Source organism: Papio anubis, unplaced genomic scaffold (genome assembly GCF_008728515.1).
Source record: "Papio anubis isolate 15944 unplaced genomic scaffold, Panubis1.0 scaffold285, whole genome shotgun sequence".
Lineage (NCBI taxonomy): Eukaryota > Metazoa > Chordata > Mammalia > Primates > Cercopithecidae > Papio > Papio anubis.
In genome coordinates, this window is record NW_022162944.1 from 47,368 (window position 1) to 116,437 (window position 69,070).

The 69,070-nt window shown below is 38.2% G+C and overlaps 1 protein-coding gene across 2 annotated transcripts; it reads right to left on the minus strand.

The window, feature by feature from the left end:
• Positions 1 to 4,872: 4,872 nt before the first annotated feature.
• LOC116272968 (serine/threonine-protein phosphatase 2A 55 kDa regulatory subunit B alpha isoform) lies at positions 4,873 to 50,384 on the minus strand. Of its 2 annotated transcripts, none has more exons than XM_031661884.1 (9): positions 49,373 to 50,384; positions 37,136 to 37,233; positions 21,614 to 21,779; positions 16,365 to 16,477; positions 15,496 to 15,673; positions 13,998 to 14,162; positions 12,940 to 13,109; positions 10,423 to 10,514; positions 4,873 to 6,920 (listed from the first exon to the last, which is right to left on the minus strand). In XM_031661884.1, exons 5-9 carry the CDS (start codon positions 15,653 to 15,655, stop codon positions 6,641 to 6,643), a joined length of 867 nt encoding a protein of 288 aa, XP_031517744.1. In that variant the 5' UTR covers positions 15,656 to 15,673; positions 16,365 to 16,477; positions 21,614 to 21,779; positions 37,136 to 37,233; positions 49,373 to 50,384; the 3' UTR covers positions 4,873 to 6,640. The 2 variants fall into 2 exon arrangements, with proteins under 2 accessions (XP_031517744.1, XP_031517745.1); XM_031661885.1 differs by lacking the exon at positions 49,373 to 50,384 and adding an exon at positions 36,153 to 36,223 and having other exon boundaries at positions 37,136 to 39,157.
• Between the last annotated feature and the right edge of the window lie 18,686 nt (positions 50,385 to 69,070).

Sequence of the window (69,070 nt, forward strand, 5' to 3'; positions counted from 1 at the left end):
TCCTTTTGGTGACTATTCCATATTTGAAAAGAAGATGTAGTTTATGTTCACAAAATCAGGTTTGATGTATCTATTGGAACCACCTTAATGTCATTTAAGTTTTCATATAGTTGATTATTTTCCTCCCTTTACATGTCATGGATTTCAAGAGGTAAATTAATATCCGCTACTCCTGTTTCTTTTTTCTTGTATCTTCATTCCTTATAGTTGATGCACAGATATTCATAACTATCCCTGTTTATCACTATAAAGTGGTCATAATTTTGTCCTCAGTTCAGTCTCGATACTAAGATCATGGTTTGGGTTTTTACTATTATTATTGTTGCTTAGTTGTATTCCCCTGATGAAATTTTAATTTTTGTTCAGTTAGTTACCTTTATATATTTATATAATCCTCCTAATCCTTCTCTTCCTTAGTTTCTTTTAATGCCCAGCAAGGAACAGTAATGAAATTAGTATAATTCCTCTTCTTCCACCTTTACCTCTACTACCCATTTTTTAGTTGATCATATCCTTTTTTTTTTGATAGGTTCTCACTCTGTCACCCAGGCTGGAGTGCAGTGGCAGGATCCCAGCTCACTGCAACCTCCACCTCCTGGGTTCAAGCGATTCTTGTGCCTCAGCCTCCTGAGTAGCTGGGATTACAGGTATGTACCACCATGCCCAGCTTTTTTGTATTTTTAATAATAAAGACAGGGTCTCACCATGTTGGCCAGGCTGGTCTTAACTCCCGACCTCACGTAATCCACCTACCTTGGCCTCCCCCAGTGTTGGGCTTACAGACATGAGCCACCATGCCCAGCTGATATCCCCACTTAATATTTACTTTTCTCATTTTAGATATAGTTGTACTTCTCTTACTTGATTGTGGCAATAGCTACTGGATACAAATACTATTTCTTGATTTATTAAGATGATTAATTTTGATAAGAAATAAGGTAATATACTTGCCCTACCAATTATTTATTTATTTAGAGACAGTCTTGTTCTGTCGCCCAGGCTGGAGTGCAGTGGCATTGGAGACCAGCCTGGGCAACACAGTGAAACACCATCTCCAATACAAAAGGGCGTGGTGGTGCACATCTGTAGTCCCAGCTACCCGGGAGGCTGAGGTGGGAGGACCACCTGAGCTCAGGGTTTAAGGTGGCAGTGAACTGTGATCGCACCACTGCCTACTGCCCTTCAGCCTGGGTGATGGAGTAAGACTGTCTCAAAAATAAAAGAAAAAGAAAAAGAAAAAAGAAAAACAGGAACGATGCTGTGCTCTGCAATATGTTTTACTATTAATTATATTAAATTTTTGAGCATTGATTCCGTAATACCACATCCAATTACAAGTAGTTTCGCCTGGTTTGGTTGTAATTTTAAAGCAAAAGAGGAGGCACAAACTCAAATGGTTACAGAAGGAAGGGGAGTTAGTGTAGTTGAGTTGTGGAGTGACTGTTGAGAGGCATTGTCATCCAATGACCAGATAAACTTGTCTACCAATAGGTCAGCACTTGGCTGCCAGTGGACAGAAAGAAGTAAGGATGAGAGGAGGGAAGAAGGGGAGAGGAGGAGAGAGGTTTCTATTTTCTAGGCTGGGCACAGGGGTGGCTCATGCCTCTAATCCCAACATTTTGGGAGGTGGACACGCGAGCATCGCTTGAGCCCAGGAATTCAAGCTTAGCTTGGGCAACATCTCTACAAAAACTTTTTTAAAAAGTTAGCTGGGCATGGTAGCAGGTACCTGTAGTCCCAGCTACTTGGGAGGCTGAGATGAGAGGACTGGGCCCAAGAGGTTGAGGCTGCAGTGAGCCATGATCAGGCCACTGCATTACAGCCTGGGTGAGAGTGAGACCCTGGCTCAAAAAGCAATGATCATCATTGTATTTTCTTAAACTCACAGGATTCCTAGTGTGGCAGTACAGCACATCCTAACCACTTTGCTCTGTGTTACTTAACAACTGTATTACCTGATCAGTGAACCTTTTTAGGCATTGATAAGTTAAGTGTTGGGCAACAAAAGTTTGATACAGATTTGGGCTAACAAATTAACATTTTCAAAGATACTGTAAGAAAGCAAAATGGTGTTTGACAAACTCAAATTACGATGCTTCATTCTGTTAACTGCTAGGCAATCGATTTAGTGAATAGAGCAGAAATACATTTCAATTCTGAAGAGACAAATGTTGTTCTCCTTACAGAGTGACTCAGTGATGTGACCTTTGATAGAATGGTATTTAATAATTTGTCACTAGTGAATTCTACCAAACACTGAAGGAAGAAATTATACCAATTTTGTCCATATTCTTCAATAATACAGGAGAGGAAAATTCATTTTATGAGATCAGCGTTAGACAGTGACATTAAAATATAAAAAAATTGTAGATCAGTATCCTTCATGAACATTGATGCAAACTACTCAACAAAACACTTGCAAAATGCAAAACTTAGCTGGGCGTACCCAAATGCCAACTGTGATGTCATTACTTATGTTGTACTACTTTATTGTATATTGTATGACTTTATTGTAGTACAATGTAAGTAATGACTTCACAGTTGGCATTTGTGTTCCCCTCCATCATTGATTTCTCAAATATTTACTCGAGGGTCATAGTGAACAGTGGTTTGGGGCACACAATATCCTGTATTTGGTCCCTGATTTTATTTTTAATAATGAAGCTCTTCCAGTACAGAAAGACTCCCGTTTTTACATTCTTAAAAATACCCCATCATTGCTGCTCAAAACTTAACGATCACCCCCTAGTGGTTTCTTAAAATATATTTCTTAAAATACATTTTCTATTTGCAGAGATGGGGTCTTGGTTTGTTGCCCAGGCTGGTCTCAAGTGATCCTCCCACCTCAGCCTCCCAAAGTGCTGGGATTACAGGCATGACCCAATGCTCCCCACCATTGCCCTCTAGTGGGAAAGTCCTCGAAGAACTTGTTGCTATTCAGATTACAAAGGAGCATGATAGAACATTTGAAAAAACACAAATATTAGCTTTTCCCTTTATGCCAGTTTGTTTGCCAAATTCCTTTTAGAGGAAACTAAGCTTTGTAGTGCCTTCTCTTTGATACACTGAGCTAGCAAGAGACTTATTAACGTTAAGCCTGTAAAGTGGGTGTTTCTTCATTCTAATACAGAGGTAAGAGGTTCCAGTCTAATACCACTATGGAATAAAATGTTGAGACAATCTCAGTTACAAACAGTATCTTTGGCATCTGAAAACACCTCAAGACCGCAGAATCGCTAAGCATTTGATTAATACTAAAAGAGTTGTAATGTTTTGACCTCACGCATAATTACAAAATGAAGCAGGGTCATTTTTCAAGGCTTTTTTTGGGGGAAGAGGAGGTGCGTCAAACCCCCTTTTTAACCACAGTAAGACATACACGCAGAGCTTAAACTATCACCATCTGAACAGATAAGATACCAAAATACAGGTGCTCTCAAATGCACAAGTAAACTGACTTGATTCTTGACTACACTGCATATGCCTATCTTTTCCATCTTTTGGGCAGGGGGAGATGGGTTTGTTCTTCTGGAAGTGCACAATACTATCTACATTTGAATTTATGTGTGGTAAAGATGCTCAAGCAATATTCCCTTAGAAGGGTTTAAGTATCACTAAAAATTCTTTATCAGTACTGCATAGCTTTCCTATGTGCAATTTCTTAACACCTTACTCAAAAAATAGTCACACACTGAATCAAAGAAGCTGCTTTCCTATCTCTGGCTTTCTGTAGACATTTCTCTAACCAGAATAACTCACATTTAAGGCTTTAAAATTCTCTTCATTTTGAAAGGAAAAGAGTGCATGGATGTATTTTTGAGACGGTGTCTTCTTGTGTCGCCCAGGCTGGAGTGCAGTCACGCAATCCCGGCTCACTGTAACCTCCGCCTCCCAGGTTCAAGCCAATTCTCCTGCCTCACCTTCCGGAGTAGCTGGGATTAGACACGTGCTACCATCTGGCTGATTTTTTATATTTTTAGTAGAGACAGGGTTTCACCATGTTGGCCAGGCTGGTCTCGAACTCCTGACCTTAGGTGATTCACCCACCTTGGCCTCCCAAAGTGTTGGGATTACAGGCGTGAGCCACCGAGCCAGACTGGACGCATTTTTCTTTTTTTTTCTTAAATCCCAAGAGACAGAGGGCTGCACAGAAGCTTACCATCCAGCAGTTAATGGTTGCATAAACATGTATTTAGATAGGTTTATAAAATAATTCTTCTTCTTGCCCAGCCACTAAGTAAAGATCGAAAGAGGTTAATAGAATGAAAGTCCTTTTCCTACCACAATCTCTTCTAAAAGGTTAAGAGATGGAGTATGTGCATGTATTAGTGGCAAGAGAATAGGAAATACAAGCAACTTGACAAGACTAAGTTTCTTCTAAGTATAATTTTTATTAATAAAAAGATTAACCATGGCCATGTAAAATGAGTGGCTGGGCTTAGAGTTTGCTACACCAATGAGATTAAAAAATTAATACTTGAGAATGTTAACAATAATTTATAATAGCATTCCTTGATAGAGGCATTTTAATTTTAGCAATTATTTCTCTTAAATATATAAACTAATCCTTAGTGTCATGGAGGAGAATCATCATAGCTACTGATCAAAAAAGAATTTGAGAGCTGTTTAGTGGTGTTATCTCAAGACATACAACCAAACTGTAGGAAAATCTCCCAAAAAAGATCTGGAAAACTGTCCAGTCACAACACAGGAAGTCTATCACTGTCGGACACTTGTGACGGGGGAATATCCCACTTCCAAGTCAAGTGTGAAGAATAAATAACACAAATTAAGAATGTACCCAAGATCCCCAAATAAATTAGTAAAAGTGCCATTAAGAATTATCAGACATAGAATGTGTTCAAATACAAATTTGTTAAATCCAAGAGATACAGTAATTTTATTACATAAAATTTCTCCTGTGTGCTAAAAATGCTAACTTACAAGACATAATATTTGTAATAGAGGGAATCACGGTCGGCTCGTTGAATTCTTTTTCATTACTGAAGAATAGAACAATAGGTAGTGGACATAGAAGCACTCAGAGTCCTCTGAAATTCAAGGTTGTTACATTACGTTCAACCAAAATAAAACTACCATTCTCTAATAATATAAATGCCTGTTCATTTCACCTTTCAAAAATAAAGTCCATTTCTTCTCCATTAAAGCTTCTGCAAGACTGACAAAGGTACATTCTACCTATTAAAAATAGGAGCACTCTTCATCTTTGGATAATGTATCACTGCTTAGGGAAAATGTACTCATATACAGATTTTTGAGGCAGCTGTTGGAGTTCATTAAGCACTTTTTGAATGCTGTACCTTTAAAAATTTGTCTTTAATATAGCTTTGGAAAACCAAAAATAGAAGAAAAATATCTATGGTAAAGTATATTTCATTCTGATTTGATAGCAGTAAAATACAAAAAAAGTATTTAGTGCATTGTCACTTGATGTTAGTTTTCTGCTATTTTATATGACTGAATGACAAAAAAAGTTCTAACTTGTTAAAAATGTTGTATAAGTCTTTGACTAGTAAGGCAAAAATGAAATTAAGCACTGTAAAAAGTAGAAATTAAGTTCTACAAATTTGGTTCCCATTTACAACAATTTCATTAACAGATAATGAGTTAAATAGAGATACAACGTATCCAATACCCTCATGATGACGGTAAATAGAAAAAAAACAACTAGAAGCATTTATAGATTGTGAAATCCTTAATAAAACCAATATATATTCAAAATATGTTCATAGAGAACCAATACCTCTCCTCCTGCATGTAAAAGAACACTTGTTAAAAATAATTAACAAAAATACCAATAAAACAATGAAAACCCACTTTGTTTCACTGTGCCCAAAGGTATGACACAAAATATTGGCTACAAGAGGTAGGTTAAAAAGAAAAAGAAAACCAGATTCTCCATTCTTTGTCACTTTTATTCAGTAGTAGGTTTTTTTTTTTCCTTATTTTCAGTGCCAGACACGGCGAGGAGTGATTACAGCCAACTGTTATTAAAACATTTGTTCGCAACATATACCCCCTTTATACCACTGACCCCAAACTGACTCATTTTGTGTGCTTTCATTCTTTCTTTTTTTAATATACCACCACCAAGACCGGGTGGAGGGGGCAAGGGTAAGAGAGATGAAGGGGAGGAGTCCAGGAGGCCAGAAGAGGAGGAATGCTACAAGCCACAGTAAGAATGAGCTGTATTTAATTTAAAAAAAGGGGGAAGGGGTGTACCCCACAAATGATACAGTAATGAGGATACACAATTAAATCCCATAGCATGACTGAAGGCTTTCACTGTGTTTGACGTCATCACAATGGAAGGCATAAAAAGTGGAGTAAATCAATGTTGATACAGTCCAATCTAGTCCATTAGGCAAGATGGTGCAAGAAGTCATTTAAATTAAAAGTGCCCTACCCTTACCTAAATGGCTAGCAGACATGGAGAACACCACAGTGATGAATCCACAGAGCTTTCTCCATGTAGCTATAACAATGTGTTGTCGAATGGCACACTGTCAAACACTGGAAAGGGGCGCCACAATGGACCTTTCTCTTTTATAGGAACGAATGCTAGATTCAACTATCTCAACTAAGCAGGAAGTGGGTTCTTCTGCTAGGAATGCCAACCCTAATTCACTTTGTCTTGAAATATATACAGATTGTTTGTAGTAGCTACGGCAATGATATTTTCCTTGGGGTGCCAGGCTGTGTGAAGGATTTTCTTATTGAAGTCTAGGCTGTCAACACTTATTTCATCTTTCTTTCGCTTGCCACTTGCACAGACTTTGCGAGGCTTCAGAACCGTGCGAGGCTTATTGTTTTCCCGCGATGCTTCTAGGGTTATGTCTCGCTTTGTGTTTCTGTCAAACATTCTGAAGAAATTATTGTAAGATCCAGTCATGACAACGCTGTGAAAATAGACAGTACACTCAGTCAAACAAGCAGAACAAGAAATTGTTTTTAAGTAAAATGATTCAGTGATTAAACCATAGGAAACAGCTACTTCAAGCAGATTTAAAGTAAGGGACAGGGCTGTTGACATCAACTCAATCACCGGAATAAACCAAAATATGGTACTAATTAACTGAGTTTTCTGCTTATTATTCCTTTTCATGGCTACCAAAACTATCACCGAAGTTGACAGCATCCTCAAGTAAAACTTCTTAGTAGTGCAGAATTATCTTTGTTGAATAGTTTTGCAACTACAGGTTATGTGATCAACCAGGTCAGGCAGCTTCTCAAAGGAGCAACTATCTGTGGAACTCACAGGTTCTAAAATGAAAGAACCCCGCATGAAGTAGCTGTAGCTGTTCACAAGAAACCAATGCTTTATCTTATGATTTACATTTTTTGGGTCAGGCACGGTGGCTCATGCCTGTAATCCCAGCACTTTGGGAGGCCGAGGCCAGCGGATCACGAGATCAGGAGATTGAGACCATCCTGGCTAACACAGTGAAACCCTGCCTCTACTAAAAATACAAAAAAAGTAGCTGGGCGTGGTGGCGGGCACCTGTAGTCCCAACTACTCGGGAGGCTGAGGCAGGAGAATGGCGTGAACCCGGGAGGCAGAGCTTGCAGTGAGCCGAGATCGCACCACTGCACTCCAGCCTGGGCGACAGAGTAAGACTCCATCTCAAAACAAAACGACGACGACAAAAAAATACAAAAATTAGCCGGGCGTGGTGGCACGTGCCTGTAGTCCCAGCTACTCAGGAGGCTGAGGCCGGAGAATCGTTTGAACCTGGGAGGCGGAGATGCAGTAAGCCAAGATCGCACCACTGCACTCCAGCCTGGGTGAGAGTGAGACACTGTCTCATAAATAAATAAGTAAATAAATAAATAAACAATTATCTTCTCAGGGTGTTGTCTGGTTCAGATAATCACATTTAATAAAGGCTTATAATCTGCTCCTGAGAAGTGGTACATAATGTGTGTGTGTGTGTGTATATATATATATATTTTTTTTTTGAGACAGGGTTTCACTCTGTCACCCAGTTTGGAATGTGGTGGCACAATCACAGCTCACCGCAACCACAACCTAGACCTCCTGGGCTAAGCAGTCCTTGCACTTCAGTCTCCTGAGTAGCTGTGACTACAGGCATACGCTGCCATGTCCAGATAATTTTTAAATAATTTGTAGAGATAGGGTCTTGCTACATTGCCCAGGCTGTAATATTTTATTAACAGAACATCATTTTACTTTTACCACTAAAAACATTTTAAGCAAATATTTGTAGAAGTATCAGTTTAAAGGGGTGGCAAAATTTTTAAGCTGCCCAAGACACTTCCCTGTCAGTTCTATTTGCCAGCCATTACTGCTCGACATTTATTAAGTATCCTCACAAACAAAACTTCCTAAGTTTGAAGCTCTTAATAATTTGGAAAGGGTCTGCTACCACTGCTTATCACATGGTTCAAATTATTATTGTAAATAAGGATTACAGGATACTGGGGAATTGTTCAAAGTAATACTTACATACAAAGGTCACCTACTGAGTACAAATGATTATCTATTTAGTAACGTCAATTCCCAAAGAACACTTGACGACAACTTTAATCAAACTCAAGGTAATGCATGCCCCTGAACATGATAAAACTGTATTTCTTTAAAAATGGCTCATGTAATTTAGATTGACATCCCCATATCATCTGTGTGTTTTAATGGGTTAGGACATTTAGTCTGTGGCTATTTGAAACTTTAAAAAGGTATCATTAGGTCAGCATTTCTGTGGTATTCCTGCCAAAAATGTATAGCCTGAATCTAATAACGAGGAAACATTCTGTAAAATAATTGGCCTGTGTTCTTCAAAATGCCAAGATCACAAAAGACAAGGAGAGACTGAGGAACTGTTTCAGAATAAAGGAGCCTAACAAGAGATGACAACTAAATGTTGGATACTGAACCAGACTGACTTTGTTCTGTGCCATAAAGAACACAGTTACAGTAACTGGTGAGTTTTAGTGGGTCTGCGGATTAGAGGGCAGTACTGCATCGCTGTGAATGTTGCTTTGGATGCTGCACTATGTTGGGAAGTGTTTTTGTCAGGAAATACTCATTCAACAATTTAGGGTTATGGGCATCACATCTAGAGTAAACAGGGTAAATTCCCTTGTAGCACACAAGTTGTGTGTGTGAGCACGTGCGCATGTACCTATGTGGACAAATATAGCTATAAACAAACAGAGGATAGACCACGTGATACAGCAAACAGCAACAGGGGAACTTGGGTCAAGGCTGGCCAAGAGTTCTTTGTGTTATTCTAACAAATTTTCTCTAAGTTTGAAATAATTAAAAAAAATTTTTTAATATTAAGGAAAACAAATAGTTTCTTTCTGGTAATAGAACATACAACTGCTAATTATCTGCTTAAACAATACAAGGAAGAACTAGTTGTAGCTGTGTGCCACACCCTAGTTCAGTATCTCTTTACTCTTCAAATTTGTTAATGTTTTTTTTTCTTCTTCCTTTTCCTTCTTTCTTCTTCCCTTTCCTTCTTTCTTGATGCCTCAGGTTTAGTAGTGGCACTCAAAGGCAATGTTTGCTACCAATAGAGCTCTACTAGTTTACTAGTAGTAATAGTTTACTAGTCCTCTCATCATGTCAAAAATCAGGTAATTTTAAAAGCCAGATGAAAGAAGACATTCTGTAAGTTCTATTATCCTTTGTAACACGTAACACCATGAAATCGGAATCACATTAAGCTCTGTGATAAAACTGTTGTTAAAGTATCTCTAATTACTTTAAATGTCAGTTTAATTCCAAAAATTATGTTTTACTACTTTCTGTTCTACTGGAACATAGTGGCAAATAGACAACTAAAAGACTCAAAGACTTACTTTATCTTTAAATAACGGTAACATTTTACTAAAAATGAATACTAAAAAGGAATTACACTACAGCAAAACTGGAAATTACAAAAAACAAAGGAAAACTACTCCTAATATTTTAACCATATATATTATGGTTAACATCATACATAACATACATATGAAAGACCACTTCTATGAGGTGTTAATGTAGCATCTGGAAAACCTGGTGTCTCTAACAATTCAAATGAATTATCTGCCGCCCGAATGTTTCTAAAACAGTTTAATGGTAGAATCACAACCAAGCTGAAGCTTCACTGTTTTAATGGTTAGCATGTCAGAAATGTGATCTGGTTCATGTAAGAAAAAAAATTCTAGACGTTTAAATAATTTAGATTACCTAGAATTTGTGTACTTTTATATTTACTAGTGAAATACAATGCTTAATTTTTATCTGCCAGTACTGCCGTGCTATATCTAAGATTAGTAAATGTATTTCAAGGAATCCCTAGAGACAAATGAAGTTAGGACCTGGAATGAAATAATTAAGTTTCTTTTCTTTATAAAATTCATATTTGAGAGGTTTGACTTAAAATCAATTACCTGTCAGATCCATTCCAACAACATTCAAATTTGTCAAATATGCAGTCATTTTCATACAGTGAACAGAGTTTACTTCTGAGGTATTCATGCACCTGGGGAAAAAATACAAATATACTACACTGAAATTAGGAAAATGATTTAACAAGTCCGTATTTTTAAAAAGAAAAAATGGGCATATACAGACACACAAACAAACCTTTTAAACCTATTAATCTCAATCTTCTCAGTAACAATAAAGGCATTTTGTCCTTTTACAAAACACACAAGCCCTTCAGGGAGGCACATTTTCCTACTGGTATGACAAAGGAAAACTCCATTCTGGGCATGGCACACATAACCTTTATAAGCCTGAATAAAACATTCAGGCCAAAAACACTTGAAAATGGCACAGTTAAGAGACTAATAAAAGAACATTACAGCAATATCTCAATATCACTATTCTTGGCTTTCAGTCCATTAACTACTGATAACAACACTGAAACTGTGCCTATTTCTTTCTTAAATACCATTTTCTGGGCATAAATTTGACTGAAGCCTCTATTTCCAATTATAAATGCACATGTATCCATAGTGTAACCATGCCTTGGTTTGATGATAAATTATATGGTTATCCTGGGCATATATTATTAAAAATTTGATAGTATCATATATTACTTATACAATGTCAAAAGCAAACAAAGCTGTGCCTGTTTTTTGAATTATACAATTCTGTATTTACTAATGTCAAAAAAGGATAAACTAGAAATAAATCTCATATTTAAAAAGTAGCCTGAGAAATATGACATATTTAAACATTAATATTAATTACAAAGAAAAGTTCCCAAGTATTTCTTGTAACTCAAAGGAAAAAAGAAGTGTCTATATTTCACCCTCTTTTTTTAAGGAGCTACTTAACGAGAAATGACAGAAATGAGTAGGTACTTTCTAAATGCTTAAAATTCTCTATTCTATATGAAACAATCTAAACTTATTTCAGTGTCCATTTTAACTTTAAATATAGCGGAATGATTCAGGCCATGTCTCTGTGACATCAAGTGAAAATCTGTAATACAGAGGAATAGCAACTCATGCGGGGTCAGGACCAAAACTGAGCATGTAACACAAAAAAATCAGTAAGAAAAAAATACCCTTCAATCACACAAAACTTGGGAAGACGCTGGTACAAATTCAATAAAAATAAGTTTTATCTATATAAGATACGTTTGCCTATAATGTGACTACTTTTAATCACTCAAATTGATTATAGGTAGAAAAGTAGCAAATCAGGTAAAATTAGGTAGCTCATAATTTAGCAACATTTTAGAATGCATGTTACAGGGTTTCTCCCTATACATCAGTATGAAGCTAAGGTTCAAATCAATTCTTCTCAATGGGAATGAAATGGTGGTGAGGGTAACTAGGAGATGTATCAATCTTGGCAGTTACACAAACATAAGTCTTTTTTCAGTATACACGAGGGATTGGTTCCAGGAACCCCAGGGATGCCCAAATCTGCAGTTAGCCCTGCGGAATCCACACATGAAGTTTTGGCTCTCCATATATTTGAGGGGTCTGCATCCCTCAAATACTGTATTTTCAAATGTGCATTGGTTGAAAAAAACAAAAAAATCTGTTCGAGTGAACCCATGCAGTTCAAATCCGTGTTGCTCAATAGTGAACTGTATTTTGAAAAGCAAAGCAGGATTTTGTCTTTTTGGCTTTTGTTTCAGTGCAGTATTTATTTTGAAATTTCACATATCAAAAACAATCTTGGTTTATGTTTGTCAGAGGATTTAAAAGTTTGAGAAACATACTTCCAAGTCTATTGAGAATATATAACATAAAGAAAGTGTATATATAAAATAGAGTTAAGTGATTTCAACACTGCAGTCTAGGGCCTAGTACAGGTTTGTGCTGGCCCTCACCCTGTTCCAGACTGTGTACTTCATTCTCTTTTGTTTGATGTAGTGGACACAGATAAATAGTAGTGGCTGGCTGATAAGAGAATCAAGAACTGATACCCAACAACGGATAGGCAACTCCTAAAGCCATCTGCTAAGGCTTTCAAGCCCTTCTCCTTTAGCTGAAGACAACAGTTATCTGCCAAAAGGCAGAACACCAGTCCATTTGACTTGGCACACCAAGTTTAATCTCTAGTTGAACTACTCCCACAACCTGAGCAGATGCACCTCTACTAGGACTGGTCATTTTTCCCAATCCTCTTCCTGCCCAGACCTTAATGAGGGGTGCTCTTCCTTTCTCACTTTAAATGTACATAGCGGCAGGAAAAAAAAATGTCAATACTGAACCAAATGGGTAAATCACACTTTAACTGCAAACTCAAGAGAAGACACAACCTATGTAAGTATACATACATTTAACATAAGGAAAAGCAACATACTCATAGATCTCTGAGGGAAAAGGCCTAATGGTGAACCAACACCATACAGGGATTAAAACCTAGTAACAAAATCCTTCTCTATAAACACTTCAAAGTAAACAGGGTATATGCTCATTGAAAGAAAAAACTGCAAATACCTGGTATGTTTCCACAGGCCTGTTTTCCATATTTAAGTCCCAAATTTTGACTGACAAATAGTCTCTAGTCATCATATATCGACCACTATGGCTGAATTTTACATCCGAAATAGAGGAGATGATTTCGGAAAAAAATGACCTGTTACTGGGATCTTCAGGTTCTTCAAACACTAAAAACAAAACAAAACAACACAAAAAGGGCAAGGTGTACAATATTCTGGCTTGGACAAAGCATTTCCTAAACAACCATTCACAAACTCCCTACAAGTGAGGTAAAATACCAGGCTAATAAAGAACTGAAAAACATCTCTCTGGCTAGTTTTCTCCTGAAAGCTTCTTAGGATAATTGAATATTGAAGTTGAAGATGTATAAGTATTCAGTATACTTCCAGTCATGACTACTTTAGAACCAGACTCACCTGGGACTTCTGACTTCAGTGCACCAGGTTTATTGGTATATTCCTGCAATATGCCTCACTCACTGCCTATATTCACCATGAGAAACACACCATCCTCGCCCATCCCAAATTCATACCAGGATTTTATTTTCTAGTAGCCAGGTAAAATTATTTTGCTAACAGGCATGTATCAATTTTCATGAGTTAATATTCAACAAGACAAGAATACTGTATCCTGAAGTTTTTAAACCAAAGTTGTTTTTGTTTTTTTAAAGCCAAGGAAACCTCTTCTCAGAAGAAATCTTCCTAGGAAGCTCAAAATAGGAAGGGAGGATGGGAAAGAAAGGAGCAGCTCTACTTGAACACAAGGTTAGAGAGCCCAACCACAAGTTACCAAAGAACAGCAGCATTCCACGAGAAATACATTCCTTGTCTATATTATCAACAGACATGCCCCCCAAGAGAGCTTGACTATACGTGCTTCCAGGGAATAACCTGGAAGGCCTCATGAGGAGGTAGGCAGATTACCAAGGGTACAAGTGGCTCTGGACACACAGGTTTAAGACTTGTAAACCTCTGTAATTGTACTTATCATATCTGAGGCTTATTTCAGACAAACAGAATATGTAATCATTTTAAGGAAAGATACAATAAACTTACATTTAGAATGTCTATCACAGAGGGCAGATGCCCTCATGTCACATAGCCGAATAGTTCCTTTACTGCTGCTGTATACAAATGTGTTACAGCTGTTTGGATGAAATTCTGCTGCTGTAATCACCTCTGTCAGCTCTTCCATATTGGCAGGCTTGATATCCACAATGTCTAGATAACATTTTATTAAGGAATTTCCACTTAGAAAAAAGGGCAAATATAATTCTACATTTCTCAAACCTAAAACCCATTCACGGACCTAAGCAAAAGTATTAATTCTGAATTGTACTCCACTGTTTTTATGAGTATAAATTCCAAAGGGATTAAAACCTTTTTTTAGACGGAGTCTCACTGTGTCACCCAGGGTGGAGTACAGTGGCACAATCTCGGGTCACTGTAGCCTCCGACTCCCAGGTTCACGCGACTCTCCTGCATCAGCCTCCCGAGAAACTGGGATTACGGGCGCACACCACCACACCCAGCTAATTTTTAATCTTTTTTTCTATTTTTGGTAGAGACGGTGTTTCACTATATTGACCAGGCTGGTCTCGAACTGCTGACCTCATGATCTACCAGCCTCGCCTCGGCCTCCCAAAGTCACTGTGCCCGGCCTCAATAGAGTATTTTTATTGACCCAATCATGCATCATGACTTGAGTGAATTTCTTTTTCTAATCTTAATGAGACTATATATATATATATATATATATATATATTTTTTTTTTTTTTTGAGACAGAGTTTCACTCTTGTTGCCCAGGCTGGAGTGTAATGACACAATCTCAGCTCACTGCAACCTCTGTCTCCCAGGTTGAAGCAGTTCTCCTAACTCAACTGAGATTATAGGCATGCGCCACCACGCCCAGCTAATGTTTTGTATTTTTAGTAGAGATGGGGTTTCACCATGTTGGCCAGGCAGGTTTTGAACTACTGACTTTAGGTGACCCACCTGCCTTGACCTCCCAAAGTGTTGGGATTACAGGCTGAGTCACTGCGGTTGGCCGAGACTATTTTTACAATAAAAAATTCAAACACAATACTCCATAAATTTGATTAGAAGAAAAAAAAAATTTTTTAGAGACAGGGTGTTACTCTGTCATCCAAGCTGGAGTGTAGAAGCAAGATCAAGCTCACTGTAACCTTGAACTCCTGGCCTCAAGTGATCTTCCCACCTCAGCCTCCCAAACCGCTGGGATTACAGGCATGAGCTACCATGCACAGACCTCACAAATTTGATTTTTAAAAATTCCTATTTCCATAGATACAAGACAAATTCCTTAAAATTCCATTAATCCAATTTTAAAATAATACATTATGCCCTTTATGTTTAGCAAATAACTTTTTCCAGTATTTCACTACTCATATACAAAGAAAAAGTAAGTTGCCATACGTATATGTATACAGACTATAAAAAGAAGGAATCACATTCATTAAGGAGAGATGAAATAAATCCAATATGGGCACAACATGCCTCTTCACCAAACACCAAAGAAAACCAAATGGATACTAAAACTCCTGTCTGTAATTTCCAGATGCCAAAGATTAATCCGCAAATCATCTGCAGATAAATATGTTTCATAATCACTATTAATAGAAATTGAGTTGATGTGATATGTATGAGCATTGGCAAATATTCTTCGTGGACTGGCCTCAACCATTAGATCCATAGGCCTAAAGACTGGCACCTGTCAATAAGACACATGAAAAAAAGAAGTTACAAAAGGTTCAGTTTCAAATAGCAATTAAGATTCACAAAACTTCATTATTTTAGTTTTTGAGAACATAAAATAGAACAATATTACATAGATTTAGTTTTAAAAAGGAACTGATGTTGATCCTTTCAAAATGCTGAAGAAAAATGAACAATGTGGATAATATATCTTCTTTTACTGGTAGCAATACTATTACAATTTGCAGTTCTTAGTTCCAATATTTTGCTTGAAAGACATGCCAAGTTAATAAATGTTTATGGTTCAAATTAAAGAGGCTAAAAAAAAATTAACCCATAACATCTAACTTTGGGTATTTTTTAGCTACAACTAGAAGATTTGATCTATATCTACTTTTTTGATTTCCAAAGAAAATTTATCTTGAAACTTGACCTTGTAGTAGCTAACATGACAAACCAGAGATGAAGTCTGATGGCATAAAACACTGTCTTGTGTTTGAGTCCTGCTTCTGTCCCTGGCCAAAGTGAGACCTCTATGTAAGTCAGTTTCTATGTTTAAATGAGTTACTCAATATTCTACCTGATTACAGAATTATTGGGAAAGGGGAGACAGACTATAATTATTCCTATTCAAGCTCTGCTCAGGATTTGGGCTATATAATATGAATACAAACACTATCTGTGACATTTTATTCTTATGTACTTACTCGTAGTGTAGTAACTGTAGTAGGATCTCTATACCTTCCATCTTCCTCTTTCAGGTTATACCCTTCTGGTCTTTTGTCCCTTTCACTGATTTTCCATAATTTTATTGTTTTATCTGGGAAGAAAATAAAGCAAGTCCTTAAAATAAAAGGGTAGTACTGAAGAAGAAAAACATTTTAAGGCATTTAAAATATGCTATTTCACATTTCATCTAAAAGGATTCCATGGAAAAAAAAAAAAAAAAAAAACCCTAAGCTGACTTACTAAAAAATTTCCTATTAACAGCTGAATACCACACACACATAAAGTACAAAGATCACAAATTTATACATTAGTGGCACTCATATAAATTCCATGTGATAGTCAAATCAAGTCACAGGTCTCTATCCCTATCCCTTAAAAGTAATTAAAGCTAGAGGGAAAAACTTGATATGCATGTGTGGTGTATGCAAACACATGTATGTCTGTACATACATGTACACATATACGCTCAGTATTGAATTTCGTATCAGGGTTCAGAAGTAGGAAATAGGGCCTGAAGAAAACTGATTAAAAGCATATATTCCCAAGTCCTTCAAGAAGAAACCAAATTCCTAGGTATCAAGGATATATAAAATGGCATCTGTTTAAAAACAAACTTTTGTTTTACAATTAAGTTTAGATTTACAGAAAAGTTACAAGAATTGTAGTGTTCCATATATCCTTTACCCAGTTTCTTCTGTCAACATCTTACGCAACCGTGGTACGTGTGTCAAAACTAAGACATCAACTTTGTATATTACTATTAACTCAACTACAGACTTCATTTGGAGATTTAACCAGGTTTTCCACTAACATTCCTTTTCTGTTCCAGAATTGAAACAACACTGCATTTAGTCATCAAGTTTCCTCAGTCTCTCTGCCTTTACGTTTCTCAGGCTCTCCTTGTTTTTCTTGATCTTGACAGTTTTGAGTATTGGCGGTGAGGTACTTTCTAGAAAGCATATCCCTCAACTGGATTTGCCTGCTGTTTCCTCATGATCAGATTGAGACCATGGGTTTTCAGGAAAAGAACACAGAGGTGAAGTGACTTCTCACAGCACTGTTCAAGGGGATACAGCGGTATCAACATGACTTACAGCTGGTGGTGTTAACTTTGGTCATTTGGTTAAGACAATGTTTGCCAGGCTTCTCCACTATACAATGACTCTTTCACCCTTGCCATATTCTATTCTTTAGAAGTAAGTCACTAAATCCATCCTGTACTTAAAGGGAGAAGTAAGTTATACTCCCTGTAGGGAAGAGTATGTATCCATGTCTTATTTAGAATTCTCCTGCAGGAAGCATCCCTTCTCTCCATTTATCCATTCAATTGTTTATTTGTATCACTATAAGCTCATGCATGTTGATTTAAAACTGTTATAATCGTAAAATAACATTCTTATAGAAAAGTATCATATTCCTAATGATCTTTCATAAGCAAAATGGTATAACAAAATTGTTTAAAACAGTATATAAAGCCATTTTATAAAAACAGTTAAAAACAACTCAGAGAGATGCCAGTGACTCTAGCCTGGTAGTCTCTGTATCGTAGAGAAGAATGATAGTTGCCCCTAAGGATGCCCTTCCCAATGTTGAAATGTAAACAGAGAAAAGCTGCTAACTTTAATAATCTGTAATCTACTATTTCTTCTAAGCCCTATGTGATCTTGCTTATAATTTTCTTGTACTTCAGGCATACATGTTCTATGTGTTAGTTTATATATGTATACAATTTATAGATAGATATGAGCCTAGCCTAAATCTGTATTTTGAGAAGTATTTGTTCTAAATACTTGCAAAGTATTTGTGATGAGGATGACAACACCCCCACCCCCTCGTCCAGTTGTCTTGTGGCCTGTTTAAATCCATCCTCCTTATTAAAGATCCAAATAAAGAAACCACAATGTACTTATTAAACTTTCAGATGAGATGAAATTGGTTTGTGGTACCTAATATTGTTTACAGGAAGAAAGCTCTTTAAAAAATATTTTTTCCATTAACACAAACACAGGACACATAATGAATTAGGATACATTTTTCAGTACGGGGGGACAAAGCAGGCAGGAAATAAATTAGTATGTTAACAAATATGACATAAATTTTAAATCAGAATCCTAAGGCTGGGCGCGGTGGCTCATGCCTGTATTTCCAGCACTTTGGGAGCCTGAGGCGGGCGGATTACGAGGTCAGGAGATCAAGACCATCCTGGTTACCACGGTGAAACGCTGTCTCTACTAAAAATACAAAAAATTAGCCGGACGTGGTGGTGGGCGCCTGTAGTCCCAGCTACTCGGGAGACTGAGGCAGGGGAATGGCGTGAACCCGGGAGGTGGAGCTTGCAGTGAGCCGAGATAGCGCCACTGCACTCCAGCCTGGGCAACAGAGCAAGACTCCGTCTCAAAAAAAAAAAAAAATCTGAATCCTTATGTTCTATAGCAGTGATGTTTTACTGGCTCGTAAGACAAGGTATGTGAGAATAATCAAACTCCATAAAACTGTATGTAAGATTATGTAAAAACACAGTTTTCAGTGGAGGGGTTATTAGATTCTCAAGATCTGTTCCTTCCAAAACGACCACTCTGTGGTGTTCCCCTGAATTATCAACAATAATAACTAAAGGCATTGGAGAAGCTGCAGAAGAGAGTTCCTCTCACCACAAGCAGAGGGTATACGCAGGGAAAACCACGCTGCCGTTTCCTTTGTGGGAATGCAGCTTTATGTAAGACCCTAAAAACTTCTTATCAAGCAGTTAAGACACATCCTATTTATGAGTGTACTTTATATTGCCAATGCAAAGATTTTTATAAGATTAATTTTGGTTAATCAAACCTGGAAAGTTTGGTAGTCGTAGTTTTTATATAGACCCCATTACACTGGTGGAGGGGGGAGGTGCGGGACGCAGAGCGGAGGGTGGTGGTGGTACTAAGCTTACAGAAAAAACTCACAGAGAAAAACACACAAAATATAAAAGATATCACTCAGAATCAACAGATGTTGACATTTTTCTCTAAATTTCCTTCTAGTTTTTCAAATATAGTTAAAGTCCTACTCCTCCCATCCTTTTCCCATCATACCCAGACACAACAGTTCCTATGATTGTCATAATCTGCTCTATCCTTCCACATTGGACCCTATTATTAAGCACTATTTTTAGCATTAAAAAATGCAGCCCCCAGTTAGTTGTATTTTACTTAGTGTTAAGAAACAAAAGACAAAAATCTACAATGCATTCTCTAATGTCTTTAAATAAGATTTAATCCACACAAGTTGAAATGGGATTTGCTTCCAAATAACACTGAGGAGAAGAGGAAGGAGAAGGATTTGAGACACAAATTGACCGTGAACTGAGGAGCGTTGGAAGTGGATGATGAGCATGCATGGCTTCACTATACTATTCTCTTGACCTCAGCCTACATTTAAAAAGTCCTCTTTATAAAAAAGCTGACATAGCCCTGTAAGAAATAAACTGCCATGAAACATTCCAATATATAAAATGTTAACAACACACTTCCCTAGGAACATTTATTCTATAAGTAGAAATTATATAAATGGTTTAGTTATGTATCATCTGATGTCAAAGAACAAAATATTTGAAGCTATTTGAAGTAACTTAGTTTACCATATAAATTAAAACTGACCCCAGACTAGAAGCTAGCACATGATAGGAGTAAACTGTTCCCTCCACCCATGCTGCTGTGAGTTACAGGCTTTAAATAGTTACTTCTGTTTATTGTTCTTCTAATAAGGACAAGAGAGGGGAATGCAGTTTATTGTGGAAAGAGAGAAGGCAGAGGGTACGAATCCCAATGGACTGGCTGGGGAGAGCTTTCATGATCAGAAAACTGGGCATCCAAGAGGCGGCCAACACTGATGGCATCAGACATTTGTGAACAGCATTTTTAAGAACTCATACTGTGGACCAAGGGCATCAATTAGATGGGGGAAGTGCTGAATTTCTTCCCCTATTTCATCCCCAAAGTCATTTAAGTTTATATTCTGCAAATCGTTATGGTCTAGGTGTTAAAATTTGCTTTTTAAATTAATAGTGAGGGAATGAGAAAATAGGAGGAGGTTTCCCCTCACCCTAGCACCAACCTCAAAAAAGTTTTAATCACAAATTTTTATAGACTACAGCTACCAAGAAACTAAAGTATCTCCTCAGTCACTCTAATGATTCCCTTTAGACTCAAGACTCCAACGAAGTCCAAACAATTCACGGGAAAAGTTTTTTATAAGAACAAAGAAAAAGAACCCAACTTATCACAAAGGATTTCAAATTCTGGTAGAGTCATTACTAACTTTTAATCCTCACTTAACTTTTCTTGGGCCAGGCATGGTGGCTCACACCTGTAATCCCAGTACTTTGGGAGACTGAGGAGGGGGACAGACTGCTTGAGCCCAGGAGTTCAAGATCAGCCTGGGCAACATCGGGAGACCAATCTCTACAAAAACTGTTTTAAAAAAATTAGCCTGGTGTGGTGGCATGCACCTGTGGGTCCCAGCTACTCAGGAGACTGAGGTGGGGAGATCGAGGTTGCAGTGAGCTGTGATTACACCACTGCACTCCAGCCTAGGCGACAGACATTGTCTCAAAAAACAACAAAAACCTCTCCCTGGGCAAGTAAAACAGTAGGAGAGGAATCTCCTTCCAGCCATGTGGATTGCTGGGAAGAAGGCAATATGCTAATAGGTAGTCAAGTAAGAAGAGTGCTCTGAATGGAGACCATCCTTTGAGTATTATTTTGTATCTGCAGTTAGAAATACTCTGTGTAGAGTTCAGGAACACTTAAAAAGGAGGAATAAATTAACATTTATTGAGCACTTGCACTCATGACATATGTGAAGAGTTACTTAATATTCATAATACTATAATAAAAAATTACTATCTCTACTTCGCTGCTGAGGAAAATTCAATTCAGTGTTAGTAACCTGCCCAAGATTAGGAGACTGAGAAATAGCAGAAATAGTACCTGACCTAAATCCAATGGTAGAGCAGCCCATTCTTTTCGCTACAAATTGGGGGTGTAGTAAACAAAAAAATTGCTATCTGAGAATCTTTCAGAGAATCTAAAAACTGCAAGCGAACAGTAAAAAAGTAGAGTTTATATTTTGTACAGAAAAAAAGTCCTTTTTAAAATTATCTCTGTTAAATGATTCCTCTCCTAGTCTACAGGATTATGTGCAACAAGTACTCACAGTGGGCACATGGAAAGAAAATACATATACTTACCATTGGTAGACAATAAAAACTGAGCAGCATTTTTCTGGGGTAACCACCTAATTTTGTTGATCTTTTCTTCTATTTCTAAACTTTTCAAGTAGTCAAACTCTGGTTCATGGCTCTGGAAGGTGCTGTAAACATTATATTCTCCTCTGCTATGAGACTGGATTTTGTTCTAAAATGAAAACAAAAATATATGGACCATTGTTGAAAAATATTTCAAAATAATCAAATATGTAATCAATTCCAAAGGACCCTGCAAATTCTCGATAGCCCATTAGCTGTGTCTTTATACAATTATATTCTATTTTTTATATTTCTAAAGGCCTTCAAGGATCAAATGAGAAAACTTAAAGGGGAAAAAAGGCTAAATAACACTGAATAAATAAGCTCGATTCATTAGGGAAATAATGATGTTAAATATGGATCAATCTGATTGCTTTGATGGTATAGAGGCATACCGATGAAAAAAACTGAGCACCCATAATAAGGGAGTTCATCTAAAGAGTAATGACTACAGAAAGGCTTGCCCAGAAAGAGCTAGATGAGGCACACCTTCTTTCTCTGCCCACTTTAGGGTCAACTCCCCAATCTGTTACTTAATATGATGTACTGTCTCCTTTTCCTTTCTGATGCCTGCCTTTTGGTTATTTCGCTGCTGAAAGCTTAAAAAAAGGGCTCTTATAAATGAAGGGATCCCATTTGACCCCTGCCTCCCACACTCCAAGACTGCTGTTCCAGACAGCTTTGTCACCAATCAAGTCCATATTCAGCACCACCCAGCAATAGCCCCATGCACCCCATCAACTACTACTTACTCGCCTTTAATTTGCTTTCTCATCTTATGAACCTGGCACACACTGATGATTAATTTCATTTAGTATTACTTTGAAAGAATATAATTTAAGCTATCTCGTAAAGGGACTAGTTATGAACTACTTTGGTTAGCATTAATATCTCAGCAAAAGTGAGAATTGTAATATTCAGAATTTCATCTTTTATCACACTATTAAAAATATTTTCATAAAAAAATTTAAAACTAGTTCAGAGAACCACCTATGGAAAAAGTTTAAATAAAAGAATGAGATTATTATTGTCAACTATTTTAAGTAAAAGTGAGTTATCCAATGAAATGTTTACGACTTCTTAGCCTATTACTATTCTCCATATCAAAAGGAAACTTCACTGAATCATCTTGAAAGTCTACGTTTTGGGTTGTTTTTTCCAGCAGCCTGATGATCTGGGTTGTTCATTCATGGATGGTTGTATTTAAACCTTTGGACAGCAGTATCAGTTATTAGAGGGCAAGTCTGCCAGTGTTAAGAACGCAGTGTCCCACAAAATGATCCACATATTGGGGACACACAAGGGGTAAAAATCAGACTCAGAGCCTTGGTCTCATCACCATACCCACACACCAAATTAGACAGCCTATTCCATTAACATATATAAATACTCCAGTGTCACCTGAAAGCTCCACATACCTTCTACCTAAAATGACTCACCCAGTCTCACAAAGTTTATCATTACACTCTACAAGGAAAACACAATACCATTAAGCAGACAACTCGATTTTTAATATAAACCCTGCGTTTTAGACTGGTTTTTCATCTAACACTTAAAGAGACTATAGTATATAGCACCTTGTACACTAGGGCGTAGAGGGATAGACAGAATCCCCACATTCAAGTGACCTGTGTACGTCAAACTTCAGTCAAAGTAGAAACTGGTCACGGTCTACACAATTAAGGTAAGCAGTATGAAGGGCCAAGGGCGAGCCACACATTGTATTTGATGAGTTAGGAAAAGCAAAAAACTACAGAAATATTTTCTGAAACAGAACATGAACATCTTCCTGTAGACTCATGGACAACAACATGAGTCTACTAAACATGATCTCTTACAGAATCCAAAAACAAAATCATAGAGATATATGGCAGTTTCAATAGACTGCAAGAAGTTCCATCTCTTTGCAACAGGAAATAAATATATGTATCATAAAAGGAGAAAATTCTGTCTAAAAAGCTCAAGATGCCAGGCTAAGCACATGCACTAGCCTCCCCTCTCCTCTGAAACTTTACTAAAATTATCATAACAGAACTTTTAAAAACAAGTCCACAGGACAAAGAGTAATGGCAGAAATGACAGCAGCAGTAACAAAACAGAAGAGGCTATAAAACATGGGTACAAGTGGTAACTGACAGTAGACTGCAGAGAGCTGCAACAGATTTTCCCTAACACTTTGGGAGGAGATGTTTAGATTATAATGACCATGATAGCATTGTTCCCCGCACGAACAAAGGACAGTGAGCAAGCCTGAAATAAAAGAAACATAACCATATACTCAACACTGAGCCACTCAAATGAGAATGCATCAAAATCAAACAACGTTTTTGTTTTAAAAACCTCTCCTACAGTCATACAGAAACGTGACACATCCTTCAACAATTTATACTGGCTTTACCTGCACAGCATTTTCACCTCCCTCTCTTTTCTTGCTTGCCTTTATGATCACTATGAGAATCATCTTCCTAACCATACAATCTATTTGCATGAAAGTTTCTACGGTAAGTTTAGATGTGCTTTATTCCCCAGCACCTATAACAGTACCTGGCACATGTAACAGGCATTCAATAAAGATTTTCAAAGCAGGACTTAGAATGAGGTATGTCACATACTTTACATACATTACAAACATAGGACACAAAACCAGTATCACACATTTTCAACACAGATGCAAAGAGAATTCACTAAAGGGCATCATAACCAAGTTTTAAAGCAAAGTCATAAAGACTGTGTACTGGCACGAGGATAGACCAATGTGCCAATGAAACAGAACAGATGGCCCAGAAACAGGCCTAAATGATGACAAAGGTTGCCTTGCTGGGCAATGGGGAAAGGATGGTCTTTTCACTAAATGGTGTTGACTAGTGAATAGGTTGACTATTCATAGGAAATAAAATGAAGCTCGACCCCTGCCCTAAACCACTCACGTAAAGTGATTACAGATGAATAAGAGATATAAATGTGAAGGTACAATAATCAAGTCCTAGGATAACACAACCCAAGAGAACTTTTCTGCAATGATAGAAATCGTCTGTATCTGTGTTGTCCAGTATGGTTTTGCCACTAGTCAAGTTGAGCACTAGGCACACACTGAGCACTGAAAATGTGGCTACTGCAACTAAGGAAGTTAATTCTACAATTTATTTTTAACAATTTAAATGTATTTATTTATTTATAAGGTGGTAAGGCTGACTTTATTTAAAGAGGGCCATGGAGACAGGGACCACTGCAACAGGGTCTTGCAGCGGGGGAGAGAGAACAGACTCGATTCCCCATTAATTTAAATAGCCACATGGATCTAGTGGCTACAGTACGAATCATCCAGTTCTAAAACATAATGGGAATAATTTCCCGGACCTTGGGGTTGAAAAGTATTTCTTATACAGGACAGAAAAACCAGTAACCCTAAGAAAAATACTGATCAACTGTATTATATTAATAATCTCTATTTATAAAAATATACTATTCAAAAAAATGAGAAGGCAAGTCACAGAATGAAAAATACTTCTAAAAAAATGCGTGTGTGTTTTTTTTTTAAAAAATGGGGTCTTGCTCTATTGCCCAGCCTGGTCTCGACTTCCTGGGCTCAAGTGATCCGCCCAACTCAGCCTCCAAAAGTGCTAGGATTACAGTGTGCCACTGCCCCTGGCTCCTCCAACAAATGTAACTGAAAAAGAGTTCATCTGCAAAAAGTGTGAAGAAAGTCTACAAATCAGTAAGAAAAATGACACACAACACAGTAGAAAATTATAAGAGATTTTGACAGTCACTTCCAAAAGACAATATCCAAATAGCCAATATAAAAATCAGCTCTGGCCAGGAGTGCCTGTAACCCAACACTTTGGGAGGCCAAGACAGAGGATTGCTTGAGGCCAGGAGTTCAAGATCAGCAACACAGTGAGACCATCTCTACCAAAAAAAGAGAAAAAAAAATTAGTCAAAGTGTGGCAGTGCATGCTTGTAGTCTCAGCTACTGGGGAGGCTGAAGTGGGAAGGACCACTTGAGTCCAGTAGTTTGAGGCTGCCGTGAGCTGTAAGCGTACCACTGCACACTCCAACCTGGGCAACACGGAAACACCCTGTCTCAAAACAACACAACAACAACTCAATCTCAATGTGAATCACAAAATAAGCATAAGGCCGGATGTGGTGTCTCACACCTGTGATCCCAGCACTTTGGGAGGCCGAAGCGGGCAGATCACCTGAGGTGAGGAGTTCGAGACCAGCCTGGCTAACATAGTGAAACTCTGTCTCTACTAAAAATACAAAAATTTAGCTGGGCATGATGGTGCATGCCTGTAATCCCAGCTACTAGGGAGGCTGAGTCAGGAGAATCGCTTGATGGTAGGAGGAGGTTGCAGTGAGCGAAGATTGCACCAACTGCATTCCAGCCTGGGTGACAAAGTAAAAAGACTTCGTCTCAAAAAAAGAAACAGTAAATACAAACTTAATTCACACCCACAAAGTGTTAAATTTTAAAAGACCGATAATACAACACAAAGCACCGGCAAAGATGTAGAACAGCCATAAAATTTATATACTGTTTACAAGAATAAAATTAGCAGAACTTTTTACTGTGATGTCTGCTAACAGTGAATGCCTATCCTATGGCACAGTAATTCTACTCATGACTGTACAGCAAAAAACATGAGTAAGAATGTTCACAGCAGCATTATTCATAATGGATAAACTGTGGATTCCATTTATTCAAAGTTCTAAAACTACAGGCCAAAATAATTTTAAGAAGACAGGCTCATAAAGGAGAGGAAGGGAAAAGAGAAAGGTTTGTGGAAGCGTGGGAAGTTCTATTTCTTGACCTAAATAAATGTATGCTATGTAATAATCTGCTAGTGTTTTATGTACTATTCAGTGTATATTTAAATAAAGATTTAAAACTATATACCACACATATGTTGCAGCCCCTACGGAAAACAATGTGGAGATTGCTCAAAAAAGCTAAAAATAGAACTACCATATAATCCAGCAATCCCACTTCCAGATTTTATCCCAAAGAACTGAAAAATGGGACCTCAGAGAGGTGTCTGTACAGCCACATCCATTACAGCTTTATTCTCAAGAGCCAAAAGGTGGAAGTAACCCAATCAATGGTTCCAACAGTCTCTTCATCTCCCTAACTGGGAGGTAGTATTTCAACCTGAGAAAACACTGACAATACATAAAACTAAACATTACAAAGTGATATGTACAACATGAGTCTCCTTCTGTAAAACAAAAATCCGAGAAAACCACACACACACACACACACACACATTCCCCCCACCCACCACCAAAACTAAGCAATAATATTTCCTCTTAAATGAACAAAAAATTAAAAATGTGATAATGACCACTGTTTTAGTGACAAAAAGACAAAGTCACATACTACTGGTAGAAGTATAAGCTATTCCCACAAGCCACAAGTTTACTGAACCTTGTCAGCTAAGTTATAAGATGGAATATGTTCTTCCCAACTATTCAAGTAACCCTTTCTACTCAGTGGTTCCAACAGTCTCTTCATCTCCCTGACTGGGAGGCAATATTTCAACCTGAGAAAACATGGACAGTACATAAAACTAAACATTACAAAGTGATATGTACAACACGAGTCTCATTCTGTAAAACAAAACAAAAATCCCTGAGAAAACCACACACACACACACACACACACACACACACACACACACACACAGGTGTTCATTCTTCATTCCTGTTATGGGATGATTTTGATTTTATTCTTTGTGGAAAATGATACACATTTTTCATATTTTCTACATTAAACATACTAAGAATAGTCAAGAGTTAAAGGCAACTTCCAAAAAAATTTCACTTAACATTTTGCAACAGCTACTTCTAAATGTAAGTAACTCCACTGTGCTTTTACAGGCTTGGGACCAGAAGTGTTTCAGATTTCACATTTTCTTCCATATTTTAGAATATTTACATATACATGATATTATCTTAGGGAGGGGACCCAAGTCTAAATATGAAATTCAGTTGTTTTGTATACACCTTATACATTATAGCCTGAAGGTAATTTTATACAGCATTTTAATTAATTTTGTGCATGAAACAAAGTTTTGACTGTGACCCATCACATGAGGCCAGGGGAATTTTCCACTCGTGGTATCACGTCAGCACTCAGTTAAGTCTCCAATTTTGGAATACTTTGGATTTGGGGTTAGGAATGTTCAACCTGTCCTAACTTTCTCCTTCCTTAAATGAAACTCTGCAAAAATGTAGGACATATTTACTTTGCTCCATGAAAAAAATTTAAAAATTTAAGAAAATATTAAATGTATTTTACTTTGATCTCATATAACAGAAAATAAATGAATATTTTTAAGCCTCCAAATAGAACCCTACTAAAACTTACTGTTTATTAATGTTCATCTTCTATGTAGTGTAAGCAGTCATTTGTTTTATATTTTACAGCAGTATAAAAGTATTTTAAAAGAGTCAGTGTTTTGCGAAATGGCCATTCAGGGATAGTGGCAGAAATGGTACAAAACAAAATTAAATGATAGCTGATAACTACTCTCAACATATTCAGAAAATATGGGGAACTTTCTAGAATAAAGCAAAACACAAGTCATTCGATGAAATAAACGGAAAAGAAATCTCAAAACTTTCTCTAAACTAATGATAGTCATGGAGCACTTCAAGATTTTGCAAGGCCTTATTATAAATTATATTCAGTAAGCTAATACTCATTCACTGAGTGCCTATTATGTATTATATACTAAGTGCAATTTGGAAGCATATCAGTCACAATACCCTATCAAAAAAACAATATAGTGGGAGAGAAATCTGAATGAAGGATACCTGGTTGAATCAAATCAACAGCATTATTATTTGTCTATAAGATAGTCAAATAAAATTTAAAGGAAATGCATAAAATACAACTAATACAATGTTTTAAAACCTAAAGTTGTTAATGTGCTTTCACTCAGATTATCAAACTAGCTAGAATGTCTGTTTCAGACTATGCTACAGATTAAGTGATAAAGTTACATAGGAGGAATGCTTATTCTACATTTTACACATTACTGAAAGGAATGGAAAAAAAACAAACCCTCTACGCACATGCGCGTGGACACACACAAACACCCCACACGAAAACTGCCTTGCTCAGATGCTGGTGCTCTTCCCAGTTCTATCAGCAACCAAGGAATGGAGGCAGATCTCAAGGCTCTCCAACCTTGTTTCTCTCAAAATGGAATTTCAATGTAACTTGGACCCTTAAGGAGTTGGTTTCTCTCTGACAGAAGATTCAGATGAACCCCAAATGGTATTAGATGTAACAACAACAACAACAAAAAGTCTTTTTACTACTTGTGTCTCTTTCCTTTTGAAGTTCATAAAATGTAACAATCCCCTGGATCCTGTTTTCTTCATGCGTTAAATACAATTTATTCTCTCAGGACAGGATAGTTTTGGAAATTTAATGCAAAAGCAAGTAAAGTTCAAATATTAATTTCTCTTTCAGACAAGGATCAAGCCCAATCAGTGCACATTCTATCATTTAGAAACAACATGATGCAGGTAAATGCATGACGCCCTGGCATTTGAGGCGCCCGATTTCAGACTCTTTTCTGTGCCTCAAATTGGAGAAATAACAAATAAGATTGGACCAGATGGTCTTCAATGTCCTTTCCACTGGTTAACATTCTAATAAGAAAGGCCTTCCTACCCCCGATAAATTGACTACAGATGAAGTTCGCTAGAAAATTCCCCTTTGCAAAGGCACAAGTCAAATCCTTGATAACTAGATACTAAGAAACCTGCAACAACCTCTACTCTGATCAAGTATTTACTTTGAACGGGTATAGAGACATATTTGAGAAAGAACCCAATTTCAATACATTTCAAAACTTATCTACACAACTCAACTGTAAGAAGGGACAAATAAAGTAGAAAGACTAGTAGAGTTCATTATCCTTGAATAAGACTTTGAAAAGCTAAAACACAGTGAAGTCTAGACACAACTCTGCAGAGACTGATCTAATGAGCATTTTAAATCTGTGTGAAAAAATTTAAATAAATAATGTAATAACCAGCTGGGTGCAGTGGCTCAAGCCTATAATCCCAGCACTTTGGGAGGTCAAGGTGGGCAGATAATTTTAGGCCAGAAGTTTGAGACCAGTCCGGTCAACATGGCAAAACCCTGCCTCTACTAAAAACACAAAAATTAACCAGGCATGGTGGTGCACATCTGTAATCCCAGCTACTCGGGAGGCTGAGGCATAAGGATGACTTGAACCCGGGTGGCGGAGGTTGCAGTGAGCTGAGATCGTGCCACTGCACTCCAGACAGGGTGACAGAGCGAGACTCTCTAAAAATAAAATACTACTACTACTACTAACAACAATAACCTGCCTGGCAATCTGAGAATGGGTGGGGAAGGTGGAAGAGAAGAAAATCACTTCATCACATGACTTAGGGTAATAAAGTCTAACTAAATAATAAATTTAAAAGGGAACAAAAGAATGTTTAAATAACCTGTGGGTAGAAAAACAAAAAGTAAAATAAAATTTAAAGGCAGCCAATCAAAAAAGCTGAAAAACATAATGCCTGAGAAGAAGAGCTGACGCTCTCTCTCACATGTGGCCCATCCAAATTCAATAAATACACCACTAGAAAAAGAGGGAATAGAACAAGATGCTTTAATTATTGGGAGTATTAAAGGGTAAAGTAAAACCAAAATCCAATGAAATAATGTATTTTCAATCACCAAGTTGCTACTTTTATTTCTTTAGAAAGAGGGAAAAACACAGTAACCGCAAAGGGGCAGTCTCTCACCTCCCGACCCTGAAAAAAGAAGCAGAAATAAACAATCTAGGAATCTAACAACAGAGATGAGATCAAATAAACAACTATGTCATGTCATGTCATTACACAGATGATGATACAGAAAATTTAATGACATGAAAAGGTATTCACTATACAGTATGTGAGAAAAAAATCATACAACCCTAAATTTATAATCAGATATTTAGAAAGATACGCCTTTGGTATATATCAAAAGTTCTTATTTTTGTTTGGCAGAGTTATATATGCATTCTTTGCCACTTATCCATATTTACTAATTTATCTACATCAAGCATAATGAATTTATAATTAAGAAGGAAAAATTATTAAGAAGAAGAATACAATGAAATGTTTTATATGGGTGAGGCCAGGGAGAGCAGGGGAAGAAGGAGGAAAGGTAAATAAATTCCAAATTTATTAATTAATTTAATAATTCCAAAATCACTGGCCATTATTAATTTCATAGATTTGGAGTTGTTTTTGGTGGAGAATTTCTTGGGGACAGGTTCAGCATACCTAATCTGAAAATCTGAAACCCAAAATGCTCCACAATTCGAAACTTTTTACTGTCAACATGACACCACAAGTGGAAAATTTCACACCTGGCCTCATGTGATAGGTCACAGTCCAAACTGTTTCATGCACAAACTATTTAAAATGTTGTATAATTACCTGCAGGTCATGTGTATAAGGTGTATATGAAACAAATGAATTTTGTGTTTAGGACTTTGTTCCCACCCCAAATAAATCTCATTATGTACATGCGCAAATTCCAAAATCCAAAAACATCTGAAATTTGAAACACTTCTGGTTCCAAGCATTTCAGATAAGGGATACTCAACCTGTACAAGAAACACGGTTAATTCGGATTTCTGCTCAATGGGTAAAAGGTACCCACTGAGCAGGTATTTTAAATATTTAAAATACATGACATTTTGCTTTTGGAAAATGTAATACCCTAAGGAGCCCCAAAAGATTAACAGGTAGCTGACAAGAATCTGATGGCAGTCTGGACAGAAATCTGGACACTAAAATTAGGCTGAACAAGAAGAGATGGCTGGGCAAATGCATGAATGAATACCAGGACTAGAACCAAGGCGGTTCGTTCAACTCTCAGTCCATTTCCCCCTCTAATGCCTATGACAGAAAACAGATCACTCATTAATAGCTCATGTTAAAAAGTCTAAAGATCATGTACTTTCCTCATTAGGTATAAAGTAATGAGACTGATTTTCCTGGGTGATTTTTAACAATTAGGCTCATTACACCAAACAGGATTAAAGATTTTTTCATTTTGAAATCAATAGCCAGCACTGTGAATACTCATCTCAATTTATACAAAATTAGCTTTTACCCACTTACCTAGCAGGGTGATCTTGGAAATGTTATGTATCCTCTCTAAGTCTCATTTTATTTATAAATTTGTAATACATCAGGATATAGTAAACATACAAACATCTTTGTTATTTTGCTGTGACAAGTAAGATTGAGGGATTTTGGCAGAGGGTCTAGCACATAAAATTGCTGCTACTATATCCAGGTCAGAGTGCGCAAAGCCATGGGGTGGAAATCAGGATATGTGGCTTCTGCAGTAGGGGATCACTTCCCTACTAACTGTATGACTTTGGATGGGTAATCTGGTACCTGGGCCCCCAGCTGGCAAAAGGAAACTGCACTGCCAGGGGTTATAACTTGGGGGCTCATGGACACAAGGGTCAAACGACAGAACCCAGGGATGTTGTAAGCCTGGATGGGGGTGGGGCATGGGGGAGGGCAGAGAATGTACACATTTATTTTCACTAACTTCCAGTTAAATTTCAGCATTTCTTTTGATTATGGGCACAGGTAACAAACTGCATACAGTATTAGCAATTCTTGTGACTTTGTCACACATAAATGACATTTTAATATCATAATCCAGCTGTTATCCACTTAAAACATACATTACTCAATTATGAATATTTTGGTAAATTATTTCAACCTTTATGATCTCAAATATTTTATGCAATTAAAACATTCTGGCAGGGCACGGTGGCTCATGCCTGTAATCCCAGCACTTTGGGAGGCTAAGGTGGGTGGATCATGAGGTCAGGAGATCAACACCATCCTGGCCAACATGGTGAAAACCCATCTCTACTAAAAATACAAAAATTAGCCAGGTGTGGTGGTGTGCACCTGTAGTCCCAGCTACTTAGGAGGCTGAAGCAGGAGAACTGCTTGAACCCTGGCGGCGGAGGTTGCAGTGAGCTGAGATCGCACCACTGCACTCCAGCCTGGGCGACAGAGCAAGACTCCATCTCAAAAACAAAACAAAACAAAACAAAACAAAACAAAACACATTCAGAGAAGTCTACAGGATTTGCCAGGCTATCAAAGGAATTCGTGGGACAACAACAACAAAAAAACTTAAGAATCCCTAGAAAGCCCTATAAATTTTAGCTCTTACATTCTATGAATGCACCATATACATACACATTCTTGAGGAGCAGGATAGAAATCTGCATTTCATTTATTTTTATTATTTTTTGAGACAGAATCTCACTCTGTCTCCCAGGCTGGAATGCAAAGGCACCATCTCGGCTCACTGCAACCTCTGCCTCCCGGGTTCAAGTGATCCTCATACTTCAGTCACGCAGCTGGGATTACAGGCATGTGTCACCAGGCTCAGATAATTTTTGTATTTTTATTAGATACAGGGTTTCGCCATGTTGGCCAGCCTGCCCTCAAGTGATCTACCTGCCTCAGCCTCCCAAAGTGTTGGGATTACAGGCATCAGCTGTGGCTCCCAACCCAGAAATCTGCATTTTAAATACATGCAAACATTTTGAACCCTATGTAATTTAGAAAGAGAATACCATCATATTAGCAATACTATCCATTCTTTTGTGAAAAGCATGCTTTTTAAGGTTTCTTCTGTATCCTGTTATGGAGTTTTGGGAATACCACATTAAGAATAAAAGAAGCCCGAGGGTTTGAAATCCAAGAAACTTACCAGCAGCCCTAGAAAACAAAAATCAAAGGCCCCATACCAATCTAGAAAGATTATAAGAAGAAGTGGAAAGAGGTACAACCTCCCTCCTCACCTTACGCTTTAGCTGTCCCTTTAACGGAGCACCCATGCCCCCACATTACCTTACAGGTTACATCACAAAGTCTCAGAGAAACTGAAGGTCTGAACAACCCAAAGTCAGTAGGAAACCAGCTACTTTGACAACCACTAATCACCTGATTTGAGCACCCATGGAAACAACAAAAGTCCCTAAAACCTAGAGAACATCATTATCCACTTTAATAGCTGTTCTGACTTCCCCTCAAAACCCTGTATTAATACTTTCATTAACAAAAAGAATATACCCTATCATTCACTTTGCTGTCGAAAGCTATTAGAAGCTGTAAAAATAACATGGGTCACTTATAGCAGGTCATGCTATAAAGAACACTGGATTTGCTATCAGAATTTTAGAGTCTTACTGACCACATGATAGCTGTGATTACATCAGGAAAATCACTTTACTTTTGTGCCTCAAGTTCTTTAGGTGCCCTGATTCTACAACAGAGATTCTGTGTAGCAGAATACCTATACAAATATATTAGTTATAAAAAATGCTATTAAATGATGCTAAAAATATTCAACAATTATCAGTCTCAAATATACTCAAACCAAATGAAGAGCCTCTGAATGACTACTCAGTTTCTTCATGTTATGATTGGGGAATAAATGGACAGGCAGCAAGAGGACACAGATACCCGCCTGGATCCCAGCAAGGAGACTAGCTACTTCTGAAGGGTAAAATAAATGAAGCAGACATGAGGGTTTACAGATGTCAAAGTCTGACGTACCAAGTTCTCTGCTGCTGTTATATGATCTTTTCTTCTTCCAAGTAAAGACAATAAAAACGAGTGGGTGGAGATATTTTGGTCCCCCAGTAAAGTCAAGTTTAAGAAGAAACCCTGCCACTATGTAAGAGAATAAAGCTACAATAGATCAAATGCCAGTGTGTTCTGCAAACAAGGCTAGCACCATTATCAGAGTCTAAGAAACATTAGGCACCAGTGTACTCTGGAATGAACATATAATAGTTGGATTGAAAATCAGAGACTCAAATCCTAATCTGAATTTTGCTACTAAATGAAGTAATATAACTTTGTTAAATAATTTTTTCTGAGATTTTATCTACAAATTAGGAAAAGACTATTTTTCACTTTTCAAACTGTAACACTATCTTATAGATACATAGATGTGAATTCATAAAATCTCATCCAATTACATTAGGTATTGAAATAAAGGTGCCTCTAAGTGTAAAGTATACATATTTATGACCAGTGACATAGATCCTGAAGACAACACTATATTAGAAGCTCTAATGTAAGACAGGGCTTTAAAATGTAGAAAATTAAATAGGCAAAACACACCAAATTCATAGTCAAGATCAGGTTTCAGGAGTGAAAAGTCAATCACCATCATCATTCTTACTTTATCACTTAAAAACATACTGATATTTACACCACTAAGTAATTCTCAAAAGACATGTTACTGAGTTTTTACAAAATTCTCCGTTTTGAATTCTTAAATATGGTTAAGAAGAATGACACATGAAAAGGAGGTCCTGTTTTTTCCTACCGATGGCCCTTCTCAAACAGTTATTCTGCTCATTTCTCCTTACAAGAATATGTATTTAAAATACTAGCACTTTAGAATCTTCAGTGGGATTTCAGAAAAGAATCATGGGAAATGATTATCTTTAAAATAATTTTGTCTTATTTTCTAATACAAGTAAAATGAGCAATTTCAGTAACTATATGTTAGACCTTTAATTCCAAATTAATGTATTACTAACAGCCTTTAGGAAAATACTAAATACTAATACTCTGACTACATTACCAAACCCATATTAAAGCAAACATTTCCCTCAATTAAAAAAATTTTCAGCCATTTTTTCCCACACTTGATTTTGACTTGGACAACGACGACCACAGGAGATGAAAATGACTTCATTCTCAGGTAAAATACTTCCAAATTAGCTTTTAGTTGACACACTTGTATTTGTGACAATGATACAATGCCCTCATTAAAAATGAAGACTTTCTGAAAGCCTCAGAATGTTATGCCTAGGGCAAAATCAATTTTTACAAGTTTTTCTCAAATACTTTTCTTTAAAATAAAAGTAAAGTGTGGAGAGTCATTAACTTTCAGGAAAAAATACATTCAAGGGCAGAGAACACCTATGGGAAGGCCTGTGCTAAACTCCCGATAAAAACATTCACATTTTGGTTATCCAGCATGAAAAACAGCAGAGAACACTGAAAAACGACATGTCAAAAGTTCTGGGTACTGCTTGTTAGTTCTGCCACTAAGTAATAATCTATTTATATCTTGGCTTTCCCGTTAGTAAATAAAGGGAAATTATAATGAAATTCTAATGTAAGCTTCCATGTCAACTCTAAGTATGTCAAGATTCTTATGGTCAAGTTTTTGGCTACTTAAAAACAGAAAACTGATTTAGCCCCCCCCCTTCCCACGAGACCATTCTTTGTCAAGCAAAGCTTGAGTCTTATTTTCATATTTTCTTCCAACCAAAAATAAAAAATAAAAAATAATAAAAGACATATTTAGTGTTTGTGCATCTTCTAATCAGACACTATTAACCATTTCTTTTAAAATTAAATTACCTACCTCACTGGGGTGTTGTGAGGATTAATTCATTAGTGTTTGTAAAGCACTTTGAGATCCTCAGGTCAAAGGCGCTATAGAAGTGCAAAGTAGTAGTATTATTACTAGATTCTTTGCTTATTGAAGGAATTTCACAATCCTTTAAAACCTAACTCCGTGTTATGATTTAGACATGTATTTGTAAAACCCTGCAATTTATCCACATTACTTTAAACTTTTAAAATATATTATAAATAGGGGCAGAATGTTTCAAAGCAACTGATTTTAATGGTTAAACTCTGATCTACAAATGGAAGGAGAGAATGAATAAGAAAAAACCAAGTGTGACAAATTTTGTTTAGCAAAAAATTTTTAGTGAGAAATCTAGTCAATTAAATTTAGAAGTGTGCCTAAGTTGTAAGAAAAACAAAAGCCCACTTTAATTACAGATTCTGCAATTTCCTCTTTCTTCAAAAAGATAGCACTGCATTTTTAAGTTACTTTACATGCATGTACATGCAACTGTCATTTAAACCTTTACATTTAAATCACTGTAACAGTATTAGTATGAACTGACATCAAAAAAATTGAGCTGCTTTTTCTTTAAACTAGCCTCTCACCCCTCAGTTGTACAAAGTAAACCAAGCATTGAGAAGAAGTCAAAGCAACTTTGCTTTACGGAGTTTTAAAGGAAAAATTATAATGAAGGGCCAAGACTTCAAAACCGTTAAAATCTTGGATTATTCCATCACTTTCCACCCCCTTCTCTAATCAAGTATTTTTACAATTAGTGTTATGTTTTTAAACCAAAACAACATACGCTCATGTACACACATGCACACATACAAAGCTAAGAGAACCAGAGCTGTCTATATATTGGACATTGTATTCAATAAACACACACTTCTTTAAAAATTCCAACATCCTCTGATGAGATTCTTCGGTGCAACCCAAGCTCTAGTCCCACGATCAAACGGAAATTTAGACAATAAACTGTGAACACTTACCTCCTGCTCCTGTTGAAAGATGACGACTCTACCACCTTTATCTCCTGTTGCTAGTAATTCTCCAGAATGATTAAATTCTACTGTAGAAATTATATCTGCTGTATAATTGAGACAAAACAAAAAAGATATTAGTTTTTTTTCCTGACTCACTAGTTTCAGAACTTAGCATGTTTTCCAAACATTCCAAGTCTATGAAGTGTATCTTTGAAGTACATCAACCACCCATCAGAAATAACATGAATCTAAAGTTCTTTCATATTTTGATCCACTAAAAAAATTCTCCTCAGAATAAACCAGTATGAAACTATTTTAGCAGAGAATACAACAAATAATAGCTTATTAATATTTCACTAAATTTGTGAATGCAAAGAAATCAACAATTTGTGAAACATTCTGATAGCACCCTTAAACATCATCCTGCTAATTTTCTTAAATACTTCTGATAAGCTTGCTTATGCAAATGCAAATAATCATCTATAATAAAGGCACATATTACTAACAAGGGGAATTTTAAATGTATAAATACTTTCAGATGGAATTTTAAGTCATAAATTCAAAATCGTGGCTTCAAACAAATGTTTGCAAATGGATCCCGCTTTCTGATAGCAGAAATGCTTCGTGCTATGTGCCTGCAATGCGCACGGCTCCTCCAGCTCCACCACACTACAGGGCCACTAGGATCAGGCATGTCACACGGATTCTACCAACTCGGTGCTGACTTCACAGTCACAATCAAATAAAACTGTCAGGTTTTTTTTCTTGCTTTTTCACACTAGAGCCCTTTTCCTAAGGAAAAAAAGTCTAAATTACAGAAATGGGCATAAGATAAAGCAATAACACGGTACAATTCATCACTGTGTTATTAACAAGTTCTTCACTATAAAGCTTTAAGCTGAATTAGAAAAGCTCCTATCATATACATTTAAAACAAGTCAGTTTTATAAGAGAACAGCCATCCTTTGGTCTACAGTAGCTTACTGTTAAGAATTTAAGAATCTGACGATATATATACTTTAAAATTTTAAATTTACTGACATGTATTTTACCAATAACCTTTCCAGCACTGCATTTCATAATTTTCTTTTAGCAATTTTTTAAGTTCAGATTTTGAAAAGGTTTCTTTGCTTCCTCCATTGTTTAGGTCCAAGGCATTTAATCTTTTTGAACTCTTTCAGAATCTACCAAAAGTTACAAATGCTCTCCCACGAAATTGCACATATTTAAGTGCTCATAAAAATGTGCATATTATCTCAGACTGTTTGGACAATACCTCACCACCAGGTTAAAAAACCCCTGGCTACATCACAGTGGTTACCAGGAAAGAATAAACTTAATGTGTTCACTGCTTACCTAACGCACAAGGCGTAAAACTGAATATACCAGGCTAGTAAGTAAAGCAAACACCAGTAAGTACTGAGAAGTCATTTGATTAGGAGTTCTGTACTGTACTACTGACTTCTACAGCAAATAAAGGATTAAAAATATACAAAGTCCCTGCACTTAAAGCACATTAGAGTACAACTTGGGGAGATTAAGTAGGAGCAAAGAGTAGCAGACAAAAAATACTGAATCAAATTTTATTTGAGGGTTAGGCTTTAAAATCAAAGAATACAAACATACAGAGTCAAGATTATCTTTAAATTCAAATCCCTCACACAGACACTCCGAAGACACAAATTCTTTTCCGTAATACAGTTCAGACAATTTTCCCTACAGCATTGATAATTTGCTGTTTTTTAGCCTAACCATCAAATGAACTAGTTAATTTGAATATAAAACCATGCTGTACCAAAAATACCTATCTTTGATCTCTAAAATATGCTCTCAGCTTGGTGAAATGCTCACATCTGAAACCAATACCAGACTCATTCTCCTGTTCAACCAAGTTGTTGCATCCACTTAACCACAACTCCTGGTCAGGTTGATGAGCTGTTACAACTATCACTTAGTAAGGGAGATGTCAATGACCATGGCATGACTAACCTGAAGCAGTAAAGTTAGATGGGTAGGTTTGGTGCAGGATTTAAAAAAAAAAAAAAAAAAAAAAAAAAAAAAAAAAGGCCTGTTTACCAGGCTGGAGTGCAGTGGCGCAATCAAGTCGAACTCCTGGGCTCAAGTGATCCTCCCACCTCACTCTCTTGAATAGCTGGTACTACAGGCCTGCACCACCATGCCTGGCTAATTTTAAAAAATTTTTTGTAGAGACAGGGTCTTGCTATGTTGCTCAGGGTAGTCTCAGTTTATGGCTTCCAGTGATCCTCCCACCTCAGCCTTCCAAACTGCGGGAAGTTTGTAAGAGCCACCATACCTAGCTGGGCTCAATCTCTACTAAGGAAGAAACCTTAATATTCCTTAAGTGAACTGAATACAGAAAACCTAGAGATGATTAAGTCAGTAAGGACAGCATTACAGTAAAACAACTGAGATTTCAGACTGAGGGGTGGAGTGGGAAGGCACATCCCACGCCAATTTATTATTTTTTTAGATGGGGTTTTGCTTTGTTGCCCCGGCTGGAATGCAGTGGTTCAATCATACCTCACTGCAGCCTTGACCTCCCGGGTTCAAGCAATCTTCCCATATCAGCTCCCCAAGTAGCTGGGACTACAGGTGTGGACCACCATGCCAGTCTAATTTTTTTTTATTTTTTATAGACAGGGTGTTGCCACGTTGCCCAGGCTGGTTTTGAACTCTTGGCGTCAAGCGATCCCCCTGCCTTGACCTCCCAAAGTGCTGGGATTACAGGTATGAATCACAAAACACAACACCCGGCCCTTATCTATTTTATTATAAGACAGAACAAGAATCAAGTAATAAAGCAGTAGGTACAATATTCCAAACTGAAGACGGGACTCACACAACCAGTTATAATGTAATCACTGAACATGCGAATGGAAGAGAAAGGTGAAGGGTGTATGGGGAGAAGAAAAAGACTTGATTGCAAGATGCAACAGAAACAAGACATTTGCTCCAATAATGTATCACTTCTTATGGCAGGAACAATTATTTTATGATGACATTTTTAGCGTAAAGTTATATGGTATGTGTTTAGCAGTGAACTAGTTTTGTAGCAAGGGTAAAGAATTTTAAGAGGGGCCCTCGTGTAAGGGTGAGGAATCCTAGAAACAACTGGCCCAAACAGCAAGTGGCTGGACATCAGGAAAGGGACAAGAACCAAAGATTTACACAATAAAAGTCAACTCACTATAAAATCCTTGAGGGAAATAAATACTGGGTGAATGGATTACCAATTTTTAGATTTTCTTAAGACACTGGTGTTTGTTACTATTTATCTTGCCAAAAGCCAATAAACAGAAAGTTTCAGAAACAGCCAACCAAGTCACTTTTTTTTTTTTTTTTTTTTTGTATTTTTAGTAGAGACGGGGTTTCACTGCATTAGCCAGGATGGTCTCGATCTCCTGACCTCGTGATCCGCCCGTCTCGGCCTCCCAAAGTGCTGGGATTACAGGCTTGAGCCACCGCGCCCGGCCCCAAGTCACTTTTTATCTGAACAGTGTAATTTTATTTCGGGGAGGGGTAGATGGACAGATTCATGGTCTCCTTGCTGAGATTTTTATACTGCATATATTTAATGTAACCGTATTTCTGGTAGGAAAAGTATTTTCCTGGTTTGTAAAACAGAATTTAAATATATCACCACATCATGGTGTTCCTTCCTCCTTTCTCCCTTAAACAAAAGAGAAGAAAAGAAAGATCATATATACAGTTACTCACTAAATCTCTAAGTTTATGGATGATGCTTTGAAAGGTTTTCTAAGTTGTGAAATGCCAATGTCTCACGGTCTCACTGGGAATATGACATATAAAAATGATGAAATAAGAAGGGAGAATGCATTCAAATTCCGCTCATAGACCAAGAAAAACATCCAGGAATGAGTTACAGGGAGCACTCTGAAGCAGCTTTGTACCATATGTGCCACTGCATACTGGCGTGCCAAGAATGAGGTACGGTCTTGCCTGGTGCTGCAGAGCATCCAGATCTGTAAGCCCTAGTTATAAGCACCCTCCGCTGTGTATCCCAGTGTGCCACACAAACATCACTGCTTTTTAGGAATGCCATGACATGCAAAAAGTGAGGAAGCACAGTCCTGCAAACAGGGGTACCATTTCATGCTATACCCAAACAGGGCTGGCTAAATACTGGTATCCAGGTTTTAGAAAATAATCTACTCTTAGAAAATATTCTTCTCATGTTCTGATACCCATATGTAGCTAGCGGCTACCAGACTGGACAGCACAAGTCTAAAACATTACAGAGTGGATACTGCCTTTTTTTTTTTTGAGATGGAGTCTCGCTCTGCTGCCTAGGCTGGAGTGCAGTGGCACGATCTCGGCTCACTGCAATCTCTACCTCCCGGGTTCATGCCATTCTCCTGCCTCAGCCTCCTGAGTAGCTGGGACTACAGGCAACCGCCACCATGCCCGGCTAATTTTTTTGTATTTTTAGTAGAGACGGGTTTTCACAGTGTTCGCCAGGATGGTCTCCATCTCCCGACCTCGTGATCCGCCTGCCTCGGCCTCCCAAAGTGCTGGGATTACAGGCGTGAGCCACCGCACCCAGCTGGATACTGACTTTTATTGCAACCCCAAGAATGCTGGAACTAAGAGAATTCTGCACCTTTAAACAATGCACTCTATCATGTTTTTTAAAAGCAAAAACTGACATCACTGTCAGAGCTATCATACTGAATTTGTACATGGCTTAGTATATAGTACCTCAGTTGAGTTATATTCTCACAAACCACCACCACGAAAATGCCAAAGAACAAACCACTTCTTTAAAAGGAAAAGAATCTGTCCTATGACCAATTACAATGTTATTTTACAATGAAAAATGCCTGTATTAATCTTACAAAAGAAATTCTGTTAATAAAAAGAAGGACCTTTCAGAATATTAGTCCACTGCCCTACTATGCATTAAGTCAACCCAGCAATTTTAGACACACATTGATTTCCAAATTGTGCAACATAAAGACAGTATTTAAAAGGCATAAGAATATTTTTTGTTAAAAAAAAAAGTACTGTAATGTTCTTAAATTTTATTTATACACTACTAAAGCAAACCAAGGGATTGGTAATTATACAGCATGAAATTCTGACTTTTTCCACCTCCTCTTTCCAAACTGTCAGCAACCAGGCAGGTTTCACTCTCAGAAGGTGAAATAATTGCTTTCTTTTGTGAGTGGAAGAGCAATTGGTAGTGGGAATGACAACAGTGTCATTGGTCGGTTTTCACTTCATAAGGCCGTTTCCTTATTGTCACCTCTCTTCTGTTTCTTATGTACTATAATAAACAGAACAGAACACATACAGCCAAAGGTTCAAAAATGCAACTCTCAGGATAAAAATTAGCAAGGGGAAATTCAAATAGTATATATAAATGGATGTAATTAATAATTACTATCCATTAAATGACTAAATTATTAGTAGCCTTGGCATTCTCTAAATACCTCAGCTCTTGTGTTGTGAGGTACTTTATGGAGTCTCTCTTTGATTTCATAATTCCGCTTGAGGACTATGTCTCAAGTGATTTGAAAGAAATTAATCAAAGTTAGTGCAAAGAGGGTTATAACTGTATTACCTATATATTTTTTTAATACAGCTGAAGGTATTTGAAATACTCTAGTTAAGAAATACATTGTACCAAAGCTGCCAAATGAAAACAGCAACAAAAACACACAAAAAAGACAAAGAAATACAAAAGTAACCTCTAGTCACAGGTTGGAAAACTATGGCCCACCACCTGTTTTTGTAAATAATGCTTTATTGGAACTCAGCCATGCCCATAAGTTGAACAGACGGCACAGACAGAAAATATTTACTATCTGGCCCTTTGCAGAAAATGTTTGCCAAACTCTGCTTTATATTAACTGGATACCGGCATTAAAATAACACAAAGTCATATCAAACTAATGCCAAAGCATATACAGAGGTTACAATCAAAATGTGCCAAACACTGTGCTAAGTGGGCATTTATTCTCTTAATCCTTATAACATCAGTGTAATATGCGTATCATTTTGAATGTATAGAAGAACAAATTAGAGTGATTAACCTGCCTAAGAAAAATCACACAGTGATCAACTGTCAGAGTCGGGGTTCAAATTTAGCACCATAGGGATAAGGTGGCAGCACAGAATTCTATAAATCTCTGGATGATGAATAAAAGGGATAATGTGTAAGTATTCAGTTTATTGCCTCTTTTTCATTGTCAAAATGTCTGTGTCAAGTAAAATATTTAGAGCCAAACAACATCAACTTTATACTACTTATTAATGACCACATTACAGTTACTGCTTGTCCCTATAACCAAACTTTTAAATATTTATTCAGCACCTGCTACATTCAAGGCACTGGGTGATAACACATTCTAAATTCCACCCCCTAATGTGGCTAAGAGAAAACATTGTAACCCCTACAGATGAAGCATTAACCAATAAAGGATTGAGTAAATGTTTAAGAAAACCAAAGAGTATCCTAAGGCAAAACAAACAATTACAGCATGAATTACAAGACATAAAGACCAAGTCAATATGTAAATGCCTGTTTTTAAAAAATAAAAATAAAGGAGGGGAGGAAACAACTGAGAGGAATTGCTTAAATATTTTTTTCTTTTTTCAAAAGATACTTTGATATCAATTTGTACCTTTTTTTTTTTTTTTTTTTTTTTTTTTTGTTTTTTTTTTTTTCTGTCACCCAGGCTGGAATGCAGTGGCAGGATCTCAGCTCACTGCAACCTCTGCCTCCCGGGTTGAAACAATTCTCCCTGCCTCAGTCTCTTGAGTAGTTGGGATTATAGGTGTGCACCACCACACCCAGCTAATTTTTTTGTATTTTGTATTTCAGGGTTTCACTATGTTGGCCAGCTTGCTCTTGAACTCCTGGCCTCAAGTGATCCTCCCGCCTCAGCCTTCCAAAGTATTGGGACTACAGGCATGAGCCACTGCGTCTGACCTGTTTAAGTATTTTTAACCATCTGATTTATCGATTTACAGATTCCTGAAAGCGCAATTTGAAACAGCTGATCTAGGCTCCATTCCTTAAGATGCTGACAAACCCTATTCTGTTATTTCCCTCAATATGATTAGGCTTTACAGTGAAACATTAACAATTTAAAAGCTTAAAACTCATAAAACACTCTAAACATTGCTGTAGCAAATAAGGAACACTGAAAATCCAGAAATATCTGTTTAATACAACACAAAATAGCATAAATCTTAAGATAACCATGAGGTTCGCGAAAATTCTATGAGTAACCACTATCTCTTAAAATTCTGTATTCCAAATACAGTCACAAAGTGCTGCATTTGTGTAAAGAGCAAGTATCTGCAAACAAACGGGGCTGCCAATGTAGTATTCTAATAAGAAATTAAATGTTCATACCTGGAAGAAAATGCTCTTATCAAGTTGGCTATAATGTATCTTCTCTTTCCACAAATAACATCTGACTTCCCATAAAGCTCTACGAGGTAATCAGTCTCCTCAAATTTTTGTTATATTTCAGTAAAAATACAAAAATTAACAAAGAACACTAAGACTATATAAACAAAGGCACTCAGAAAAAGTACCCAATAAAAAAGTGTAATTTTTACTACTACTACTTTCAAGAGGTTAAAGACAAAAATCAAAAATTAAAAATCTGGTAACTGGTCTTGTTTCTGGCCACGAAGGAGTTAAGATAACCTGAATTTATTGTCCTGCTGTGAAAGACTAGAAAACTGAAAAGAGTATATGAAACTGGTTTTCAGACAACGGACAATGATATGTGTGGGGTGGAGAACTGTTAACTCTTAGAAAAGGAAAAGAAAGTGATCCCTGTATAGCTCTTGCTTACTGACTGGAAGGACCAAGACAGCATGGTGAGAGTTATGAGGAATCCAGAGGCCAGAAAGTTAAAGCAGCTAAAAGGTAAACGCAGAGTACCCCAAAAAAGGCATCTACAGGCAGCTCACTTAGAATCTTTGGCTGAATACTGATCTGGGCATCTATGAAGTGACATACGAGGGCTCTGAAAACTTAGGGTTCCCACCAGCCATCGAAGAGAAATCCCCACCAGCAGGCAGAGTTCTCAGGAGTGTCACACCTTAGTCATCAGGCTAAATCAGCACTAAAGACTAAACTTGTCCTAAACATTTGATTCTTGGAAAGGATCAAATCTATCCCAAGTATCTTAACTATGTGCTACAACAAAATCCAACACTCTACAATGTAAATTCACACTCTCTGGTTTCCAATCTGAAATTACCAGGAATATAAACAAGCAGGAAAATACAACCCATAATCAGAAGAAAAACCAATGGAAACAGAGCCAGAAGTGACAAAAATGAAAGAATTAAGCTCCTAGCAGACACGGACCAAAAACAGCTTTTGTAAATATGCTCCGTATGATCAAGAATAAATCATCGGCCAGGCACGGTGGCTCACGCCAGCAGTCCCAGCATTGAGGTGAGTGGATCACTTGAAGTCAAGAGTTTGAGATCAGCAGCCTGGCCAACGTGGTGAAACCCTGTCTCTACTAAAAAAAAAAAAAAAAAAAAAAAAAAAATTAGCAAGACGCAGTAGTGTGCTCCTGTAATCCCAGCTACTCAGGAGGCTGAGGTGGGAGGATTGCCTGAACGTGGGAGGGTCGCTTGAACCCGGGAGGAGGAAGTTGCAGTAAGCCAAGATTGTGCCACTGCACTCCAGCCTGGGCGACAGAACCAGACTAGGTCTCAAAAAAAGAAAAAAGAATAAATCAACATGATGAGAAATAAAAAACGAAAGACAAAAATGTGACTAAAAATAAAAAACATTATTTGAAGTGAAAGATACATTGGCTAGGACTAACAGATTAAATACTGTAGTGGAAAGTATCAAGAAGTTGAAGAACTACCCTATAATCAAAACAAAATAAAGCAAAGAGAGGGAGGAAAAAGTAACCAGGACCTAACTTGTGGGATAACATCAAGTGTTCTAACGTAACTATCACTGCAGTCCTGGGAAGGGGCAGGGCGGGACTACTTGAAAATATGATGACTAAATGTAAATACTCAAGACATGATGACACTGTATGCAGAGTACTCAACACGAAGGGTTCAGTGATAAATGTAGACTTACTCGGTTATATAGCACCCACAACTCAAAATCCATTAGCAGCATTGCAGTAGTGATGTGACTTTGCAAAATTTGAAGAATTCTTTTAAAAAATCCCAAAACTTCAAAGTATAACTTTCCCTTGATTTACATAGTAACCCTTGGTACAAAAAGTTGTGGCCTCTATCCCCCGAAAAAAACCAAGCTTTTTTCCAGCATCATGAATATTTGGCAGTATATTCTAAGCTATGCAGACCATGGAACAATATTTCTTGTTCAAAACTGTCCTGCAAACTGCCAAATAGCTAGCATACTTGGCCCATGCCTAATAGATACAGATGATGTCCCTAGTGTCTGGTCCAATTTTTTAAAAAAGAATTAAACAGGAAAAGGGGTTTTATATTATGTAGGTAGGTAGATAAAAGGTATGGTGAAAATGTAACAGTCATAAATTTTTATGCCCAACGCCCAACACAGATTTTAACTTTACAATTTCAGGGTTACTAGGAATAAGGAGCTGATAAAAATGTAGTAGAAGACAGGATAGGAACAGGGATGGGAGCTGGGAGGGAGAAGGGATAAACACCTAAAAAATATAACTGACAAATACACACACAGGAAACTTACACCAAATTAAAAGTATATACTTCTTCTAAAAAGGTATGCAATTAAATACACCAAGTCACAGAGAAACTCTAAGAAATCAAATTATAAACACCATACTGTCTAACCACAATAAAATAGCTGAAGATTAACAGCCAATGATTAAATCAACTACTTAGTAACCTTAAAATTAGTACAGCAATAAAGGTAATTTAAAAAGTTTTATAGGAATCTAAATATGTAAATTTTTTTTTTTTTTTTTTTTGAGACGGAGTCTCGCTCTGTCGCCCAGGCTGGAGTGCAGTGGCCGGATCTCAGCTCACTGCAAGCTCCGCCTCCTGGGTTCACGCCATTCTCCTGCCTCAGCCTCCCGAGTAGCTGGGACTACAGGCGCCCGCCACCTCGCCCAGCTAGTTTTTTTGTATTTTTTAGTAGAGACGGGGTTTCACCGTGTTAGCCAGGATGGTCTCGATCTCCTGACCTCGTGATCCGCCCGTCTCGGCCTCCCAAAGTGCTGGGATTACAGGCTTGTGCCACCACGCCCGGCCTGTAAATATTTAAGATAGCATTACGTTCATAAAAAATGATACGATGATCACTATAAACTAACCAATTCACAAAAAATAAAGTGTAAGAAACCCTGAAATCCCACCACTGGAAGAGTCATTTAGCAGACTCATGCAAATTGCAAATTATATATCAGATGTGTTTATATACAATATGATTTTTAAAGATCACTTGTAGTAATGAGATTATCGTAACATAGGTTTTTAATTAAAATTAACTTCATTTTTTAATCTCACAAACTACTTTGTAGAAAAAGGATAATCATCACTCTTAGCCCCACTTCTGAGGGAACCACTATTATTTTAGTAAATATTCCTCTGCTGTCCGGCCATGTGTGCTTGCACATGCCTAGTACAAAAAAAATAACAGGTCTCTAAGAACACAGTCCACGATGTATCACCGAGTTTTTAAAAAGTTACAAAGCACGTTTGATCCCGTTTGTATAAATTAAATAAAACAATCAAGGAATTACGGAATAGTTACCAGAACTCGGAAAGAGAAACCAGGTAACAGATATGTGATAGCCATATGCAGAAAAGTAACCATGGAAACTTTGATAATAGATGGATTTCTACGAGGTGGAAAAATGATATGCCACTACACACCACTGCAATGATTAAGATTTTTTAGAAAGAGGCAATACTTAGTGCAGGTATTGGGCAATTACTTTCACATATTTCTGCTGGGAATGCAACTCTTACATATTAATATTACCACAAAATCACTTCTCTGTCATTCTATAGTTCATACTAAGTTTTTAGAATTGAACTCTCTCAGTGAGTTCTATAAAGAAGTATAAATATATTGAGAACAAAAGGACTAAATACAACAAAGGGTTAAACCCATAACTAACTCCTTGACATACATGGTTATGACTAAAATGTCTATCCTGCAATAATAGATGAATCATTTGGTAAACTGAGGCTCTAAAAAAGTTAAGAAACTGTATATGTCAGCTTACTCAGAGGTTTTAACATATGCCTGCATCTTGCATTTCCTAATATTAATCTTCTGGTACTCACTGGTTTTGTTCAGATGAAGGGGAGGAGTAGGTGAGAACACAGCTGGTACTACAGATCACCTTTACCTCTGTTCAATTCAAGGGTCTACTGTCAAAACATTCCGGCCCAAAACAGCACAGAAATCAGGTTCTCATCTTGATCTGGTTTGTTCCAATGGTTAGAATATACTATTTTGTTAGGTTACATGACCCATCTTCATGATCTTCTCAGCTGTATTTCTACACAGTAAATGAACTTTACAATTGGTCCCCCATAGCTAATTAGAATATGATTAACCCAAATTTCTTTTCAAAGGTACCAATTTCTTCCCAATACAAGAAAACATTTTACTGGATAATACATCTATAAAATGATAGTTTCTTGCTGAAAGGTAGCTTAGCTTTAGGTACGATCATTTCCCTACAGACCACTATGACGCTCTTTTATCACCGCTGGCCTCTAGAGGGAGCTTGAAGTTCTTGCTATTTTTCCCAAAGGGCAGGACACTCCTCCCAGCAATGTGAGATATTCAGGATTTAAGAACGTTTCACTGTAACGCCCTGAAGAGCAAGTGCAGTTTGTCCTTTAGGAATCCCTTCCTCCTTAAAAGTGAATAAGGCTTGACCTACTCATCTGTTCCTGACTGAACAGGTTCCAACCATTCCTTCCTCTCCCTTCAATACTCTTCAAACGCTCTCTCCCCACTTGGGATTAATTAACTTATTTATTTCTGTAACCTGAGGCTGAAGGGCAGGGAGGCAGTAGACACGGAGTAGCAAATGCTCCCTCTTGCTTATTACGTGAGTGCAGCAGGCAGGTGAGCTTCTACTTTCCTCACGTCACGGCACACCCTCGATTTCATGTTTACGTAACACACTCTAAAGAGAAGACAGAGCTGCTCTTGTCTGCCCAGGCACTCTAGTCACCTAAGACCCCACTCAGGCACCAGCTAACAAGGGCTGAGGGATCTTGGCACACCTGTAACACATTCTCAGGGTCCACAAGGTAACTTCCAAAGACGTGTACTGGAACCAGTTTCCCTTCTTTGTAACTTGTTCCTGGATAATCTGATATCCTGTTTGCATAAAATGGAAGGGAACCATATCCTACTGTAACCAAGAACAGAAAGATAAACAGTTGTTAATACATTTAGTCTAGAATTGTGGTTTTTTAAACAGACAATAAGCCTTGGTATATAACTGTTATATACGTTAGAAAGAAGAGCTCTAAATTGAGCATTCTGGACTTCAAATTAGTTATCATCTTCATTAGATGTTCCCCAACTGGCTAACTAACTTCACAAAAGCAAACCACCTCATTCAGTGGTCTTATTAAGTATAATGTAAATAGTTTCTCAAGGAGATTATACAAACATGTAGTAGAGCATGAAACTCTTGCATCTATGTATGCCTGATTAAGGTATTTTTATAATTAGAATGGGTATCTGGCTATTAGTATCTCCCTAAAATCGTTACAAAGTATGATTATTATGGCCATGCTATAAGAATCAGAAAGCACTTCACTGTCCATCTGTCTTGGTAGAGTCACATCCAATACAGTTTATTTCCTACCAGAACTGTTCCAGTGCACCCACAAACTGAAAACAAAGAGGCAGAATATTTAGAGAAAATGGTTGGAGTCTTCAAGGTATGTTACAAAACATTTTACAGATTTTATTCCAATGTCAAAAAGGAGTCCACTTGGGAATTTTAAGTAAAAGCAACCCAGTCAGACATACACCTTAGACGGCTCAAACTGAAGTGAAGGAGACTGAGAACTGGGAGGAACGTAAGCAAAGGGAAAACTGGAGACCAATCTGGAGTTACTCCAGAAATCCCGATTTAGCAACGATAGTGACCTGAGCCAGTAATAGTAAAATATGGTTATTATTAGACAGCAACATGTAACATTTACATAACAAGCCAACATGGTGGCTCACACCTGTAATCCCAGCATTTTGGGGGGCCAAGGCGGGAGGATCACTTGAGCTCAGAAGTTCAAGACTAGCTTGGGCAACATGGCGAAACCCCATCTCTACAAAAAATACAAAGTATTAGCCAGGCGTGGTGGTGCACACCTGTAGTCTCAGCTACTTGTGGGGCTGAGATGAGACGATGGCTTGAGCCCAGAAAACTGAGACTGCAGTGAGCCAAGATCATGCCACCACACTCCAGCCTGGGTGACAAGGTGAGGCCCTGTCTCAAAAAATAATAATAAAAATAAAAATTAGTAAAATTTACATACTATATGTAAGTTATTTAATCATCACAACAAACCTATTAAGTTGGCTGTATCAATATACCCATGTAATAAATAAAGAAAAGTGCCAAGGCCAAAGAGGGGTCATACATGAACAAACTTTAAGATACATTTCCAAAGTACATAAAACAAGGCTTGATAATTGATAAAGTGTGGACAGCTACAGACGATAGCCAAGAATAATGTCCAGGTACTTACGCAGCTGAATGCACATAATATCATTAATAGGCAGATATTTATCTTACATGAAATATTATTAAACAGCATCTAAACAGGGAATACAACTGTATTAGCCCGTTTTCAGGCCGCTGTTACAGACAGACCCAAGATTGGGAAGAAAAAGAGGTTTACTTGAACTTACAGTTCCACATGGCTGGGAAGGCCTCAGAATCGTGGTGGGAAGTGAAAGTTACTTCTTATATGGTGGCGGCAAGAGAAAAATGAGGAAGAACCAAAAGTGGAAACACCTGATAAACCCATCAAATCTCATGAGACTTATTCACTATCACGAGAATAGCACAGCAAAGACCAGCCTCCATGATTCAATTACCTCCCCATGGGTACCCCCCAACAACATGCGGGAATTCTGGGAGATACAATTCGAGTTGAGATTTGAATGGGGACACAGCAAAACCATTTATCATTCTGCCCCAACTCCTCCAAATCTCATGTCCTCACATTTTAAAACCAATCATGCCTTCCCAACAGTCCCCCAACGTCTTAACTCATTTCAGCATTCACTCAAAAGTCCACAGTACAAAGTTTCATCTGAGACAAGGCAAGTCCCTCTTGCCTATGACACGCCTGTAAAATCAAAAGCAAGCTAGTTACTTCCTAGATACAGTGGGGGTACAGGTATTGAGTAAATATAGCTATTTCAAGTGGGATAAAATGGCCAAAACAAAGGGGTTATAGGGCCCGTGCAAGTCTGAAATCCAGCGGCGCAGTCAAATTTTAAAGCTCCGAAATGATCTCCTTTGGCTCCAGATCTCACATCCAGGTCATGCTGATGCAAGAGGTGAGTTCCCATGGTCTTGGGCAGCTCTGCTCCTGTGGCTTTGCAGGGTACAGCCTCCCTCCTGGCTGCATTCACAGGCTGGCGTTGACTGTCTGCAGCTTTTCCAGGTGCATGGTGCAAGCTGTTGGTGGATCTACCATTCTGGAGTCTGGAGGACGGTAGCCCTCTTCTCACAGCTCAGTGAGGCAGTGCCCCAGTAGGGACTCTGTGTGGGGACTCCGACCCCACATTTCCCTTCGGCACTGTCCTAGCAGAGGTTCTCCATGGGGGCCCTGCCCCTGCAGCGAACTTCTCTCTGGGCATCCAGGCATTTCCACACATCAGACATCTAGGCAGAGGTTCCCAAACTTCAATTCTTGACTTCTGTGTACCCACAGGCTCAACACCATGTGGAAGCTGTATTAGACACTATTTCTAGGTACAAGAAGAGTAAGACAAACAAAAATCCCTGCCCCCATGGATGTTACATTCTTATGATGAACATATACTATAAACAAATAAACAAAATATATCTGGTGGTGCTCAGTGGTCTAAAAATATAAAGCCCTAAAAGAGAATAAAAAGTAATGGAGTGGCGAATACTATTTCAGGTAGGGTGGTCAAAGAAGCCTCTCTGAGGTGGTGACTCAGGCAGAAACCAAAATGAAGATATAGGAATAAGCCATCCAAACTTGTTGAAGGAAAGCATCCCAGAGGGCCTGGTCTAATGAGAAAAGAGGCTGGCAAACTTGATGCAAACAAGAAAGTCAGTAAGATTAATGTAGAATCTGTAAGAAAAATGGTGGCACTGGCCTTGTAGGCCACGGTAGAAGGGCAGTGGACTTGTCCTAACATGTGGTAAGAAGTCACTGAAGAGGTTCTACATCTGTTGTATGAAAACTGGAAGAAAGAAGAAATGGTTCCTATGTTACTGCAGTAGCCTAAGAAAAAGTAGAGTCAGAACTCAGGTGGTAGCCATAGAGAAGCGGAAGGGAGTGGGGCTGAAGACAGAGCAGATCACAAATGGCCAATGACTTAATCATAATGAAGTCTCCACGGAGTTTGGAGGGCTTCCAGGAAGGTAAACTAGAACACATCCAGGAGCTGGGTAGGTGGCGCACCCCAACTCCACGGGGATGGAAGCTCCTGCATTCAGGACCCTTCCAGACCTTGTCTTACATATCTCTTCATGTAGCTGTTCATTTGCATCCTTTAAAATGCCCTTCATAATAAAGTGGTAAATGTTTGCCCTGAGTTCTGTGAGCCACTCTAGCAAATTAATCGAACCCAAGAAGGAGGTCTTGGTAACCTCTACGTATGGCCACTTGGTCAGAAGCACAGGTAAACAACCTGGGGCTTCCAACTGGCACTGGAAAAAGTGGGGGCAGTCTTGTGGGACTGAACCCCCTCAACCTGGGGAATATGATGCTATTTCCAGGTAGACAGTGTTGGAACTGAATTGGAGGACATCCAGCCAGTGTCTGCTGCAAAACTGATTGCTTGCTCCATGTACAGAGAAAAACTTACATATTAATATATGTTATCAGAAGTGTGTTGTGCAAGAAACTGTGTTTTCTACATAGCTAGATTGATCTGACAGCAGATTAGGGAAAAGGAGATATAATTAGGTATCATCAGCTCAGAGAAGACATTTAAAGTCACATGACACTTAAATGTGATTTCCTAGTGAATAAGTATAGATAAAGAAAGCCGGAGGTCTGGGCTAAGGATTAAGCCTTGAGCCCAGGTAAAAAAGGAGATTGCACAGGAACTACTGGTGAGTAGGAAGAAGTTTTCTGGAAGCTAGGCAAAGACTGTGTTTTTAAAAGGAAGCAGTGATGAATTGCATCCAAAGGTACTTAAAGATCAAGTAAAGTGAGGGCTGAGAATGAAACTTGGTTTTGGTGACTTGGAGACTTTTTAGTGATTTCAGCAAAAGTGGTTTCAATGGATTAATGTCTTTAAAACTGCTGCTTCCTGTGGCTTTATCGTTGTCAAAAGGAGAGGAGAAGCTCTGGAGTTGAACTAAGTTGAAACCACCGTTCTGACAGTCTGAAGTTTGGCTTATGAAGGGCATCCTCTCAACAGATACCAAAGATGAAGATGTTCCCCTACTTTTATACGTAACTGTTGGGTTATTCTGGGAAACAGGATACAGAGTTACACAATGCTGAAGTTGACTTATCATGCTTTTGAGATGCTAACTACTCAGCTGGGTGTGTTTAAGTCTTTTTTTTTCCCCCTCAAGTAGTCAGAGTGATATACTTTGAGTTCCTGCACACCTATAAAAAGTCATCTTGTTGCACTGCCTATGTAAAGGATAACTTCATCCATTTAGGATTCTTAGTTTATCACAGTTTTTTCCTCAGAGTTCTCTGGAAGACACTCTACCACAGCACTGTCCATCAAAACTTCCTATGATAGAAATGTTCCATTCTGCACTGTCTAGCGCAGTAGCCACTAGTCACACACAGCTACTGAGCACCTGAAATGTGCACAATGCAACTGAGAAAATGAATGAAAACAAATGCTGTGTTCCTTATATTTTTGTTACAATTTTCAACTTCTTTTCCCCATTGCATTGAGGGAATATTTCTAAAACCCTGCTGCTACTTCACTCCAAAGAGTCACAGATTTCACTTAAGAACTCCTTCCTGCTCTCTGATTCTTTCAAATGCTCATCAGTTTCCCAGAGCAACTAATTAGTAGCTCTTTAAACTTCAACAGTTTCTCTTGTTTCCTGCACTAAGTCTATTTCATGGGAAGTTATTGCTCACACTGGTCAACTTCTTTTACAGTACCTACTGAGTCTGTATGTGTCTATCATTTTCTGTATGCATCTTTAAAGAAAAAGGCCTGTTTATGTAATATTGGGAACTGTGTTGAGTTCAACCAGAAAACACATTTAGAACCAAGTTCAAATCTCAGACCTAGGAGGGGAAATGTTGACATTGTTACTTTCTATATAAGTTCTCTACTGCTGCCTTAAAAATTGTCCCAAAGTTAGCAGCTTAAAACAACAAACACTTATTATCTCACAACAGGTTGGGACTCTGGGTGTGACTCAGCCAGGGGGCCTTGAGTTCAAGGTCTCTCACAAAGTTGCAGGTATCCTAAAGCCTGACTGGAGGAGGAGAATCTACTTCCAAGCTCGTGCACCTGGCTGCTGACAGATGTCAGGTCACTAGCTGTTGGCCAGAGACAACAGATCCTTGACACGTGAGCTCCACAGGGAACCACACAAACATGGTAGCTGGCTTCCCTCAGCAAGTGAAACAGGGCAGTCCAACATGGATGCCAAAACCTTTCTGGAACCTAACCTCTGAAGCAGCATCCCAGCATCTTGCCCCACTTGTGGAAGCAAGTCACGAGAGGTCCAGAAACACTCAGAGAGAGGAGGTTACACGGAGACATAAACACCAGAAGCCAGGGATCACTGGGGCCACCTTAAGAGGCTGCCTGACAAAGAAGGCAGCTTGGGGGCAGAATTTCAACTTTGTGCTTCATGGTCCAGTCTCTTCCTTCTCTGCTGGTCATACTTCTCTTGGTAAGAGTCATTTAGTTTTTAATCCCAGTTTCGAAGTACAGAATACATGAAAAAACTGTCCAGTGGCTCCCCCTTCAATTCTAACTCTGGCTATTCAAAGTAGGTCCTGTCACTTACTCCTACCCGTGCTTCACAACCACAGAAATGAACATTAAGGACCTCCCTCACAATGTTTCTTGTTTGTACTGTTTCCTGCTAAATTTTTTTAGTTTAGTTATGGCACCCTTCCAGGGTTTCCAAGGATACTGAATTCTCCTTATTATGCTCATTGGTCATTTCAGTGTGTCATCTGTCTGTTTTAACACATGGGCTTAGGTAACCATCCTCCTCCCAAAGTCAATACAAGCTATTTGTTTAAGTAAGGCCCTCTACACATTCTTTAAAAGACTGTTTGATAAACGTGACAGGAAGTGCTTGTTGGCGTTCTAGCCATATAATTCAATTCTATTGTTGGGTAAAACAAAGATATTTTAATCTACACCATCAAACCCCAGGATATTTTCTACCATGTTAATTTAAGTAACTGCTGCTTTCTTTAAAAAAAAAAAAAAAAAAGTAATAATGCCACCAAACTTGGTACCGTTTAAAACATTACAAAACTTAGTAAGCACAGCAACACTAACAATATACCTACAATCTCAAAAGGCAGGGAGACACAGCTGCTCAGCAGTAGGAACTAATCGCACAGAGAGGATAAACTAACAAGAGTTATAAAGAAGTACCTACAACTGCATGCCCAGCAGTGGGCACCTGGCACTGTGGAACATACATAATACTTAAAGACTAATCATAAGTTAGAATACCAGCAGTATTTTAACTCACAAACCAAAATATACCCACTTCTGGTTTAACAATTAAAAAAACTTACCCTACATCATGTATCTTTTTTACCGTCTCCCAATAGCTTATTCACTCTATCTCCTGAGAACATATAATGATATTGCAGCGGAAGAATCAACCAAAACTGAATCAGGCAGCAACATATTTTCTGATCTGATACCCTGGAGTACAAAGTGTAGACTCTGCCAAATAATCAGGATTCTGTTTTTTTGTCTTCTGCTGACGAATACTCAAGAGAACAAGAGAGTTGACACACACATACGTCTACCACATATGACTGTACAGGATATAACCAACACAAACAGCTATCCTGTACAGCACATGTAAGACACAGTGCCTAAGGGTCAAACCTGATCTCACCAGATTTCCAGGTGAGGTGTTGAAAGAAAGGCGATTTTCAAACATTTTAGCACTGCACTTATTTAATAAAATCACTTAGCTTGGCAAAGATACAGGATATAAAATCAACACACAAAAATCGGTTGTTTCTATACACTAACAATGAACAATCCAAAAAGGAAATTAAGAGAACAATTCCACCTACAGTAGCATTCAAATGAATAAAATACTAAGGAATAAATTAATCCAAGGAGACAAAAGACTTCTACACTGAAAACTATAAAACACAGCTAAAATAAAGACATAAATAAATGAAAAGACATTCCATGTTCATGGATTGGAAGACTTAATTCCTAACAAAATCCCTAAAGCACTTTTTGTATAAAGAAAAAAAAATCCCCCCTAATGGGTTCTATCAAAGGAATAGAGAGCTCAGTAAACCCCTGCACATATGGTCAAATGATTTTGGACAAGGCTGCCAAGACCAACAAATGGGGAAAGCAGTCTTTTCAAAACATGGGTGTTAGGAAAACTGGATATCCACACACAAAAGAAAAAAAAAAATGGACCCTTGCCTTACATCATACTAAAAATTAGCTCAAAGTGGATCAAAGAGCTAAAGACCTAGAAGTATAAAATTCTTATAAAAAAGTAGAAAGTGTTAATGAGAAATTAAAACCCTTGTGTATTGCTAGTGAAAATGTAAAATGATGCCGCCACTATGCAAAGCAGGATGATGGTTCCCAAAAAGTTAAACATAGAAATACTATATGCTACACTAACTGCACTTCTTAGGTATATATCAAAAATAATTCAAAGCAGGGACTTGAACAGATACTTGAGGATCAGTGTTCATAGCAGCACTATTCAAACAGCCAAAAGGTGAAAGCAATCCAAAAGTCCATCAACAGATGAGTGAACAAAATGTGGTACATACATAAGATTATGCAGCCTTAAGAAAAAAAATTCTAACATACGCTGTAACAGCCACAAAAGACAAATACCATAGGATTCTCCTGATATAAAATATCTAGGAGTCAAATTCATAGAGACACAAAGTAGAATGGGGGTTGCTAGGTGCTGGGGAGACAGGAATGAGGAGTTAATGTTTTGGTGGGTATACAGTTTTAGTATGGGAAGATGAAGAGAGTCCTGGAGATAGATGGTGGTGATGGCTGCACAACATATTTGTATGCACTTAACGACACAGAACTATACACTTTAAAATGGTAAACCTTATGTGTATTTTACCACAATAAAAAAAACTGCCATCTCACATAAAAAGTCCCAAGGTATGGCAAATAAACTCAGGGTTAGTTAATTCACTGGCTTAATGTTATCAAATATCCAGGTTCTGTCCATCTTAATATTCCGACAAAAAAATAGTTACAGGGCTGGGAACTAAGGTTCTCACTGTGAGAGCCAAAAGGCACAAATACAGAATGAGGGAAGTAAGGAATAACCCCGCGGTATCAATTTAAATTGGAGGTATCAGCATAAATTGATATTTTAAAAGTTTCACTACAGAGTATTTCAGTCATACACAAAAGTAGGTAGAAGAGCATCATAGGAATTCCTGTGTACCTATCATGCAGCTTCCACAATTATACATTCATAGCCAGTCTTGTTTCATCTATAAACCCATGCCACATTATTTCATGTACATCCAGACATCAAATTATTTCACCCATAAATATTTCAGGAAAGATTTCTAAAAGACCACCATTTTCAATATAACCAAACACCCTTACCATACCTTGAAAAATTCAAAAGCACTCCCTTAATATGAAATATCCAGCAACTGTTCAAATTTCCAATTGTTTCATGTCATAAAAAACATTAAACTATTTGAATTAGGATCCTATAAGGCTTTTACAATAACATTGGAAGGAGGAAGTAAAGAGGATCGAACAAAGTCCTGAGTAAAAGTTCTAAGAATTATTAGCTGTAGCAGAGACTAATCGTCCCTAAGAGTGGCCATTTCCCCCTGTCTCCTTTAGTAATGGTACATCCTGGCACCTTCACCCTCAGAACCCAAAAAACCACACACACACAGAGTTTTAACAGGAAATTAGAGGCTGCATGGTTCTTTAATACCAAGTTCTAAACAATGGGTTGTGAATAAAATTTCTGTCACATCCTTAAAAAGTAGCTACTTGCCCTTCTCTCTTTTTTCTCCCCCATGGGCTAGAACACAGATTTGAGCCAGATCTGACCATGCACACAAGAGCAATACACCCAGACCCTGAGCAGAACAAACCAGCAATCCTGGGTGATCTCTGGCAAAACCAGCTTACCCACTTCAGACCTCTCTCTACCACTGATGGTCACATGAGAAAGAAACAAGCTAATTTTTTGAACCACTATGTATGTGGGTCTTTAAAGTAGTTTGGTCTATAATACATATACTAGCTTGTGTGACTGTGGGGATTTGTCTGGGTCTCCTTTTACTGGTTCAAAAAACTGGGAAGCGCTACTAATTGTTAGCTTAATCCATTTCCCTATTTTAAACAACAAAGTGTACATTTAGTGAAATAAAAAACTAAGTTATCATATATTTTAAAATGAAATGACACACTGCAGAATTTATCCATTCAACAAATGCCCACTAAATGCCAGATACTGTCATGTGCCTAAAAGTGTTACAGATGCTAAGAATGAAAATCTCAGAACAAAAAATCAGGATTTCCTCATATGTGAAACTCACAAACTGGAGAGAAAGAAGCCTACATACAATAAGCAAGCAAACAATAAGTAAGATCATTTCAAATAATAGTAAAGGTATTTTAAAAACATGTAACATTAAATGTACATCTCTTTTGGGGTTGGAATGGAAATGAGTTAATTTACACAGGGTAGTCAAGATTACGAAGGAAGGTCTATTTCAGAATAAAAGGGGCAAGTTCAAAGCCCTCAAGAAAGCTCCTATGGCTAGACCTACCAGCGAGCAAGGGGAGAATGACAGGAAGGACCTGCGGGGTAGGTAGAGGGAGCATAGTACTAAATCTACAATACAAATGTTATATTACTAGTAACAGGGTCTGAGTATTCCTGATGAAAAACAAAGAAAGCCCTTACTCCCTTAATCCTGTGTTTTAGTTTCAAGACAAATGATCTTCCCAATAGAAAATTGATATTTTAGTTGCCCTGCAATCAGTAACTGACTATAATCTTATGTTCTACCTTATGTTGCTATGGACTAAATGTTCGTCCCCCACAAAATTCACACGTTAATACCTAATATGATGTATTTGGAGGGGAGGTCTTTGGCAAGTGATCCGGTAATAAGGGTAGAGCCCTCATGAATGGGATAAGTGTGTCCCTATAAAAGAGACCTAAGAGAAAGTCCTTGTCCCTTCTGCCATGTCAAGATACAGCTGTCTCTGAACCAGAAAGCAGGTCCTCACCAGATCTGCAGGTACCTTGATCTAGGACTTCCCAGCCTCCAGAACTGTGAGAAACAAATGTCTGTTGTTTGTTTGTAAGCCACCCAGTCTGTGGTATTCTGTTAACAGCAGCCCAAAAGGTCTATGACAAATGTCTTCATTCTAAGACAAACGTATGTATTAATTAAAATTATTTCAGGAGTAAAAAAATATAAACTGATTTTTATCTAAGAAGGCTAAAGTTTTCTCTGATATATTAAGTTGTTTAAAACCTCACTGCTTTTGGCTGACTGCTTCCTGCCTGAAATTTAGGTCTAAAAATGCAGGTTAGTATCTTAGACAAAAGCTATTTTAATTTTTATCATTTTTTGCTATTAATTGAAGAAAGGAAAGGCCATTAAAAACAGTCCACAAGCTGGGCACAGTGGTTCAAGCCTGTAATCCCAGCGTAGAGGCTGAGGCGGGTCAATCACCTGAGGTCACGAGTTCAAGACCACCTTGGCCAACATGGTGAAACCCCGTCTCTACTAGATATACAAAAAAAAAATTAGCCAGGCATAGTGGCAGCCATCTGCAATCCTAGCTACTCAGGAGGCTGAGGCAGGAGAACTGCTTTAATCCAGGAGGCGGAGGTTGCAGTGAACCGGGGTCATACCACTGTACTCCAGCCTGGACAACAGCAGCCAGACTCAGTCTCAAAAAAAAAAAAGAAAAGAAAAGTACACAATATCAGAATTTAGATTTAAGAAAACAAATCTACTTTTACATAAATTCTGTGAATTCCCCTTTTCTATTGTATAGAAAGTGATTACCGAGTGTTCTAGACGTGAATGAAAAGAAACTATAAACATTTTATTGATACACTTGTTAAACATGTAGATGTAAAACATGCATTTATCTTCTAAATTGCACTAAAATGACAGTAAACTAATAAAAACAGTCTAAAATAAGAACAAAGAAAATGCAAGGGAACAGCAGAAGGAAGGTAACAACAATGTGCTGAAAAACAAAAAACTCAGCAAAATAAAGTGAAACCTCTGAGCATGCAAAAGGGGTTGCCAAGTCAGGACACAGAAGCACCAGGCACCTTGGAGGGCTGCAGTGAGGCATGAAATTCAAAACAGCTATTGGGTGAAATATCTATGCAAGATGCAGAGAAGCTAGACTCTAAAATAGAGAACAAGACTACCTCCTGGAGAAACTGAACCTGACCTAGGAAAGGTATCAATTTGAGAGGAAGCTGGTGGTGAGGGGTCAAATTAAAAATAAGATTAACTGAAAGGCTGCATATTAATCCATGAGTTGCTCGGTGATCTTACTGGCTCCCAGAATGTCAGCAGCCAGGCTTAAGATGTGACCCATCCCACCTCCCCACCTCCCCCGAGATAAGACACTAGAAGTTCCTTCTCATCTTGAGATATTGACCTGTGGGTTCCTGGCTCATCACCCTACAGAGAAGCTGAATATCTCTGCCAGTGGACACAAAGCTTCCAATTTACTTTTAGTACCTCATTCTTAAGAACTAAGACAGACAACCAAGGATCACCAGATACCAAAGTCTACCAATATGAATAAGAAAAAAGAAACTCAAAGGAAATAGATGCTCAGATTAGAAAAGGAAAACAAACCCAAAAAACTATTAATCTTCTCAAAGACAAGATACTCCATTTATAAAACCAGGGCTGCTTAAAACTACCACCATCCACACTATTTCCAAAGGGCAAAAGAGCTCTTAAAAATACAATAGTAAAAATAAATGAAAGAGTTGAGAACAAAACTGAGGAACTCCCCCAGAAAGTAAAACAAAAAGGAAATGGAAAATAGTGGGGGAGGGGTGGGCGGGGAAGAGGACCAGCACAAAAAGTTCAAGATCCAGGTAAGTTCCAGAAAGAACAAATAAAACAGAGAAGGAAAAAAACGGAAGGAAATGAATCTACAAGTTGCAAGGGTCCAATGAGTACAAGTCCAATTAATAAAAAAGACCCACACCAAAGCACATCATCCAGAAAGGAAAAATCAGTTAACAGAAGGGCATTAGTGTTCTCAAATGCAACACCGGAAGCTAACAGACAAAAGAAACACCTCCCAAATTCTAAGGGAAAATGTTAACCAGCCAAACCTCAAAGTGTGAAGTAGAATAAAGACATCTTTTCCAGTCAGGTAAGATCTCAAAAATTTTACGTCCTATGAAATCTTTCCCATAAAGCACGGGACACTGTGTACCATCCCAAAATAACAGCATAAAACAAGAAAGAAAAAGATGTGGGATCCAAGAACACGGAGCTCCAACATAGGAGAGGCAAAAGGAATTCCCGCAATGATGATGATCACGATGATGATGATGAAGGAAAATCCCAGGACAACAGCTGTGCACCAGACTTACAGACTGCCCAGACTGAAGCAAGTGGCTGGTGGGATATAGCTTAAGGCAAAAGTAAAACTCATAGAACATCTGATGTGCTTCAATATATTAAGAGGGGATTTAGTCTCCGAAGAGGATTTGAGGATGATTTAGTGATAGATTCACAGAAAACGAAACGAAGTACTCCAGACTGAAACATGATGGAGAACTCCATGAAGAACATAATCTGATTCTTCCTGATCATGTGGAAAACTACATTAGAAGGCTTTTGAAAGGTGCAGAAAGAAAACAGTGATGGGAGATTAAAAGTCAAATGAATAAAGTAATTATTAACCCTAAAGAAAACAATGTTATAATAGAAAAAAAATCAGAATTTATTATACAGCAGCCATATGCACAATGTCCACTCCTGCGTTCATTTCCTATCGCTGTTGTAACAAACTAGTGCACATTTGGTGGCTTAAAACATCATTAATTTTTTTTTCTTACAGTTCTGGATGCCAGGAGTCAAAAATCAGTTTCACTGGGCTAAGGTGAAGTTGTCAGCTGGGATGGTTCCTTCTAGAAGCTTTAAGGGAAGAATCCATTTTCTTGCCTTTCCTCGCTTCTGGAGGCCACCTGCACTTCTTGGCTTGTGACCCTTTCCTTGCAATCACTCCTGTCTCTTGTTTCCTCCCTTTGATTTTCTTGCCTCCCTTTTATAGCATCCTTGTGCTTACAGATTTACAGCCTACCAGGATAACCTAGGATGATCGCCCTATCTCAAAATCCTTAATTTACTCACATCTGCAAGTCCTTTTGCCATATAAGGTAACAGTCACAGGTTCCAGAGATTAGGACGTGGATTTCTTTTGGGGGCCATTATCCAGTCTACTACAACTCTGAACACTGGCTTAAACAATCAACACAGTGTAACAATACTGAGAACGCTGGGAGGAGCAGTAGGAAGAGCCTAGGGGACGTTAGTTCTTAGCTACCATTTCCATCTGTGGATTGCTTTTAAAAAGAGCTGTATGAGCACTTAGTTTAGAAATATGAAAATAGGCCGGGCACGGTGGCTCATCCCTGTAATCCCAGCACTGTGGGAGGCCAAGGCGGGCAAGCCGCCTGAGGTCAGGAGTTCGAGATCAGCCTGGCCAACATAATGAGACTACATCTCTACTAAAAATACAAAAAATTAGCCAGGTATGGTGGCGCACAGCTGTAGTCCCAGCTACTTGGGAGGCTGAGGCAGGAGAATCACTTGAACCCAGGAGGTGCAGTGAGCCGAGATGGTGCCACTGCATTCTAGCCTGGGGGACAGAGCAAGACTTCGTCTCAAAAAAGAAATATGAAAAAATACCAGAAGAAATAGCTAAAGTGGATTCAAGATGAGGACAGGTGACAGAAACAGAAAATTCATTTTCCTTCTAAGTATTTTGAAATACGGACTTTTAAAAAACTATATACATGAGCTACATGGATAAAATAAAAATCAACCTAAAACAACGTTAAACTTAGATAGCTGGTAAGGGAGAGAAATCCTGATCTGAGATGAACAGGTGCCTCAAGGCTAAGGAACCAAACAGAAAAATGACAAAGATAAAAATTTAAAGGCAAATTACCAGCAAAAAGCACACCTTTGCTAAGTATGGTAAGGTCTTAGCCTGAGCCAAACTTGAAATTCAAATACAAATTTAAAGTAACAACTAGAGAGGGCTAACATGTAGCAGTATGACGCAAATTGCTCTTTTAAGAGCTAGTGCAAAACTCCCAAGGAGGTGTTTTAATTCATTTACAGAACAAACGTTAACTGATGTGACAACAGCACAATAGATCTATCTATTCTGTCAAAAATGCTGAGTAAAAAAATCAAGATACTAGGTCTCTCTTACCCTTAAAAAGAGGCTATAAGCTGCCTTGCCGCTCAAAGTGTAGTCTGGGGACCAGCAGCAGCAACACTAGCATCACTGGGAGCTTATCAGAAATGCAAAAATCACAGGCTCCCCCACAAGACCCAAATGTACCATCATCATCTGTATTTTAACCAGACGCCCAGGACATTCATATGCACATAAAGCTAGATAAGTGCTGATATCAGGCCAATACAACTCTTCTTTAACAAAACAGCATACTTCTGAATAAGGAATTGTGGGGAATTAAGCGTGTTCACTGGTACAATAACATTTGCTTTCTATTTCTATTCAGACTTCTGTAGAATTTTCCAAGGGCTCTAAATATATTTGTCAGCCTACCTGAGACTCTGATAAAAGACTCAGATCATGATACAAACAACTAAGTAAAAGAACGAGGAGAAAGAGAAAATATTTATAACATAAAGAATATACTATTTACAACGTGGCCCTAGGTAGCAAGGGTAGCCAATAACAGGATGCTTTAGAGCCTTCAGTGTGCCTGACACCGTCCCTTCAGATGTTCTCAAACTCCATCCCTCCTGCTATGAGAAACAGACACCACCAGGGAAGGGCGCTTTGGACCCTCCTGCATGTTCTAGGTGCACCCCACCCCACCCAATTATATTACTCTTGGGTGAAGATGCAAAATATATAACTATAGGGAAGAATAAAACACTGGAGGAACTTGAGAAAAAAGGGAAAATAAGACAAAAAAAAAAAAAAGAAACAAGCTTGAACTTCTGTTGCCACACATTAATTTTCGTTCATTGTTTCAGAGACAGGGTCATGCTACGCTGCCCAGACTGGAGTGCAGTGGCTGTTCACAGGCATCACTGTGCACAATAGCTTTGAACTCTTGGTTTCAAGCGCTCCTCCCACCTCAGCCTCCCAATTAACTGGGATTACATGCTCGCACCACCGTGCCCGGCTCAGCACAATAATTTTAAATTAGTCAAATTAATAGTCAAAGTACCAGACCCTAAACTAATCCCAATTCTGATGAAGCTGGGAAACTAATCTCTCCCTAGCTTTTGCCAAATGCCTAACCCAACCAAGCTGAACTGTTAGTCATTAATGTAACGTATATTTATTGGAAGTGCCTAAAATGTGCCCAAAACCTCAAAAACTAGTTGATCTCAATTTGTGGACTGGAACAGGCTTTTATTCTTCTGCTGTCAAACTGTTAATTCTGTTTATCGGGCATCAGACAGCAAAATAACTATATCAATTAAATTTTCTGAGGCTTACTATGTGCCAAAACTAAGCATTCATGTACATTTAATCCTCTAAACAAAAAGGCAAGTACTATTATTCCCATTTACAGATAAGAAAACTAAAACACAGCAATTCTCAAATGTTTGTTTCCTTACTCTCTGGTTTCCTTTGCTTGTCTAAAAAAGAAAAAGGAAAAAAATCCACTTCATTTAGGAAGTCTTCCCCATGTAATGCAGATCCAAATTATTTCTTCTTTGAGCTTCCCTCCAACGTTCCTCCACTACGATGTATGATTCAAAAGGGGAAAAGGGCTGTGATACTACAAATAAATAAATTTAAAAAAGCATCACCAAAGAAAACTAGACAAAGAACACAAAAAGGCTCCAACACAGTTATTTGCTCAAACAAATAACTGGAAAAGATTTTTCTGAATGGTGAATATTGTGCCAGGTATTGTCAAGAGGTCAGGAAATGGCCACTCCCATTCACTATTGGAGGAAGTGAAAAATCAACACCAACTTTCTATGGTGATTTGGCAATAAATACCATAAGCCATTTAAAAAAAAAAAAGAAAAAAAAAATCACACCTTTCGACCCAGCAATCCCATTTCCAGAAATGTATCCTAAAGCAGTAAGATTCTCACAGGGATGTTCATCATGATCTTTATAATAGCAAACATTATAAACAACCAAAATGTCTAAATGAAATACACTAGAGATCCAATTAAATATACAGCCATTTATCTTCTTCTCACATATGTTAACTGCAAAAAAACATAATACAAAACTGTATGTCTGATAACAATTTTGAAAATATATATTTGCAGTGGAAAAAGAACTATATGCTGGAAAGATCTATACCCAAATATTAACAGATGTGACATAAAAATGGTGAGATTATAAAGGCATACTTTTATTGTGCTTCAGAGACACTGTGTTTTTTTTTCTTTGAGATGGAGTCTTGCTCAGTCGCCCAGGCTGGAGTGCAATGGCGCGATCTCGGCTCACTGCAAGCTCCGTCTCCCGGCTTCACGCCATTCTCCTGCCTCAGTCTCCCGAGTAGCTGGGACTACAGGTGCCTGCCACAACGCCTGGCTAATTTTTTTTGTATTTTTAGTAGAGACAGGGTGTCATCATGTTAGCCAGAATGGTCTCAATCTGACCTCGTGATCCACCCTCCTTGGCCTCCCCAAGTGCTGGGATTACAGGCGTGAGCCACCGCACCCGGCCGACACTGTTTCTTATAAACCGAAAGTTTGTTGTCAGGCACAGGGGCTCACGCCTGTAATCCTAGCACTTTGGGAGGCTGAGGTGGGCGGATAACCTGAGATCAGGAGTTCGAGGCCAACCTGGCCAACATGATGAAGCCCCGTCTCTACTAAACATATAAAAAAAATTGCCAGGCGTGGTGGTCGGCACCTGTAATCCCAGCTACTCAGGAGGCTGAGGCAGAAGAATCACTTGAACCTCGGAGGCAGAGGTTGCAGTGAGGCGAGATCGTGCCACAGCACTACAGCCTGGGCAACACAGTGGGACTATGTCTCAAAAAAAAAAAAAAAAAAAAAAAGAAGACAGTTTGAGGCAACCTTGCTAGAAAGGAACTTTTTTTTTTTTTTTTTTTTTTGAGACAGTGTCTTGCCCTGTTACACAGGCTTGGAGTACAGTGGCGCGATCTCGGCTCACTGCAACCTCCCCCTCCCGGGTTCAAATGATTCTCCTGCCTCAGCCTCCTGAGTAGCTGGGACTACGGGCACGTGTCACCATGCCCAGCTAATTTTTGTACTTTTAGTAGAGGTGGGGTTTCATCATGATGGCCAGGATGGTCTAGATCTCTTGATCTCGTGATCCACCCGCCTCAGCCTCCCAAAGAGGTGGGATTACAGGCGTGAGTCACTGCGCCCGGCCGAAAGGCACCATTTTTCCAGTACGTGCTCACTTTGTGTCTCTGTGTCACACTTTCGTAATTCTTGCAAAACTTCAAATTTTCCATCTTTACTATAGCTGTTATGGTCATCTGTGATCAATGATCTTTGATATTACTATTGTAATTGTTTTGGAATGCCATGAAGCACCTCCATAAGACAGCAAATGTAATTCTTAAAAATGCTGTATGTTCTGACTGCTCCACCTACTGGCAGTTCCCCTATCCCTATCTCTCCCCCTCCTCCGGCCTCCTGGAGATACAATATTGAAATCAGGCCAATTACCCTACGGGCCTCTAAGTGTTCAAGTGAAAGGAAGATAATTTAATTGATAAAGGTGACTACCCTAAACAATGGATTTTCAAAGTAGACTAAACAGTCCTGTATTTGAAGAAGATACTACCTAGGACTCTCATAGCTGGAAAGGAGAAGCTGATGCCTGGCTGCAAAGCTTCAAAGAACAGGCTGACTCTTCTGTCAGGGGCTAATGCAACTGGGTGACTTTAAGTTGAGGCCAATGCTCATTGACCATTCTGAATTCTAGGGCCCAAATCTACTCTGCCTGCACTCTAGAAAAAAGCCTAGTTGAGAGCACATCTGTTTACAGCACTGTTTACTAAACATTTTAAGCCCACTGTTGAGACCTACTGCTCGGAAAGACGACTCATTTCCAAATATTGCTGCTCACCCAAGGACTCTGATAGAGAGGGACAAGGAGGTGTTGTTTACATGCTTGCTAACACAATATCCATTCCGCAGCCCACGGATCAAGGTGTGATTCTGACTTACAAGACAACTGTGAACATTATTAAAGAAATACAGGCTGTACGTAGTGGCTCACTCCTGTAATCCCAGCACTTTGGGAGGCCAAGGTGAGTGGATCGTTTGAGCTCAGGAGCTCAAGCCCAGCCTGGGCAACATGTTGAAACCCCGACTCTACAAAAAATTTAAAAATGAGCCAGTGGTGCACACCTAAAGCCCCAACTACCTGGAAGGCTGAGGCGGGAGAATCACCCAAGCCCAGGAGGTCAAGACTGCAGTGAGCCATGATCACACCACTGTACTCCAGCCTGGGCAACAGAGCGAGACACTGTCTCCAAAACAAACAAACAAACAAACAAACAAACAAAAAGAAATATATTTTTGTAAGGCTATAACTGCCATAGACAGTGATTCCTTTTGTAAGGCTGTAACTGCCATAGACAGTGATTCCTCTTAAATTTGGGCAAAGCCAACTGAAAACCTCCTGGAAAGAATTCAACATTCTAGATGCCATTAAGAACATCCATGATTCATGTCAGGATGTCAAAATATCAACATAAACAGGAGTTGAAAGGAGCTGATTCCAGTCCTCATGGATAACTCTGAGGGGCTCAAGACTTCCACGTAGGAAGTTAACTGCAGATGTAATGGAAACAGCAAGAGAACTAGAATTAGAAATGGAACCTAAAGATATATTGTTCCAATTTCATGATACCATCAATAGATGACCAGTTTCTTTTTAATTAAACAAAATGGTTTCTTGAGATGGAATCTACTGCTGGTGATGACGCTGTGAACACTGTTGAAATGAAACAAACAAAATTTAGAATATTATATAAACTTAGTCGATGAAGCAGCAGTAGGGTTAAAGAATTGTCTCCAATTTTGGAAGACCTTGTACTGCAGGTAAAATGCTATTAAAGAGCATTGCATGCTACAGAGAAATATTTCGTCAACTGATGCAGCAAACTTCATTTGGCACTCATTAAGAAGTGCCACAGTAGGCCGGGCGCGGTGGCTCACGCCTGTAATCCCAGCACTTTGGGAGGCCGAGGCGGGCAGATCACAAGGTCAGGAGATCGAGACCATGGTGAAACCCCGTCTCTACTAAAAATAGAAAAAATTAGCCGGGCGCAGTGGTGGGCGCCTGTA

Excerpts from the sequence above, each read along its gene's own strand:
- LOC116272968 (XM_031661884.1), bottom strand. The coding sequence starts at position 15,655 with ATGGATCTAATGGTTGAGGCCAGTCCACGAAGAATATTTGCCAATGCT. Across the intron at positions 13,110-13,997 it reads CTGTGATAGACATTCTAAAT|TGTTTGAAGAACCTGAAGAT; the intron begins GTAAGTTTATTG and ends TTTTGTTTTTAG. Across the intron at positions 10,515-12,939 it reads GGCCTGTGGAAACATACCAG|GTGCATGAATACCTCAGAAG; the intron begins GTATTTGCAGTT and ends TTTTTTCCCCAG.